General features: G+C 39.9%; 6 protein-coding genes across 6 annotated transcripts; 5 read left to right on the top strand and 1 right to left on the bottom strand.

Annotated features, from left to right (window-relative positions):
- Positions 1-4,609: 4,609 nt before the first annotated feature.
- On the bottom strand, positions 4,610-5,991 carry LOC135697269 (uncharacterized). The gene is made up of 5 exons (XM_065216892.1): positions 5,913-5,991; positions 5,504-5,609; positions 5,260-5,441; positions 5,033-5,205; positions 4,610-4,970 (listed from the first exon to the last, which is right to left on the bottom strand). Exons 1-5 carry the CDS (start codon positions 5,955-5,957, stop codon positions 4,826-4,828), a joined length of 651 nt encoding a protein of 216 aa, XP_065072964.1. The 5' UTR covers positions 5,958-5,991; the 3' UTR covers positions 4,610-4,825.
- A 6,048-nt stretch (positions 5,992-12,039) lies between these two features.
- On the top strand, positions 12,040-24,037 carry LOC135697495 (uncharacterized). Its single transcript, XM_065217247.1, has 5 exons — positions 12,040-12,512; positions 22,988-23,039; positions 23,112-23,561; positions 23,622-23,799; positions 23,862-24,037. Exons 3-5 carry the CDS (start codon positions 23,325-23,327, stop codon positions 23,996-23,998), a joined length of 552 nt encoding a protein of 183 aa, XP_065073319.1. The 5' UTR covers positions 12,040-12,512; positions 22,988-23,039; positions 23,112-23,324; the 3' UTR covers positions 23,999-24,037.
- Positions 24,038-24,171: 134 nt separating this feature from the next.
- Positions 24,172-24,901, top strand: LOC135697500 (uncharacterized). The gene is made up of 3 exons (XM_065217254.1): positions 24,172-24,416; positions 24,485-24,653; positions 24,717-24,901. Exons 1-3 carry the CDS (start codon positions 24,399-24,401, stop codon positions 24,884-24,886), a joined length of 357 nt encoding a protein of 118 aa, XP_065073326.1. The 5' UTR covers positions 24,172-24,398; the 3' UTR covers positions 24,887-24,901.
- A 17,068-nt stretch (positions 24,902-41,969) lies between these two features.
- On the top strand, positions 41,970-43,958 carry LOC135697268 (uncharacterized). Its single transcript, XM_065216891.1, has 5 exons — positions 41,970-42,229; positions 42,291-42,459; positions 42,880-43,329; positions 43,389-43,551; positions 43,619-43,958. Exons 2-3 carry the CDS (start codon positions 42,324-42,326, stop codon positions 43,056-43,058), a joined length of 315 nt encoding a protein of 104 aa, XP_065072963.1. The 5' UTR covers positions 41,970-42,229; positions 42,291-42,323; the 3' UTR covers positions 43,059-43,329; positions 43,389-43,551; positions 43,619-43,958.
- On the top strand, positions 43,473-56,165 carry LOC135697342 (uncharacterized). Its single transcript, XM_065216958.1, has 6 exons — positions 43,473-43,551; positions 43,619-43,793; positions 44,065-44,444; positions 44,518-45,172; positions 55,591-55,759; positions 55,828-56,165. Exons 1-4 carry the CDS (start codon positions 43,473-43,475, stop codon positions 44,634-44,636), a joined length of 753 nt encoding a protein of 250 aa, XP_065073030.1. The 3' UTR covers positions 44,637-45,172; positions 55,591-55,759; positions 55,828-56,165.
- A 104-nt stretch (positions 56,166-56,269) lies between these two features.
- Positions 56,270-57,930, top strand: LOC135697267 (uncharacterized). Its single transcript, XM_065216890.1, has 2 exons — positions 56,270-56,585; positions 56,664-57,930. Exons 1-2 carry the CDS (start codon positions 56,292-56,294, stop codon positions 57,003-57,005), a joined length of 636 nt encoding a protein of 211 aa, XP_065072962.1. The 5' UTR covers positions 56,270-56,291; the 3' UTR covers positions 57,006-57,930.
- Positions 57,931-58,620: the final 690 nt, after the last annotated feature.

Here is a 58,620-nt window from a genome sequence, read left to right as displayed (position 1 = left end):
TAAGTACCTGTAGCGATCGGACACGGAATAAAGAACGATTAGTTACGAAATACTTAAAATCTTTATTTTTACTTTCAATAGAAAAACAACCACGTTCGCGCGTTGATAGCTGCGTAGCAAAGATTGACAGCTTGAGTTCTTTTTCTTCGACGACGACCCGATGGAAGCCAGGCTGACCAGTGTTGCCGGGGGATGCCACAGGGCCCCTCCAGTTACACCAAAAATCTTACGCGATGTCCAGATTGTGTAACTTTCGTACGATGATCATCTTGAGGATATTTCTGCAAATCCGGATTACAAGTGAAAGCCGCTTTTATTCGGTCGACTGAAATGCGCTGCTGTTTTCCAGAAATAAGTACGTCGAAGAACTTATCATCTCGTCTTATTACCTTGAATGGACCTTCATAAGGATGCTGCAAGGCTGCAACGGTCGCTTCACAGAATCCACTCGTACAAATACATGTGTACATGTTTTCAAATTGGCGTTGACAAAAACTTGTCGTTCTCCATGACGTTTAGTATCGTGCGGTTTTATATTGTCGAACGTACGGTGAAGCATTTGGGCAAACTCCGATCGGTCGATATCTCCAGGTGCAGACTGAAAGAATTCACCAGGAATCCGTAAAGCCTGACCGTAAACCATATCCGCAACCGAGCACTGCAGGTCGTCCCTAAATGCCACCCTTAGTCCCAGAAGAATCATTGGAAGTTCGTCGTACCAATTCTTAGAGTTTACACACATTATCGATGCTTTCAATGTTCGGTGAAAACGTTCTACGATGCCGTTCGCTTGTGGGTGATAGGCATTCGTACGAATATGGTGAACACCTAACATTCGCGTTATCTCCCGAAAGAGATCGGACTCAAATTGCCGTCCCTGGTCGGTTGTCAGGTTTTCTGGGACTCCAAATCTTGCTATCCATGTTGAGTACAGTGCTTGAGCCACAGATGCTGCAGTCATATCGACAAGTGGAACCGCTTCGGGCCATCTGGTAAAACGGTCAATCATGGTCAAGCCTGGCTTCCATCGGGTCGTCGTCGAAGAAAAAGAACTCAAGCTGTCAATCTTTGCTACGCAGCCATCAACGCGCGAACGTGGTTGTTTTTCTATTGAAAGTAAAAATAAAGATTTTAAGTATTTCGTAACTAATCGTTCTTTATTCCGTGTCCGATCGCTACATTGGTGACCCGCGACGTCGCGAATCTAAAAGTTTCGGTCCGATTTCACGGTTATTCACCGATATTCGATCTCAAAGCCGAAACTAACCTCAAAATGCCGGACGATAACGGGAGCAACGCAGCAGCATCTGTCGCGGTAAAACTACCGGATTTTTGGAAAACTGATCCGGCTGTGTGGTTTGCGCAATCGGAAGCGCAATTCCACCTTGCGAAAATCGTCAATGATGAAACCAAGTTTAACCACATCGTGTCCAAAGTGGATCAATCGGTTATATGTCACATAGCCGATTTGGTAGCTGCTCCTCCAGCGGAAAATAAATACAAAACAGTGAAAGATCGCCTAATTGCTCGCTTCGCCCTGTCTGCTGAAAGCCGCTTCGAACAGCTGCTGGGGGCCCACGATCTTGGCGATATGCGCCCAACGCATCTGTTAGCAAAGATGAGAGAGTTGTCGACGGGTTTGGGCGTGGATAACAATCTGCTCAAAATGATTTTCATTCAACGCCTCCCGGCAAACATTCGACCAATTCTCACATGCCACGATGGTACCATCGAGAAGTTGGCTGAAATGGCAGACAAGATTACCGACGCCTCCAACGGTCAGTCCTCCGCAGTTGCCATGGTGCACAACGAACCAACGTACAGCAACAGTGGTGAAAGGAAGCTAGCAGAGCAGATAGAACTTCTCACAGCGGAAATCCGACGTCTGAAGGCTCCCAAACCTAAGAGGCCGTTCGTTTTCGCGAAACCGAAGTGGTTCTCGTTCGTCATCACGATCCGGACTGTGCTGGTACCATAGGAAATATGGAAACGATGCTCAGCGGTGCCGAGAACCGTGTTCATGGAGCTCAAAATACTAGCATCCTCCCCACCATCATCGGCGGTGGTGGCCGGAGTGTCGGAAAGTCGCCGAATGGTAATTTTTGACAGGACGAACAATACACGGTTTCTAATCGACACTGGATCGGACGTCACAATATTGCCTGCCTCCAGGAGAGATCGATTGAACGGTACCGTTATACAACAGCTCCACGCAGCCAACGGAAGTAGAATTCGGACATTTGGAACGAAATTTATTCCTGTTGACCTAGGATTGAGACGAAGATTCACCTGGAATTTCCTCGTTGCTGAAGTGACGATGCCAATAATCGGTGCTGATTTTTTGGCGCACTTCGGCATACTCGTCGATTTGAAAAACCAAAAACTGATAGATGGCCAGACAGGATTGAAGTCTTCTGGAGGTATGATGACTGCTGCTCTGCACAGTGTAACACTTGTTGGTGCCGATCATCCGTTCCACGATTTGTTTATGGAGTACCGGGAAATAACTCTGCCATCGACGCTTCGTTCTGTCACGCAGTGTGACGTAACCCATCACATAGTTACTCGTGGACCACCCGTGGCGTCTAAAGTTCGACGAATGCATCCGGACAAAGTTAAAGCTGCTAAGGAAGAGTTTCGCCTTATGTGTGACCTAGGAATATGCAGACCATCGAGTAGCAGTTGGGCAAGTCCTTTGCATTGTGTGCTGAAAAAGAACGGGAAATGGCGTTTCGTTGGTGACTACCGTCGCTTAAATCATATCACTACACCTGACCGTTATCCGGTACCGCACATCCACGATTTGCTGCATTCGCTTCATGGTAAGTCCGTTTTCACAACTCTTGATCTGGAGCGAGCGTATCATCAGGTTGCGGTGGAGGAAGCAGACATTCCCAAAACGGCGGTCATCACATCGTTTGGCTTGTTTGAGTTCACCCGCATACAATTTGGGTTATGTAACGCAAGTCAGACGTTCCAGCGCTACATGAACCGAATCTTTGGTGATCTTGATTTCGTTGTTGTCTTTATAGATGACATATGCATCGCTTCTGAATCCCTTGCTCAACACCAGGAGCATCTACGCATAGTGTTTGACCGCCTACGCCAGCACGGACTCGTTCTAAATTTGGGTAAGAGCGTGTTTGCCCAAAAGGAAGTGGAATTTTTAGGATACCTGATCAGCAGTGATGGAGTGCGGCCGCTCCCGTCACGCGTCCAAGCCATTATGGACTACGAGAAACCGACAACAGTCAAGGAACTCCGTCGCTTTCTGGCACTCGCCAACGGCTACAAACGCTTCGTTCGTCATGCATCCGACATCCAAGCTGAGTTGCAGAAGCTTATTCCCGGGAACAGGAAAAACGACATACGTAAACTACAGTGGACAGATGCAGCTTGATCAAGCTTCGAGCGTTGTAAAAAATCATTAGCGGAGACAGCACTGCTTCACTATCCTGACTCGTCGAAACCATTAGCTCTGATGATCAATGCCTCAAATATTGCTGCGGGGGCTGTCTTGCAGCAGCTAAATGGTCAGAATTGGGAACCACTCAGATTTTATTCCGAAAAAAATTTCGATGTCCCAAACGAAATACTCTACTTTTGGCCGTGAACTGACTGCGATGAAAATGTCTGTGAAATATTTTCGGCACTTCCTTGAAGGACGCAACTTCACGATCTTCACTGACCATCGCCCACTAACATACGCGCTAACAACCGATTCCAGCTCTCGGCTACCGCATGAAGAACGATACCTACGTTTCATCTCGGAATTTACTACGGATATACAACATGTCAGTGGAAGTGAAAATTACGTCGCCGATGCATTGTCTCGTGTGGAGAGTATACTAGCGCCTACTTCGGTGGACTATGAAGAAATCGGACGAAAGTAAGTTGATGCAATCCAAATCTACTTCGCTGAAATTTGAAGCAAAACGGATGAGTGGTTGTTCTCAACCGATCTACTGTGACGTCTCGACCGGAAAACCACGACCTTTCGTTCCAAGTACTCAACGGAGAACTATCATGGAATGCCTACACGGAATTTCTCACCCAGGAGCACTAGGCAGCAGGAAGTTAATCTCCGAGCGATTCGTTTGGCCAGCTATGAACCGTGAAATAAATGAGTTTGTCAAACACTGCGTCGACTGCCAACGGTCGAAGGTGCATCGACATACCGTCTCTCCGTTGGGAAAATTTGACCTACCGAAGGCTCGTTTCCAACACCTTCATATTGATCTGGTTGGTCCTTTGCCGCCGTCACAAGGATACCGCTACCTACTGACCAGTGTTGCCGGGCGATGCCACATACCCAGCATTGATGAAGCTGTTGAATACTTCTCTCAAGCTATCAACCACTTGAGCACGGATTATCCGCCATTGCAGGGTGGCTACCCAGCCGGAAAAACGGGAATTTAATTGCTAAATTTATTTATTTGCTCATGATTAGGAACTGTCTTGCCCCTTGATCTAGAATCTAGAATGAAAAGAACTATAATTACAAAAATGAAACCAGTTTTTGATTATGTTAATAATTTAAAGTAAATGTATTTTAATTTGTTACACAAATTTTAAATTTTAACTTTTATTAGTTTATGCAGCAGTTTTTAGAAAATATTACCAAACAAGTATTTGGCAGATGATTTTTCGAATTTATACTGTCGACGGTGTTCAGTATTTAATTCAGTTTTAATTTGTTTTTTTTTTCTTCAAAATTTGCTTGTTGAAAAGATAATAAATTATATCAAGTGGAAATTAATCCATCAAAATTTGGATTAGTAGTAGGTAATAGGTAATTGTAATAGCAGTCCAGCATGGGTAGCGCTTATTCCTCGTCAAATGGTGCGTCCATTGAAACTCTTGACTTCAAGATGTTGAACTCACCTGCCAAATGTCCAATCTCTTCATCTAGGCTCTTTGCCTCTTGCTTCAGTTTGTCATTTTCGATCCTCTTCTGAACGTTGACCTTTCTGAAAGATTCATGTCTTAGTTGAACAAAACTCTCCATGATTCAATGTTTCATATATAATACTTCATATATTCAATCATATCCGCCATTCTTCTGCGGTCTTCCGCTGCCCTTTGTTTGTCCTTCTCGATGGTACTGCGTACTCGCTTCAATTCTGTCGTAATTTGAAGATATTGCTGTCGCAATTCTGAAACACGACGACGTGCAGAGTTGACATCCTCCCACTTGGTGCTGACCTGGAAGAACACCCTGGAGTAATCTGTTCATTAAGAAAACCAGCATCACCTTACTGATTCATCGAACAACTGCCAAACCGATTCCGAGTACTCCGTCATTCTCGATTCTGCCAGCTCCACTTGTTGGCGAAGTTCTACTAGCTCTTGAGGAGCTTGGCTTACGGGTGTCGTAGCGCTTACTAAACCAGGGAAAAAAATTGCCCATTCCTGTTTATACTCAAGTTCTGCACATTGATCTGCAAGAAAGAAAAAAGAACATATTAACTTCCAGAACCATTGAAGCATTGCGCTGGCTCACCCTTGGACACAGATTCCACTTTAATATTGGCCGTGGCTTGAGCATTGGTTTTGATTTGCTCTATGCACGCTTGCGTGTCGATTTGAAGCTTGGCGATTTCGGCTTGCTGGTTGGAGAAATATTCGTTTTTATTAGGCTGTGAACCATTTGCCGAGTTAAATTTAACTCGTGGTTAAAAGTGACATTTCGAAAGTTATTTTCTATGTTCGAAAATCCCCGTGCTGTTGATCGATCGGTTTTCGAGCCACAGTTGTCAAAATTTAACTTCTTGTCTGTCAGAAGTAACCACGCTCGGATAGCAGGGTTAATCGATAACTTTCCATCTGTCAAATTTTAACCAAAAGTTAAAATAATCCACCAAATGGTTCAGAGCCTTAGAGAGAATAGAGTGGGTCATGATTAAACTTACCAGATCGGACAGGGAAGTGTTGTTGGTTTTCTCAAGATTGGCCATTTTTCAACTGATAAATACGCAGAGAAAGTTTTTTTTTATTTTAATAATATCCATGCACGGCGAATGAGAACAACCCAAATTTGAGTTTAGTTCACTCATATTCGCCAAAAAAGCAGGAACTCAGCCATGAGTAAAATTTGTCTCTCGGTTTCCTGTGGAAAACCTAAAAAATCAGCCGGAAAATGAGGAAATTGAAGAAAATTTTATTCAGCCTCGGAGTAGTACCAATAGACTGAGTGAATCCAATCTTTACTTTTCTCAAATTCGGGAATTTTTCCCTGGAAAATCCTGGGAAAACATGAGGTAAATTTACTCATCGCTGAGTTCCTGCACTTTTGGCGATTATGAGTGAACTAAACGCAAATTTGGGTCGTTCTCATTCGCCGTGCAGTTATCTACCCACGCTCGGCATTAGCGGCTTGCACGGTTTTTAAAATGCATCGTTTACTGTAATGTTTGACACTCGTATGTTGTTTCATTTTCCTCTGTTCCTTAGAACCGGAGAAAGAGGAGCACGCTAATTGATAATTACCCAAATTTGAGTAGCATCAAAGCAGATCGGTAAAAAGCGAAATTCGATTTTATCCTGGTGTAAAACCGACATGAAACTTAAACTTAACTCTTGATCGAGAATCCATAACGGCCGATTGAAATGTGCAGCGATCCCATCTGTCAAAACCATAGTAATAATTTGTCCAAAATAGATTGCACAGCAAAAAAAAAATGTAATATCGATCAACGTAATTCAAGCTGATGTATGAAATAATGATGTAATAGCAAAACGCAGATACAATATTACATCAATGGATGTAATTTTGTTCGCAAAATTTATGTACATTGTACAATGTGATATTACACAACCGATGGATTGACCTGGTTGCAGCAGTTTCGATGTAATATTCAACAACTTTTTTTGCTGTGTAGACACGAACCAACTCATAAATTTTGTACGCGTGTTCGTGGCTAGGATAAATATTTTCCGCAGATGTCTGTTTTGTGCTTTGATCAGAAATCCAAGTGCCCAGATTAAAAACGGTCACATTACCGGGGGTCCACAGTATCCAGCTTTCCATGCTCGGTAATGGCGGCCTGTTTGTATGAATAAATGCACCCTTCACTGTGCTTTTTGACACTATCTGGATGTTCGGGTTTTGACCCCTCCCTTTCCCTCTCCCAGCAACAGAAGAAAATGGAACAACATACGCCCTCCAGTTAGTGTCAAAAAGCACAGTGAAGGATACATTTATTCATACAAACAGGTCGCCATTACCGAGCATGGAAAGCTGGATAGGGTATAAGAGTTTATCTCGGGTTTTACTCACTTCAGTTAGTTTTAAGACAATTTTAGGATTTTTCAATTCAAACTGTGATCAAACTGTCATTGACCTGTGATTCATTTAACTTTAACTAGGATAGCTAGTGTTCGGAAAAAACTCAAAAACTCAAATCTCATGCATGAGTTTATGCGCCTACACAGCAAAAAAAGATGTTGAATATTACATCCAAACTGCTGCAACCAGGTCAATCCATTGGTTGTGTAATATCACATTGTACGATGTACATCGATTTTGCGAACAAAATTACATCAATTGATGTAATATTGTACCTGCTTTTTGCTATTACATAATTATTTCATACATCAGCTTGAATTACGTTGATCGATATTACATTTTTTTTTGCTGTGTATGAGTATTACCATAGAGGTAACTCTAAGACCACTGGGTCCCGAAGAAAATCATTATTATTTTTGGCTCACTTAGTACCAGAACAACGGTCCCAAGCAGTCCCAAGCTATTTCACTCACCCCTGCATGTTCTGCATGAATCCACACACCCCTGATGTTATCTGTCAAACTTTCATAGCGAATCAAAACAAACATAGTGTAGTAATAGAATTTCAACTAGAATAGGGTACGTTAATCGTTTGCTTGGGACCAATAGGCTACTAAAGTGGTGAGCCAATTTAAAATCGTTAGTTTCGTGTTGATTGTTGGTATTATTTTGCAAAATTCAACGTCGCAAAAATCACCGATGAGTTTTCAGGTTCAAAAATTCATTACTTTATATTTTGGCGTTATTCATTGCTATTACTATTGTTTGTGCATCAGGGGTTGGAAAACTAACACAACATGAATAGAAATGATATCAATTGACGTTTGAGTGGTTTTTATGAGTTTAAAGCTGGAATGATTTTTCGGCGTTGTGAGTGTGAGCGCGTGAATATGCATGAGAATCTCAAGCGTGAATTTTGTTTGCCGCATTCGCACGCGAGTTCATTCTCGCAGGGCGGCTCAATGAATGAGATTTGAGAATGATTTTCCGAACACTGAGCTAATAACAAATTTAAAAAATTCTTCCAAATCGTGGCTTGCTTCTGTCCTATTATTCTATCTGACGTTGTCAACTTGATGGACGTCACGACTCAAGTTAAGTTGCCGGCAATTTCTCCTGGACATTTCAGGCATAACATTTGATAACGGCACAAAAGCATTTGTAAACAAACTTTCTAAGGCCCTTTACACGCGAACTAAAGCACGCCCACGCAAACCAACAACATCATCGGATAGGGACAACTATCACCTTTCCGAAAGTGGTATTGGTTTGCGTGGGCCTACTTTTGTTCGCGTGTAAAGGGTCTTAGAAAGTTTGTTTACAAATGCTTTTGTGCCGTTATCAAATGTTATGCCTGATTTGTTTTGTAGCAGTTTCCCAATGGCGTTGTGCATTCCCCCAAATACCATTCACCTGAAAGACATTCGCCCCAATGTAAAAAAAACCACCGACAAGCCGACATGACACTTAATTCTGACTTATGCCCGAGCTTATGCCCGAGAATCGTAAACGACCGATTTAAATGTGCAGTGATCCGAACTGTCAAAACCATAGGATCTTTTGATCTAGATAAAAAATAATTTGTCCAGAATAAATCAGACACGAACCAATTCATAACTTTTGCATGCGGGTTCATGCATTCTATTCTAGTCAATATTCTAGTACTACACAATGTTTGTTCTCATTCGCCGTGTATGAAAGTTTGACAGATAAAATGAGTGGTTAGTGGATTTTCTTATGTTTCGAGGGGTGAATCGATTAGCTTGGGACCGAAGACAGTACCAGAGCTGAGCCAAAAAGTTGAGCACGTTTCTTCGGGACCTACTAGTCTTAAAGTGAGTGAAATAGCTTGGGACTGCTTGGGACCGTTGTTCTGGTACTGAGTGAGCCAAAAATAATAATGATTTTCTTCGGGACCCAGTGGTCTTATACCCCGTTCACATTACAGCGTATATCACGTGATATACGCTGCCTTGCAATGAGCACTGATACATCTAGTTTTCACTGGAAATCCTATGTATGAGTGCTCATTGCAAGACAGAGTATATCACGTGACAAGAAGACAAGAAGGTCCCTAAGAAACGTGCTCAACATTTTGCCTCAGCTCTGGTATCTTCGGTCCCAAGCTAATCGATGCACCCCTCGAAACATAGGAAAATCATACCATCGCCTGGAAATGCTTTCGACAACGTGGGTAGTGATAAACGTCGCTAGACATATTCCTCAGTCGCAGACAGTAAGTATATGAGAAAGTCAAACGCGCACTCTTTTGCCAGTGGATTTAAGGAAATAACTCAAGTCCCCTCATACATTAATGTATGAGCTAGGTGAAGAAGTGTGCGTTCGACTAGTACTGTTGCATTATTGTCCCTTCGCTAAATTTAAACTTCTATTCAATTTTCACACTTACGCTAGGGGGAGTAGGTTTCCTTACCGAAAAGATCAGGGGCAAAATCGACGAGGTTGTTGATGATCAGAACACATCAATTAGAAAAATCTGAAGCATGATTGAAAGTCAAATTTCATTAATTTATCAATAAATATCGGATACGTAACTTTGCTATTTTTCGCACAAAAAGGTACGAATTTTTCGATTGAAGTGGTTCCAATTGATCAATTCAAGAGCCACATGTGAAAAGGGCATATAAGCTTTTTGTAAACAAACCTTTGTAGGCCCTTTCCTCGCCAACCGAGGGTTGGCCACGCAAACCAACAACATCATCGGGAAAGGGAAAGTTTCCCCTACCCGGTGATGTTGATGGGTTGCGTTGGTGTCATATGGGTGATGAGAAAAGGGCATAAGAAGGTTTGTTTACAATATGCTTGTTTGCCCTTTTCACATGTTGTTCTTGAATTTATATGTTCAAGTTTTGAACCCACCACAGCATGCTTCTGTATATGAGCGATCAAATGTAAAATACTGTGGTAGCCACAACACAGTTCTGTCAAAACCTCAGCATTTTCATTGATCCATGGGCTAAATTATTCATTCCGGGAATATTATAGAATCGTTTTGATACTAATCTAAATTCCAGAACAACATCTGAAAAGGGCATACAAGTTTTTTGTAAACAAACCTTCTTATGCCCTTTTCTCGCCACCCATATGACTCCAACGCAAACCTTTAACATCACCGGTTAGGGGACACTTTCTCTTTCCCGATGATATTGCTGGTTTGCGGGGGCGACCCTCGGTTGGTGAGAAAAGGGCCTACAAAGGTTTGTTTACAAAAAGCTTGTATGCCCTTTTCACATGTTGTTCTGGAGTTATAATGTAAGAATTTTCGGGGAAACAATACATTCGGGGAATCGTTCCATTTAGGGAAAAATCTCTTTCGAGGAAATAGCTTTTGGGTAAAAGTCGTACAATCGCTTCTTTCTCCTCTAAATATTGCCGTTTCAACTGACAGCCGCAACATGCTGTTAAGCTCGCTGTTAAAGCCGTTCAAAGCTAATAATATGACGGCAAATGCAATCCCGCATAAGCGCGAACCATAAATTGACCTTACCTAAAATGGTTAAAATTGTTTATAATCCCTGCTAAACTTCAACTGAAATGGTTATGGAACTTTACATGAACGTTTAATGATAAAGTTTTAACCTTAAGTATTATAGTTTTTTGGAATGACCAATGGACCTTACAAATAATGGGTTGTTAAGAACCATTACCATTAAAAATTCTTGTTTTCTCCACACATTTTCGGAAAGAAAACTATACTAAAACCTTTAAACTTATGGTTTGAGAACATTAATGGTAATGGTAATGGTAACCAGTAAGGTCCATGAATGGTTTTGTAACATCGATCAACTTTATGTGGAATATATCGCGAATTGGTTGCCTGTAAATTACTGATTACCAATTCACGATATATTTCACGTAAAGTTGAGCGATAATACAAAACCATTAATGGACCTTACTGACTACCATAACCATTACCATTAATGTTCTCAAACCATAAGTAAAAACGTTCTAATATAGTTCTCTTTCCGAAAATGTATGGAGAAAACAAGAATTTGGAATGGTAATGGTTCTTAACAACCCATTATTTGTAAGGTCCGCTTCCAAAAAACCATAATACATAAGGTTAAAACTTTATCACACAAACGTTCATGTAAAGTTCCATAACCATTTCAGTTGAAGTTTAGCAGGGATTATAAACAATTTATAACCATTATCGGTAAGGTCATGTGATGGTTCGCGTTTATGCGGGATGTTTTCTCTGAATTGGCAACACATGCGAGAATACATGGCAGTTTTCCTCAGGCCAGTGACAAGGGATATACCAACATCAGCGTTTGACAGTAGGCAGCATGTCCCGGGCTCAAATCGTTTATTTTGCTGTGCTGGGCCCGCTGTCACGGTATAATATGTTGCCTACGCGTTTGCCACTGGGCTGGTTTTCCTAGAGTCTGGCATCATTGTTCCCAATTCACATCATTGCCAGTCATCATCACCATAGTGAGTATAACATGGTGATACAGCTTTATCACTATATGGGCGAGAAGATGGCGGGGTAAAAAAGTGCTATTTTAGAGCGAATTGTAAAAAAAATCAGTCTCTGTCCCATACAAAAATCCAACATGGCAGAATCATAAATTTGACACATTAGAACACCTATATGTAGTCATCATGATCATCACCATCATCATCATCGATAAAATCAATCTGAAGCGTTTGCGTTTGTTTGACGTTTGACTCGGTCGAAGCATCATCAGGATCGCGAAGATGTGAGCAAAAAGGAAAGGGAAAAATGGAATTCATCAAAAAATTTGCGAAACAAAAACAAACGCCATTACGCAGGGAAAATATAATCGCCGGAAAAATGTTGTTTTTGCGATAATTCATAGTGAAAAGTGCATTCATCTGGTGGTTCGAGTAGCGTTTTACGTGGGCAAGATGTTTCCCAATCGAATAGTGCAAGTTTTTGGGAGTTTTTGCTGTCTTGAAAATCATCCACGACGGGAAGTTCCCGAGAAGATAGTTCCTCCATCCGATGGGGATTACTGGGCGGAATAGGAGAGTGTGGTGTACGTCTAGTGGTGGTGGCGAAGTGCTGAGGTGTTGCTTGGTCAGGTTGCGCTCTATCTCCCAGTGATGAGCGAATTGAAAAAGTGCAGTGGGATGGGCAAATGTTCTGCATTATCGTGTGGATATGTAATTTGAGGATAAAGGATACCTCCGACAGAGGCTCATGGATTATAATCGTAGGCGACACTTTGTTCTGGTAAGTACAGCTACACTATCCGATGTTTCTATCTTTGGTTTGTATTTCGGTAATTCGCAGGTCGTTCAGTACCTAGCTGGAAGGTTTTTATTAGAAGGTTTATTGCAGAAATACTAGTTATTACACCAGAACTGCTCTTTGTAGACTATAATAGATTTCACTTCTACTGACGTTGAAAAACATGAATGGTACCTGCTACGCCAGATCCGTCCTCAGCTTCTTTTTAAAAATATATGGAATTCTAATGTATTTCTGCAGGCGTTCTTCATGTAATGCTCCATTTTCAGACAAGTTTACCCATAATATTGATTCAATATTCTGCTAAGCAAATTCTACACATTTCTAATGTAATATAAGGTTCTACTAATTCTTGCACGAATATTACAGAATCATCTGACATATTAAATTCTTCTAAAGCTCAATCAAAAGTTTGTTCAGTATGTAATAGTAATACAAAATTCCTCAAGTTTTCTTCAAAGGAGTTTACGAAGATTTTCTCAAAGGATTAATTCGGTGCGATTTATGTAGCTCTTCCAAAGTCAAAAATTCCTTTCAGTGTTTCGTGATGTACCTTAAAATTCCTATTAAATGCACTCCATCATAAATGATTCTCAAAATTGTGCTATTTCTCTGGAATCTAGTTCTAGCTTCATAAATTTCCACTGAAGTTGCTCATTTTCTTAAATAATTGAAACTTTTAATTAAGTTTCCTTCGAATTCTTATAAGAATTTTACTTAAATTTGTTCATCAAATTTCCTTTGAATATTTCAATAAGTTTAGCAGAAATTCTTCAAATAAATATGGGAGTCCAACTTCATATGGGAGTCCATTAGAAGATTCGATTTAATGCAAAATAACAGTAATGTGAACCCCCGATAATCTGAACGACCTTTCATTCATATTAACGAGATTAATTTTTAATTTGAACTTCTAGTAACCCTATGAGCATAAGAAAATCGTTTTTCTGGTGGCCTTATTTGCTGTTTTGTTTTGATTCTGCGTTACGTTTTACAATGTTCCATTTCGTTTTACTCCATTCCGTAAGCTAATTGATGTTTTGGGTTCAAATTAAAAAGTGTTCAGATCAAAAACGGTCGGATTATCGGGGGTAATAATAATAAACAATAGGTGAAAGTTGGGCAATTTGACCACCTTAAGAAAATCATCACTAATCATACAAAATTCAGTGGGAAATTCGAATGGTGTTTAACCATATAGATGGCTTCAAGCCCTATTTATATCATGAATACAAATTGAATATTAAAAGTAAACTTTTGAATCTTATGGTCGACGTTTTGTAACCGAAATTAAACCTTTGAGGTAAAATGAGCACCCTGTCGGGGTGGTATGAGCGACCTTGTAAGCAATGGGTAAGAATATTCTGCTCTCTTGTGGCTTTCTGAAAGGTCAACAATGAACAGTTTTAGCATAAAAAAATTAAAGAAACAATTATTTTCTGTAGAATATATTAAATTTTAGAAGTACTGCCTATTAAGGGCTATATTTTTTCAGTCTTGTGAATGACTGTTTTTTTTACCAAAAGCAGATACTTCAAAGCGTAATTTCATATGATACAGTCATATTTATGAAAGGAACAATGCAACAATGAAGAATTTAAGTTGAAATATCAGTGGTGCTCATATTGCCCCAAATGTACTTAAGTAATATTCTGTTAAGAAAATCTATAATGTTTATTAAAAACTAGAAAAACATCGTGTCATATAAGAGAACCAATGACCATTTATAAAGCTGCTGAAGGATTATCAACGGTAAGTTATAAGGAACTACTGATAGACGTTATTTTCTGATTCAGAAATCTTGTAGCAGCGTTGGCATTTTGAGCTAGTCTTACATTTTTCGAATATTTGCTCTAGAGAAAAGTATTTTGTTAGACTTAAATGAAATGGATAGTTGAAGTAGGCTTCAAGCATTAGGCCTGCAACCGATGTTTTGCAAAATATGTTCAATCAGTTGATTTTTAAGCGGATGGCCACATTGCCCCACTTCCCCTACTGTCTGCGGCTGTGAAATAGTTCTAGCGACGTTTCATCACTACCTATGCTACCTGGTGTGTTATAATACAATTCTTCTCTACCCTTACTTTTCTCTAAATAATAAATTATCACACTAAAGCTTCATGTTAGACAGCATTCCAACCAACTCTGAAAATCGTAAACTTCACGTATGAAGTAACCGTCAACAATGCTGATGATGGTACAGCACGCAACAGCCACCCTACTGCTTTCTCTCTGAGATGACTACGTAGGTCATGACGAGAGGAGCAACACAATAGTAAAGAGGAATAATTGCATTATAACACACCATCGACTGGAAATGCTTTCGGCAACGTGGGGCTTTGGGTAGTGATGGAACGTCGCTAGAACTATTCCACAGTCGCAGACAGTATATGAGATAGTAAATTTGAAGTTCAAGTCTCATCATGTATGAGTTAGGCCCTTCGCTCATTTTTAACTTCTATTCTATTTTCATACTGTCGTACTCTAGCGGAACTATCAACCTATCCTCGTCAGACCTTTCTCTAGCAAATAAATTATCACACTAAAGCGTCATGTTAGATAGCATTTCCAACCAACTCCGTAAATCGTAAACTTCACGAATGAAGTTTTTTTTTTTTTTCTTATTAAAGAGATTTTTAGCCATAGGCTAGTTCATCTCTTACACGAATGAAGTAACAAAAAAAAAACTTTGAATGTTCTTTCAGAAGCCAGTTCAAACATTCCTCGACAATGTTTTCCGAGTTCAAATTTTCGCCTTCGAAAACCGTAAAAAATAAAAACTAATTAAAATTGTAAAAACCGATATACCTATGTCGATTTTTTTAAACGAAAAAAAATCGATGAAGAGAATCGATCAAATCAGATAGGACCTTTTGAAATGTTTATTGAGAGTTGATAACAATCTGACAACGCTGAAGTCACAGAACTGAACACTCAGAACTTGGCGCATGTGTATCACATTTCAAGCTGAACATTACATTAGGTCCTAAGTAACATTGACAGATTCTCTTCGTCGACTTTCTCTTTATATTCCCACGGCCATGTAAATATATTCTCAGGTATTTTTGGCATACAGATTGATAATAGAAACTTTTATCTAGCATCTAATACGACAAACACAACGAGAAACAGTTATGTGCTCAAAATATTAATGAAAGAGAAGGTCGACGAAGAGAATCAATCATTGTTACTTAGGACCTAATGCAATGTTCAGCTTGATTTTCGTTTGTAGACTTTTCTTGCCAGGCAATTCCCGGAGGGAATGCTCGGGTTGGTTGGACCGTATGCGAACCCTTCAAATAGGACTACGCTGTGAAAGTAGTTTCCGGTGGAACATCTAGTGTCTCCGGGCAGTTGCGAAACCAGCTGAGTGATTCTGATTGTACACTGAACAAAAACATCCGCAATACTTCGACTGATTATTGTATTGCTCGAGTATTAACAATATGCTGTCGAATTTCGGATGATTTCCTTATGGTTGAATTCGTCATCAACTGACGATCATCCATATGACTGCCTCAAAATAAAGGGTGATAGTTATTTGAAAATTGACTGTAAAACATACAGGGCTCAGAGGACAACAATGTAAGGATAAGATGACTTGCTTTGGATTAGATTATTAATTAGATTGTTTACATTTCCATATTAAAAGCCATGAACAGCCTTTCATAATGGATACAAAAAATCCTTTGTGGTTGGTAGAGGAAACTTCCTCCACCACGAAATAGACAACTTTTATTTTTTACTTTAAATGATCTTTATTTCTGGTATTTGTGTGGTTTTACATGTATGAATTAACAAGTGACACAGATGCGTCTTTTCAACTTTAGTTCATTTGAACTTTTTAATGATGTACATGTACATATGAAATTAGTACACCGAAAAAATATTTCATGTAGTTTCCATTGGAAATTACATTTTCCCATTAACAAAACCAATGATATCTATCGGAATTTCTCATAATATTCATGTGATCACGTGAGTTATATATGATAAATCACTTAAATTTCATTTGACACATACGGTTCATGTGATTTTGTGGTGCAATTCCCAATTATGATATCACATGAAAGTTATGTGAAATTCTAATGAATATGAGAAAATTTTTCGTCGATTTTTGTTAAATTTTACTCAGTCCACAAGTAAACTACGTTTTCTAGAGCTTGAGTTATTTAAACTTAAATTTGAGTCGGCCTTATGTGCCATGTAGTGTGGAAATCCGTTAGTTACTTAGTACTGGTCCTTTTGCACGCCAGCAGCGGGGAAACGAGCACATCTTAGAGAGAGATTCAACTTTTCACCACCTAAATATGGAGAAATCGACAATGAAAAGAGCAATTTATAAGCTTATTAATACGATTCTAAACACTTCGTGCTCAAAAAGTGTTGTTGCTGAAACGATTCAGATAGGAAGGAATATCGATATAAAGATCATCGAGAAATGGAGAGTACAACGAAGCCAAGTACGATGAATTGGCGCTAAACACTAACATTGTTGTAACGATTTTACAAATACAGTTTTAAATAAGATATATCAAGCAACATATTCATTATATTTTGCAAAATAATTACACAGCTGGAGGAGAAAAACTTGGCTAAATATAACACAATTTGCTGATACCAACCTTTTTTGCCCTTCTCGTACATCAAACACGTCAATCGCCGATTGCTTGCGACTAAAAGCTCAATCTCGCAAACAAACTATACCAAATGATAGAGGAGTCATTCTCTTACCTGTTTGTGTTGTTAGTTTTAAAGATTGAGCTTTAATTCGCAAGAAATCGGTGATTGACGCGTTTGTTTACAAAAGCAATAACACCCTAACCTCGAAGTTCTCCGGAATTCCGTTTCAAGACCCGGAGAGACGAATGGCATATACCAATAGACTCATCTCAACGGGATTGGAAAATGTTTCTGTATGTGTGTATATATGTATATATGTATGTATGCATATATGTAAGTTTGTTTGAGTGTTACTCAATTTTCGCAGAGATGGCTGGACCAATTTGAGTGGAATGGGTTCCAGAAGATGTGTTTCAGATCCCCATAAATCGCTTTTGATTTTTTCCCCGTTCGGAATTATGGTTCCGAAGATATGAACAAAAATATGAATTCCAGATTCCACTGGGGAATTCGCAAAAGATTGATTTATCAAAAACTCATCATGCGACACCTCAAATCACATTAGAATTTTACTTTAAGATCAATGGTGGACATATTAAGACCCCATGATCACAATGGCCTCTTTCAGATGTACCGGGTACCTCCGGGAAGTGGATAGATTCTGACATTCGCCGAATTGCATCGTGCGATACTCAACATAATGATTAGTGCAAGTATTTATATTGCTTTTACTTAACTTATAGCTTACCTGATCCTATGAAAAAGTTCGTTATCGGGTTTCCTCTCGGGTTCCCTTTGATTTTTCTCGATTTTTTTCCACATTTTTACGACTCTTATTCAGGTACAAAACGGCGAAAATGGCTGCTTCGTTCAGCACTAAACTGCATCCGATTTATCCTTGCGATTTCAAACCAAAACATTCAAGATGCCAGAAATACCGGGTTGCCAGGATGCATATTTTACAAACAATCGTAGCTTGCTCTACGACTGGCACAATCGGCACACACTGACAAAAAAGATAACCCAGGACTGGTGTGGTCCAATTTGGCGTCAATGCACTACTCGAAAGACAAGGTACAGTCGAAGCTCTTTATAGCGACATCGCAGGGGACTGTCGTTACAGAGAACTGTCGTTATAAAAGATAGTCGTTATATGAAATTTCATTGTCGTCATAGAGAGAGAAACGTCACTCCAAGCTTAGCAATCAAAGTATATTTTTAGATGATTCCAATTTATTTTTAACAATACAATACAATCGTTTAAGATTATACCCAAACAAATTTCCGTTCATTCGTTTCCCTACACCGTTTGAAAAATTCATGTAAATTTCTGAGAGATATAGCGCACATAAAATTAACGCTATATTTGGCGTAAATTTAGACGATATTTCGTGTAATTTTGAGCGCAATAAGATTTAAATTAGAAATATTGTATGCAAGCTTGTAAACGATTTCGTTGTTTATGCCGACTGTTAAACGAAGGGAGATTTTACGCGATAGTTAAAATTCAGATCTTTTCTTTTCTGTGTAGAACCTGTTTTTTAATTCAAATTTTTTTTCCGAAACTGTCCTTTGGCAGATCTTCCGTAGTTAATAAACCAGCATATATTGTTTGGAAAGCATCTGACAGTTTATTCTTAGAAGGCGCACTTGTTAGTTTATTGTCAACAGTTTCATCAGTCGCTCAGTGCGGCACTTTGAATTCTTCGGAAGTTTTATTTTTAACACCATATTTGAATTTTTCGATTATGTCCAGTGTATTCTGTAATGTTAATGTTTTTCTAGTTTTTGAACTAATTTTTGACCGTGAACTAAAAGCGAAAGCAATGTATTTTTACTTGACACGAACTTTGATGCATCTGTTTATTAACAAAAACACGTAAGTTAAACACTACGCGAAAATCTCGTTCAGGTGGTCAAAATTCTGTTTAAATGTAGACAAATTTGGTAAATGTGTAATATCTATTGTTTACAGATGGGTTCCATACAGTAGGAATTTAAGTAGAATAAGCAATACCGATAGTTAAATTGATGAACATGAAAAAACCTATGACCAAAAAACATCTTTTATTAAACTTTCAAATTTAATATTGTCTACGGCTATAAAACCACTCTGAGATGCAAATAGTACCTTCATGATATTGAAGAATGTCGCAATAGAGAATGACAAATACGGGTAAAAAACAACGAAGGTGTGTCGTTATGGAGAAAGGTCGTTATAGTGAAATGTTGCAAGTATCTGCAAGGTAGCAAAAATCATACCAATCCGCAAACCTGGTAAGGATCCATCACTACCTTCCAGCTACAGACCAATCAGCCTCCTTTCAGCGCTGAGCAAATTGTTCGAGAAACTAATTCTCAATCGTTTACTCAAGTTTGTCGAGGAGAACAACATTCTCCTGCCTGAACAGTTTGGGTTTAGGAAGGGGCATTCCACAAATCACCAGCTAGTTCGGGTGATGAATAACATTCGAAGTAACAAAGCTGTATCCAAGTCCACAGCCATGACATTGTTAGACATTGAAAAATCGTTTGACAATGTCTGGCATGACGGACTTGTGTACAAGCTTTGTAACTTCAACTTTCCACCACATCTTGTAAAAATGACCCGAACTACCTCCAGCAAAGGTCGTTTGAGGTATCGTTGAATGGTTGCAATTCAAACACCTTTTCCATCCCAGCAGGTGTTCCGCAAGGAAGTCTGTTGGGCCCTTTGCTATACAGCATCTACACTTCCGACATTCCTCCCTTGGGCAACGGTGGCGTGTTTTTCCTGTTCGCAGATGATACCGCTATAATCGTCAAGGGAAGGAGGCCTCGTGAAATAACAAACAAACTTCAACGATGCCTTGACGCCTTTGCTGATTATGCCAACATGTGGAAAATCAAAATCAATGCCTCCAAAACCCAATCAATAATGTTCCTCCATCGACAATCTCCCAAACTAAAACCGGCTCCCTCTTGTACTGTAATAATGGATGGCACAAGGGTTGAGTGGTCCACCGAAGTAACATATCTTAGTATGTTCTTTGACGAGAAGCTACTTTTCCGCTCGCACATAGATAGGGCAGTAGTTAAGTGTTCCAATCTAGTTAGGTGCTTGTATCCGCTAATTTGCCGCAGATCTCGTCTCTCTAGGGTGAACAAACTGGCTGTCTACAAACAAATCATTGCGCCTGCGATCTTCTACGCAGCTCCGGTGTGGGAATCATGTGCACAAACTCACAGGAACAAAATACAGGTAGCGCAGAACAGGGTATTGAGGATGATCCTTGATCGTCCTTTCGATACCCGCATTTCCGACCTCCATCAAGAGGCTAACATTCCGAAAGTAGATTTTCATATTAACGAAACTAGGAACAAATTTGTGCAGAAATGCAATACATCAGAACATGCTTTGATAAGCAATTTGTATATAGTAGGTTAAGTGTATATAGTAGTTGTAGATTAGTTGTAGCTGTAAATAATAGTTTTAAGTAGTCTCCTTTTTCCAATTCAAAACAAATCAATCCCACCAAGGTGGTCATACTCTAACAGGCCTGATAGGACTAGGAACAGTAAATGATAATTAAAATTTCAAAATAACTAAAGTTGAAAAGACGCATCTGTGTCACTTGAAAATCCATACATGTAAACCAAACAAATACAAGAAATATAGATCATTCAAAGTAAAAAAAAAAAGATAAGTTCTAGTGGGAATGACACTGATGAAGGCTGCACATTGTAGTCGAAATACGTATTCCATGGATATCAAAATTAATTAAGTGGAATTAAATGGAAGATCACCTTTTTTGCTGTTTCATTTAACCGGTTGCAGCTATCATTCGAAAAGGCGATTTCAGTGTACAGTGTAGTGAAATCACAGACAAACAGACGTAACTCTTTGAAAAACTTGTTCTTGAAAACATAGTATCTCAAAACATATAACCTCAGTAACGACATCTCTCTGGCTTCTCACGGAAAACAAGCTTGCTCGCTAACTCGTAAACAATATTGCATAAAAGTTCTATAGAATATATAGAAACGTCAAAGTGATCCGATGCCAGCGCTACGGCGAGTAGTTCGCGGAACAACCGTTAAATGCATTAACGAAGATACACAATGAAGAGTTACGTCTGTTTGTCTGTGGTGAAACTGTTAGCTTACGATGCTGGCACCAAGCACTGGAATAACAATGGTTGTTCGTCGTCTCAAACGTCAGCTCGATCCGCATCAGAGCGAAAACCTGGCAGTGTTGCGAGATTTAATATAATAAGCTGTCATATCGCATAATATCAGTGTTATGTTTAAATTATGAAAGACGCAAAATTCAGCTCGGAAACAATTTTAGAAATAATTCCAATATAATTGAAAGAAGAGCTCCATGTGCATTTTTGTTTTAGTGAAAATTCGAGGAAAATACATAACAAATCGCTGTCAAACTCATTTTGGCAGATCTAATTTCATACATTTTTTTATGTTAGCCAGAGGAAAATAATAAACAACTTCACGCCGTGGTGCACCCGCTAGTGTGCGTGCGTTAAACGTCACTAATCTCTATGATGATTGGATGAGAATTGTAGGTCAAAGTAAAACAATGCGTAAACAAGAACAGAAAAGTAAGTAGATATACTCCTAAAGCATGGTGGAATGACGAGGTAGAGAGAGCGTGGAAGGATAAGATGTTAGGTTAGAAGGTTACATGGACAAAGTACTATAGAAAATGCTATAGAGCTAAAAAAATATTCGGCGATATTTACTCGACTAAAAAATGAAGGTGTTAAAAAACGAATAGAAGAGCTTGCGGAAACGGTTGATCCTCAAACAAGCTCGAAGGTACTCTGGCACAAAATAGCAAGGATATCTGGGGTGAAATCATGTTTTGAAGCAGCTGCTTTGGTAAAAAATCGATCATTCACAAGGCTGAAAAAAAAAATATATGTTTTGCTTTAAGAAGCATATTTTTCCTCGTATAAGCTCTTATTCAGCTTTCAATGTGTGTTGGGTAGTGAACTGTTTAGTTGGGAATGGCCTCCTTAGGCGAAAAAAAAACAAAGTTGGCCGGTAATGGCATTCACCGGGGGCACCGGAACATGTTCGAGAGGGCTAGTGTGACCGTGGACTGTCAATAAGGCCATTAACGGCCTAGTTTTGTAATATCATTAAGTTTGACATGTCGCATGACGAGTTGGTTCTTGTCTTGTCACTTCCCCCGGGACACCGGATTTTTTTTTCCGGGATGCCCTATGCGATCATGGTTCATCGGTATAGCTGTAAATGGCCCAAGTATATCTTTTGCGTGAGAAAATATTGTGTGTATAATTATTACAGAACAGTAAAGCCGAATCCCGACCCAGAGTGAGCTCAACGAAAACCGGAATAACTCCGGAACCATGTATTTATCCAATTTTTTTTTTCGACGGATTCAAATATTCAATTTGTTGTGCAGAAAAACATCGAGAAATCAAGTTTATAGAGCTAATTGACTTATGAAATCTATGCAAGTTTAGACGTTAGGCAGGCAAAGAGTTATTCTCACTATCGACTCGCCTCTCTCTGTTCTCTCGATAGTCCTAGTAAGCAAGCAGGTGGTTGGTTGATTGCGGCCAACAATTTTGACCATACTTTGATAAATTCCTATAAACAGGCAGTGGAATACTGCAGCTAGTGACAATTAGCTTTTATTCACGGGAAATCGGAGATTGAAGTCATTGTCTATCAAAGCAGTGGCGCCCGACTCTAAAATCAGTCCGGATGTGTCGATTTGTCTCAGTGTAGAATTATGACTTCATACTAAATTTTTAGTAGATACCAAACATTGAACTGAACTTTCTCTATCTACCATTTCTTCACAGGTTTCGCAACAAAGATGTGTTGATTCAGACGGTAGGCGTGCCTAGCAATGAGGTATACCTTCCTATGTGTTCGATCATCTTTTTACTCAACTATTCTATAAACTTTTTTTGTTTGTATTTCCAGAGCTTTCTCGTAGGATCTATGCTAGTTGAAATAAGAAGATATGCGAAAAAAATGTAAAATATTGTTTCAAATAAAAGTGCTAAATGCTCCAGTCTTTTGTTTGTTTTACCCAAACACAACTGCTTTGGTATTTTAACTGATCAAACTCTACCCGTCGTATTGGTATTGTTTCCAGGTGCCAACAAAACGGTCAAAGTTCGAAATCTGCACACGATGTTGGACCAACAGCAACCTGTCGTTCCGCCACTGGATCAATTGAGCAACTATGACATCTATTCACAGCTGCAGATGGTTGCCGATAGTTATACGAACTTTCCCGGACCATCACCGGCGGTACAGCTGGAGGACGGTCCGGCCGTTCTGGGCTTTACATTCCCGCTTGCCTTGGAGGACGACGTTGAACGGCTGGAGATAGCTGTCAAACAGAGCAGCTTAATTAGAGGACAATATGTAGGTTTGATTGGTGGTTTAATTCTAGTACTTCTTTTCTTACTAATCGTGGTTTTTAAGGTGCAACTTCTCAACATAACGAAACCCATCCAGATGACTATCGTCCAGTCGTTCAATAAATTCTTCTCCGACTATTCGATGACCAATTTCAGCTACTACGGTGTAGAACGAGCTGAATATCCTAAAACCCCTAAAAAGGGCATGAAGAAGTACGATATCTTCACGCTGTGTATGCTAGGTTGGTGGTACTCAGCTGACTTTAATCTGACTTTAAACCTTATCCGTTTGCGAATATTGCAGATGCGTGGCAGTCCCACGGTATTACCAGTATTATCCTCATGGAACAGTTGAAGAAAGCAATCTATCACATTAGTCGAAGGCGCTACACTCGCAACCAGGTGTTGAAAAAGAAGATGAAACTTATGCACCGGATTTGATCCGGTCTATTAACTAGTTATTTTTTTTTACAATAAAGCAGTATTTTTTTATAATTTGTCTTTGCTGTTCAATATGGTGGTGCTGATAAATTAGTTATTCAGAATGTCTAATGATGAGTAATTTGTACGATGTCTACTTACAGCGCGCTACAATTTGGCTGTTTCTCGCCTGAAGTCGCAACTATCGGCTCACAAGCGAAACACTGTCGGCAAACCGCTCACACCTGCCGACATACGGAGAGCGAAGTTCCTCCGGAACCAGTTGGCACTTCTGCATCGAAGCTATGGATCGCTGTCGAAAGAATCTCTCCCGAAACCCTTGCGTGTGCAGGGGTTCGAATTTCCTCTGGTCAACGAGGAGGACGTTGAGCTGCTGGAGACGGCGGTTAGAGAAAATAGGATGATTCGTGGGCAATTTGTACGTATATGTCTTATGATTAAAAATATAGTACTACATTGGATCCGTAATGCTTGGTTATCTTCCAGATCCGTTATCTAACAGCGAAGAAGTCACCGAAAATGGATCTGGTGGAGAGTTTTTGTGTGTTCTTTGCCGACACTGCCATGGTCAACTACAATTGGAACGGATTTTCGAACCACCGGTTTCCGAAGAAAGCTATGCGCAGCTACAGTATTTTCACCGAGTGTATGTTGGGTAACTTTCGAAACATCATTCCAACCTAGTAGGTACCAAGACTAATGAACGAATGATTTACAGAGGCTTGGTGCGACCAAGGCATAACTCCAGAAGTGCTGCAGGTTAAGCTGAAACGGACAGTGGAGAAAATCAACAACCGTCGAAATGTGCAGCTCTCAAAGCTGCGCCGTAAGACTAAGCTAACGTCCACCGCCGGATCGAACGAAATAGTGCTGCTATTGAAAAATTAATAAAATATTACCTGCATTCGGCGTACTTTTGTTAATCGACGTTGCGTGTTCTAGTACTACAGTGTTGTGCTCTGTTTGATAAAACTGACATTTGATTTTCCCTTCTCTTTCAAGTGTTAAATTATGTTCCCAAGGTCTCGATTCGGCAAGATTTACATCACAATCTGGTCACGTGTGTACCCGGTTTCCAATTCCCCATCCGGCGAGAGGACGATGTCGAAAGGCTAGAGTTTCTTGCGAAGAGCAATGCCATCGTTCGACATCAATATGTGAGCACTGCTGCGACCCCGAACGACGGTATGGGTAGTTGTGAATAATTTTATGAATCCTTCCAGATAGGCTACCTAGCAACTAAAAAGCCCCAAAGCGTGTCCATAGTGCAGTGTTTCCGGATGTTTTTCGCCGATGAAGCCATGCGGCGGTACAATTGGAACGGGTTGGATAGTCCTCGGTATCCGAAACGACCGATGAAAAACTATGATATTTTTACTACTTGTATGCTAGGTATGATGCCGGGCTGCGGTACTAGATTTTACTTTTGGAATGATAATAATTCTAAGTTTCTGTTACAGAGGCGTGGCATACGCATGGTGTCAATTGGGAGGAGCTCAAATCCATGCTGCGGAAGGCGATACACAAGATGAACAATCGGCGCTACTCGAACGAATGCCATCGGCGCAAAAAACTTGCTTGCACATCGATGTTTGATTTTGCTTGAAGTTTTGTTCATTTGAATAAATTTTTCTTGTCTCGAAAAAAAATCGGGCCTCATATATTCCGGATTTGAAAGCGAGTATGATGCATTGGTTCTAATCTCCTAAAAACATTTTTCGTTTCTTAGACCTATCGACTCAAGATACAGCGCGATCGTCGTCCTCTCCCGAGCATTTCTTTTCCGTTTCCTACAGCGTTGGATTCGACGAAGAGAGTAATCGTGCACTGGTCACCGATTTTACATTCCCCATCGACAATCCGGATACGCTGGAGGACCTGGAATATGCGGTGAACCATGATGTCAAGACCAGGCAGAAATATGTAAGACTTTAGCAATACAAACACGAATTTCTCAATGAAAAATCTAGTATGAACCCGTTTTTTTACAGATCAACTTCCTTCGACGGATCAAACCAAGCAGTAAGTCGTTGATGAAAAATGACATTTTCCGGCGCATTTGCACGGATTCGGCTATATTTTCGCACTTCTGTTTTACCACCGCAAAGATTGGTAGCAACGGAGTGCCGAGACGGGCGTTGAAGGACTTTTTGGTCTTTGGAAGTTGTATGCTTGGTAAGTACCAAACCCATCTTTTTCTTGTTGTTTATTGTAACCCTGTAACGTTACGCGTTTTGCGGGTTTTTCCGTTCCGGATGGCCAACCACAGGTCCAATCAGGTTTCTACGTGATGCATATGAAAGTAGATAGCGACACCTTTCGAATTGTGGCTGAATGATATCGATTGATCATTGCATTGTTGATAACCAGCCATGTCAACCATGAATCGACACGCAATTTGCAGCTTTGGTACTTTGAGAAAGTTTTGATGGCTTGGGATTATGTCAGTTAATGATGCAAACATCCAGGAACTTTCAAAACTTCGCGGAGAACGCAAGCACGCTCATCTAAACACAACCACAAGAGATCAAAAATCTCCATAAAGTCCTTTGGATATTGTTTTCAATGCTTTAGGCTAATCAAGTATTGTTCTGAAGCTCTTCAACTGTCCAACAATTCAAGTCACGTTTCTCAGATATTTTTTTTTAAGATATCAGATTTATCAGAAAATATTTCAATGAACTTCGGTAGATCTCCATGAAGTCCTTTAAATATTCTTTCAAGACTTCGGGTGTTCAAAGAGCTCAATAAAATCCTGTGGATAGTTTCTCAAGGCTTCAGTTTGATCATGTATTGTCCGGAAGATCTCCAACATTCCATCATTACAAATTATGTCTACCGGTTATTCTCTCAAGATATCAGGCTCATCATAAATCATTCCAAATTCTTCAGTTGATCAAAGTCCTTTGGTTACTTTTTGATTGTGGTTAACAACTTTTCAGACAGTATTAATTGTTTTTATGGAAAACTTAGAAGTTACTGAGATATTCTCTCAAGATAGCAATTTGATCAAAAATTATGTTAAAGACCCTCAGTTGACCAAATATATTCATAAAGTCCTTTTGCTATTTTCAAAGATCTCCAACTGTCCAACAATTCATATCATGTCTCCCGAATATTCTCTCATGATATCAGAGTAATCGGGAATTATTCCAAAGAATATCACTTGATTAAAGATCTTCATTAAGTTCTTTGGATATTATTACAAGACTTCAGGTTGATCAGGTATTATACTAAAGATCTCCAACTGTCCAAAAATTTAAACCAGCCTCCTGAATATTCTCTCCAGATATCAGCTTCATCAGAAATTATTCTCAAATCCTGCAGCTAATCAAAGATGTCCATTAAGACCTTTGGATAGTTTTGAACATGGACCCAAAGGTCAGGACCAATAGCGTGGAAGGAATTTATCGAAAAATCATGGTTCTCGGTAATAGAATGGAAGTGCACGCAGTAGTAGGTTTTTTAAATTTGTGGGTAGTTAAATTTTTGAGTGCATGGGGGTCGGTTGGTTTACCAACAATAGCTGACGTTTTGTTTTAACCTAACTTTTTTTCCTAACCTGAACTTCAGAGCTAGGATTAATGTCATTGTTGATGTTGATCAAAATGGAATCAGTTTTATCACTTAATTGTTGGGGGTCCAACTAGAAATCATGCAAGGCGGACCCATGTACGATCCTTGTGTAGCGAGGACCGAATGGACCAGATCCCGCCAGTCAGATGATTGTCCGCGGGAAGATTGTTCAAAGGAGGATTGTCCGCATGAGGATTGTTTGAAGGAGAATTGTCTGCTACCGACGAGTCAAGGAGTACGTGGAGGAAGAAGATTATCCGGAACTCTGAAGCTCTTTATATGTTCCAGAGGGAACGATACATTCGGATGCATCCTGTATCCCCATCAAATTTATCCATAAAATTCTGCTTATATATCCAGAACATCAGTCAGAACTTTTTTCCTCCAGACATCCTTATTCGATTTTTTGTCTATTTTTCAGTATATCCTGAATATCCCTGTTGATCCTTCTGTCTATTCCGAAAATTCTTTCAATTCCGCTCGCATGCCGTCACAGTGTTGCCATATCTTTTTTGAAGCAACATGCATAAGGATGAGTGTCGTTCCCCAACGTTTTCCTTGAACGTCATTGATTGTCTCTGAAGATCTTTCCTGGAACTATCTTCCTGCGGACAATCGTCCAGTGGACAATCTTCCTCTGATCAATCTTCCTGCGGGCAATTCCTCTTCCTCCAGATAATCTTCGTGCGGACAATTCTCTTTCGAGCAATCCTTCTGCGGACAACCCTCTTTCGAACAATCTTCCTGCGGACAATCGTCCTGTGGACAATCTTCTTCTGAACAATCTTCCTGCGGACAATCCTCCTTCGAACAATCCTCTTGCGGACAATCCTCCTCCAAACAATCTTCCTGTCGACAATCTTCCTGCGGACAATTCTCCTGCGGACAATTCTCCTGCGGACAATCCTTCTTCGAACAATCCTCTTTCGAACAATCCTCCCGCGGACAATCCTCTTCCTCCGGATAATCTTTCTCCTCGACTCGTCGGTTGCGGACAATATTCCTGCGGACAATCCTGCTGATAATCCTCCTTCGAACAATCCTCCTTCGAACAATCCTCCTTCGAACAATCTTCCTGCGGACAATTCTCCTTCGTACAATCTTCTCCCGAACAATCTTCTTGCGGACAATCCTCCTCCGAACAATCCTTCGAACAACCTTCTCCCGAGCAAACTTTCTGTGGACAATCCTCCTTTGAACAATCTTCCTGCGGGACAATCCTTATTCGAACAATCTTCCTGGGTACAATCGTTCTTCGAACAATCCTCCTGTGGACAATCCTCCTGGGGACAATCCAAATATATGATGTTCAGGGGCCCTGGAGCTAATGAACTATTAGATTAGATAATTAACTATTTTAACTAGTTCCGCTTTTTTTTTTGTTAGCATCCATGCCTCTCACGCCAAAGTCACGAGTTCAAATCTCAAAATGGCGAAACAAAAAGAAACGTGCTAAGGGATATGACACAACTCAATCTGACTGCCACGGCAGCGGGTACCGCGCTTTTGCTGGCAGTTGTGCTGTCTGTGTCACTTTTGACACCTGTTCTGGTACAAATTGCTGTCTTTTGCTCTAGTACCGGGTGCACCAGGTACACTAAAAAAAAAAGCTAGGTGAACCAAAAAAAAAAAATCGCGTGGGTCCATGGTTTTGAACACATCTGGTTGATCAGGTATTATTCTTCTCAAACTGTCCAATAATTCCAGTCACGTCTTTAAGATATTCTCGCAAGATAGCAAGTCGAACAAGAATTATTCCAAAGACCTTTAGATTATTAAAGGTTCAGAGAAGTTTATAGAACTTCAGGGAAACTATAAGTAGTGCTCTAAGAGAATCTTAAGATATTTCCGAGAGAGTTATTAAGGGGAGTTTCAAGGTCCAGATCCTCTTAAGGGAATTCTGAGAAGAATTCAGATGTTAAATCCAAGGAAATATTGGGCGAATACGTATCTTAATTTTAAATGGCATACAAAGAGATTTCCGTGGAAGGCTCCAAGAAAATAAAAACAATCTGAAGAGATTTTAAACGAATTCTCGCGAGTTAAATGTTGAATTTCTAATAAACAATTAAGTAAAGGGTGATACGGTCAAAATTTGGTCAAGGGAAAACGCGTGTAAATCGGTGAAATCGTTTATTTAAAAAATCAAATTAAATTTCTTTTTCAAGTTCAATTAGTATAAAATTCAGGAAAAATATTCAGTTAGGCTTCCGCTTTTCCAAATCCGAATTGCCGGGCCTTACGCTTGACCCCTGCCATCAAATTTTGTACAGCCACCTTGTCCACCTTCTTCGCCGCAGAAAGCCAGTTTGCCTTGAACTGCTGCTCGCCCTTAGCAGTTTTTTGGTCTTCTTTAGGTTCCGCTTGACAATTCTGGCGTGTTGGGAGGGTTCTTGTCCTTGGGAACCACCTGCACGTTGTTGGCGGCGTACCACTCCATGGCCTTTTTACCGTAATGGCAAGATGCCAAATCCGGCCAAAACAGTACGGAACAACCGTGTTTCTTCAGGAAAGGCTCTCTTTCACGTAAATTTCTTGGTTGACAGTCCCGGAAGCTATGAAAATGCTGCTTTTCAAGCCACAGGTACAGATGGCTTGCCAAACCAGATATTTCTTTGCGAACTTTGACAGTTTCATGTGCTTGAAAACATCTGCTACCTTTCCCCTTCCTATTGCCGTATAAAACTCCTGTCCCGGAAGCTGCTTGTAGTCGGCTTTGACGTAGGTTTCGTCGTCCATTACCACGCAGTCAAACTTCGTCAGCATCGTCGTGTACAGCCTCCGGGATCGCGCTTTGGCCGTCGTATTTTGTTTATCATCGCGATTTGGAGTCACTACCTTCTTGTAAGTCGATAGTCCGGCTCGTTTTTTGGCTCGATGCACGGTTGTAGACGATACACCCAGCTTATTTGCGGCATCTCGGAGAGAGAGGTTAGGGTTTCGCTTGAAACTACCGGCAACTCTCTTTGTCGTCTCAGCGGCTTCCGGTTTTCGATTTCCCCCCGATCCAGACTTCCTGGCTGTCGACAAACGTTCCCCAAACACTTTAATTACATTTGTAACGGTTGATTTGGCAACTTTTAGCGATTTTGCCAACTTTGCGTGCGAGTAGCTCGGATTTTCGCGATGCGCGAGCAAAATTTTGATACGCTGCTCTTCTTGCTTGGACGGCATTTTGACAACTGAAGAGTGAATTCCAAAATCAAAATAGGAGCAACATTCTACACACACACACCTTCAAAATGGGTGTTCAGGTTTTTTAAATGCAAAATTGAAAGAAATACGTCAAGTTGATATTGACCAAATTTTGACCGTATCACCCTTTAAATTCAGACATTGAAAAAAAAAATCAAGAACCTTAAGATTCTGAGACACATTTTAAGATTCATAACTGTTTAGAATTATGTAGGTAGAAATTTCAGTAAATTGCAACATTATATACTGAGTTGATGGATCGATAGGTGGTAGGGTCCAGGTGTGGGAGGGTCCCACCTCGTGTCCCAGTTTAAACAATTTTGCAGGAAACCAATCCTCAAATTTTAGGCTGTTCTTCAGACTCAACATCTAAGCAATCAGTATCGGCAACTGTTGATGATTGAAAAACAGGAATTAGCTCACAATGTTATCATATTTTTAATGCGATGTCATCCACTAGGAAGGGGAGGTACTGGACTACTGTTTGCCCCACCCTAATGTGCATGCGTGAAAAAACTAAACGTTAGCGAAAAAAATGCGATCCACAACATCAGAGATATCCAGCATTTTACGAGCGCTGATCCGGGCGCTGATGGCCGCCACAATCTAGCTGAGTTTCTGGTAGGGAACATTCGATTTGATGTTTGAGTTATGTCGTTTGACGTACAAACGATCAAATTTCACCGTTTACATATCAAACGGCACAAGCCAAACATCAAATCGAATGTTCCCTACCAGAAAGTCAACCAGACTGTGGCGGCCATGAGCGCTCGTGAAATGCTGGATATGGATAGCAAAAAAGATTTTTTTTTTAAATCCATTTATTTTTCGATGCTCAATTGCGTTAGCTTTGCGGAACCGTAATTCAATGTACATTAGCAAAATTTCTTATGATTAAAGCTAGTAGAGCAGCAAAGCGGATGTTTGGAATTGCATTGAGTTAAATAAGACCTGATGGAGTTCGGGCTTTTGGTCTAACAGTGTCTTAGGGTAAACGCACCATTAGTGGAGGTACGTTAGTGCAATGTGTTCCTATAGTGGATTATGGAGTCTCCACAAGCCACTAAAAGAACACGTTGCACTAAAATACCTCCACTATAGGTGCGTTTATCCTATATATTTTCATAAAAACTTCTTAAGACTATGAAGTACCATAGACTCAAATTTGTAAAGGTGTAATTTTTGATAAAATCATGGAAAAGAAGAAATGAAAAGAATCATACATAGGTTTTCGGAAGTTATTTCAGTAAAAATTCTATTGACTTATAATCAGGGTTGCTTCCACTCACTTGCCATAAAACAAATGTTTTCCGGAATTATGAAATCATTATATGTTGTAAGTTACAAGTACAACATATTATCACAAACGAAGTGACAGACGACTAACTGGCGAAGAAATCAATTAAAATAATGTGGTTCGCTGTAATAGAATTTTCTTAGAAGCTTGTGCCATCAGCCACCAGATGGGCTAGTATTTTTGTTTTGATTTGAACATAGTTGATTTTGTGTGCAATATGATCTTTCACAGTGTGCAAAGAGTGTATCATTTTGTCATTTTTTTTATGCATTTCAGTTTAGAGTAGAGTGAAGGAGATAGAACCAAAACATTCTAGTACATTTGGTGTTGCCAAGTGGTACAATCCAGTAGTAGTGGTGTTGCCATGTGGTACACTGAAGAATTGCAATAGCAGGCAGCGTTGCCAGACATACCGATTTACCGGTATTTATACCGATTTTCAAACTTGATACCGATATACAGATAAGGTTTCTCAGAATACCGATTTTTGAGCTACAATACCGATTTATACCGATTTTTTGATTAATAATCAAAATGATTACTGCCTGCCCGCACTGAATTTTCAGAGGAAACTATTGTGAGAGACTTTTATCTTTTTGAAAATTACAATTTTTGAGCCTGCTCTAAAAAAAAATCATCTTCAAAAATGTCTTATGCTTTATACTCTTTCGACTCATGCTTCCATTTCCTCGCCGTTTTTGGTAACCAAAGAGTCGAAAACAGCTGATGGCTCCATCCCAGTAATTTCTGGAAATCGAGAAATACTTTCATTCAGTGGAAAAATAGGTCCATAAAACGGTAATTTTTGAACTTCCTGAAATTTTACCGGCTGTTTCGAAAACTTAAAAAAAAAATAGCGGGTATTTCAGAGAACTTTAATGCTGATGTTCATTAATTTGAAAAATAAATAAAGGGGGCTTTCACTAAAGAAGATCCAGGGACTTTTACAGAAGATAAGAGATTTTCTAGTAGTTCCATAATAATCAAGGAAGTTACGAGTACTTCGAGGATGACCAGAGAACTTCAAAACAGCCCCATTAAATTTAGGAAAATTGTGAGAACTTTCAAGGAGTTCCTAGTATGAGTTATTCCGAAGTGCAAACATTCCTGAGTTCCGAAAACTTAAGGAACAATAGAGCATGTAAGAAACTTGTGCTAACATTCCCACAGAAATCTATTTCTTCCAGATATTTTCCCATCTTCCCCTTGAAGTAGTCGACTGTTCCGTAAGTCCTCTGGCGTCCGACTTTTTCCAGAATTTTCATCCAATCTACCTTAGGAAGATTTTCCCAGATTCCCCTGGAAGTTTCTTCCATCTGCTCCAAGAAGTTCAATGAAAGTTCTACCGGATGTAACTATCAAGTTCTCCTAGAAGTTTATTTCGTCTTCCTCTGGAAGTTTCTCCATAAGTCTCTCTCCGTAGGTTTTTTCTGCCTTATTGGAAGGTTTTTTCCGAGCTTCTCCTAACTTCACCTAGAAATGGCTCCTCCGGGATTGGCTTCCGATTTCCAAACTTTTCTAGCTTCTGGATATTTTTTTCCGCATGTTCCTAAAAAAAAATTACCAGAAGTTTCTCAATATTTCTCTTGGAAGATCCCCATTGGATGTGTGTTAGACATATTTTAGAACTTCCTTCAAACTTCCTCCACAAGATTTTCTTTATTCTCCCTTTGGAAGTTTTGTTGGTACCATTAAGAGACTAATTCAAATATTTCCCAGAAGTTTCTTCCGACTTACATAGAAATTAGGTATATCTTTCAATTTTAGTCAAAAAAAAAATAGTGAATACCGATAAATACCGGTTTTTTAATAATTTGATACCGATAATCATAAAAACAAACTGGCAACGCTGATTAGCAGGTGCGTCACCAAAGTTTTCGAGCCGCTCCGTCTGTCACTTCGCTTGTGATATTATTATAACATCTAAGGTCTGTATCCACAATAATCCGGACACATCAAAACTTAAGTAAAACTCAAATTTCGCATTATATTTCAATTGTAGTTGTTTATTTCAGATTCATGGGTTATGATTTAAAAATTCACGATGTAAAAACATAATTATTCGGTACTTGCATAAAATTTTCGAACTTTGCGCTTAACTCCATCCATTAGGGTTTGTTAAGACTCCTCAGGTCAGGTGGCCGTCTTTGTCCAAATTTGTTGGAAGTGTTTGATATCTTTGATTCCTTGTTTCTTTCCAAAAAACTTCCGCTTCATTAGAGCCCAATATCGCTCGATTGGACGTAACTCTGGACAATTTGGCGAATTTGCGGTTTTTAATACAATATTCACTTGATTTGCTTCGTACCACTCCATCGGCTTTAGCATAATGGCATTATGCAAAATCGGGTTTTCCTTGTAGCTTTTGATGAAGGGTAGCAATCGCTTCTGCAGGCACTCCCGTAAAAAAAGAACCATAGAGGCACAATGAAATGTATTGTAACCATACAATATAATTTATTGTATCTAAAATAAATCATATAGTCTACAACAATAAAATAACCATATCATGTATTATTTTCACAATAGAATCTATGGTAAATGGGGAATCTACAATAGAACAAGGGGGTTGTTATGTATCTTAACCATAAGAAAACTCACTTTTTCCCGAACAAAGATGAGCCATTTACCAGTAATTGTCTTGTTGTTTTATTGTTGAAAATTCTTAATAAATGGGATTTATTGTAAATCTATTGTAACAACAATATTTTAAGATATACAATATACAAGAACAATATACGTACAATAAGATCGATTGTTGGCAATAGATTTTGATGTAATTGTATTTTATTTTATAGTAATTGTATGGTTATTTTTTCCGGGTTTTTTCTGGTAAATCTCCTAGTTGATTATGCCTGTAGTTACGAAAGATTTGCTCTTTCGGCCACACGTGCAAATTGCTTGCCAAATGAGATATTTCTTTTTTCTAAATTTTGATGCCTTCTTCGTCCTGAAATACTCATCTGTAGCATTTTCGGCCATAGCAGAATAGAAAGCCAGCCCTGGAAGCTGCTTGAAATCCGCCAAGACATAAGCTTCATCGTCCATTGCAACGCATGAAAAATTCGTCAAATATTCGCAGTACTAACATAGAGGTAACTCTAAGACCAAAAGGTCCCGAAGAAACAAGTTCAACTTTTTGGCTCAGCTCTGGTACTATCATAGAGGTAACTCTAAGACTAGAAAGTCCCGAAATAACGTGCTCAAATTTTTGGCTCAGCTCTGGTACTCTCTTCGGTCCCAAGCTAATCGATTCACCCCTCGAAACATAGGAAAAACCAATAACCCCTAATTTTATCTGTCAAACTTTCATAGCAAATCAAAACAAACATTGCGTAGTACTAGAATTTCGACTAGAATGGGGTACGTTAATCGTTTGCTTGGGACCAATAGGCTAGTCAAGTAGTGAGCCAATTTTAAATCGTTAGTTTCGTATTGATTGGTACTAACGTTGAGCCCGTGACATTGCGATTTGAAACTGTTTTTACTTTATACGACTTCAGCCCCAAACACTGTTTTGATTTTTGAACAAAACCAGGTGACATTCCTATTTTACGAGCAACCGTTCGAACAGAGACATTCGGGTTTTCCTTCAATATCCTCTTCACCTTTCGGTCCATGACAAGATCAGCAAGTCCACTGTTTTTTATCACTTCTCGGTTTCCTTTTGACCGTCAAACGTTCCGAAAATGATTTGAGCACACCGTGAACAGTGTCCGCTCGCGCACGTGTTTTTCATTCGTTGCCATGGAATGTAAACACCAATCATAGTCTTTTTCATCAACGCCTCCCAGCTATAAGTCAGCGAAATTTTTCACTCCTACGTGCAATATTTCAAAAGTTACAGTGATTTGAAGCTTTCCGGATAAATGTGGATACTTACCTTAATTTTTTTTTTCCTTTGGTTTGTTTTTTTCCGTCGATCTTGCTTTCCGTGCTGAGCACCAATGCTACCGACGTGCCAGGAAGGCAGCTCCCACACCTGGACCCTACCTATCAACCCATCAACTCATGAACCGGGGACCAACGGCTTTACTTCCCATCCGAAGGAAGGCGTGATCAGAGATGTTATGCCTCAGAACATCCCGGCGGCGCCGACTGGGATTGAACCCAGGCCTGCTGGGGTGAGAGGTAATCACGCTTACCACTACATCACCGGCGCCGTTATACTTACCCTTAATGATTTCATATTTCTGGGGAAAAAACCAAGGGGGGGAGGTGGCTGTCAAATACGAACAATCGTCGCCTACCTCGCATAACTTGTTCCAAACGTAAACAAGCCATAAGAAACCTACAGCGTTTGTTTACGTTTGGAACCAGTTTCATACAAGATGATCAGTAGGCTGATTTGACAGCACGTCCCCCTCCAGGAAAAAACATGTTTTATAATAATTGAGTGGAAGCAACTCTGTTTATAATTGACGTTGAAGGCACCGCCGAAAAATCGTCTCTTCTAGCAAAGATTGACAGTTTCTTATGGAAATTTTCAGTGGAGTGAAAGGATAGTACGAACGTACAGTCTGACGTTTGCTTATGGATTTTACCATTGGAGTAAAGAGCTACAGAGTCGCCGTCAATGCCAATGGTCACAAAGGTCGTTCAAAGTCTGAAATGTTCTAAAATCATTATGCTTACCCTTTCATATTGTTCGACTAGATGATATAAGGGTCTCGAAGGTTTAGATTTGCGAATCAAACGATATTTTTCCCCGATCTGATTTCCTTTTTTGCATTCTAATCTCTTCCAGAGGCCTGGTCCGGTCACATCGACATCAACAAGCAAACACTGACGCCAACGATGAAGCGGTTGATCAAGCGAATCCACGTTCGAAACTATGTCCGCTTGGGGCGATCTCAAAGGCCAACATAATGTTATCTAGTAGAGTAGTGCTGTCTTCCATGAATGAAATGCTGTTTAAAAATCACCGTGCTTTTTTATTGCTTTGAGATGAAGAATGAGCGTAGAAAAATATGTGATCCCACTAATCGGTTGTAATTTTTTTTCGTATTTCAGGAAGCCTAAAACATCGCGTGGAACTGCTTCGAGCTGCCAAGGAAGCGCTAAAAGCTAAAAATCGCAACTCTGTCAAAGTGCACAGTCGAGGTAGCTCGAAACCAATGATTAACAAGACTCGCGCAAATGTCGAAGTAGGGCAATTCGTATTTCCTATCATGACGTCCGATGAGGTCAAACGATTGGAGGCTTCCGTGCGGCAGGACGTTGAGTTGTGGAATCAATACGTAAGTAACGAGTTCGGTTGATGCAGAGGTCCTCGAGTTTCGTATAACCTACCTGCTAATGCTACTTAGGTGAACTACTTGCGAGCAAGTATGGAAGCATACAAGGATCTAGCTGAGGTTCTGCGACGCACTTTCGGGGATGAAGTGTTCATCAGCTACAGCTACAATTCTCTGATAAAACATATCATCTTTAGTGATTGCATGTTAGGTAAATGGGAAATGGATTAGCAGTTCATGTTTGTTGTAATCATGTTTGGTTTCTTCCGCAGAAGCATGGCCAGAAATGACAGGTGCCTCTCTTAAAGATGCCATTTCTAAACTGATGGGTAGAGCTTATCTACGACAGATGCAAGCTCAGAAGAAACATAATTTGAGTTGAACAGTTTCTCTATTGTGTGTCAGCTGGCAGTTAGTTATAGGAAGCTTCAAGCAATTGCTCGTCTGGTTTGATGTGCTACAACATAGTAAAAGACTTATTATTCTTATCGATTTTCATTTTCATTTTTTTTTTTGATTGTGGCTGGAATAGATAAGCAAAAGAAAGAAAAGAAAAAGAACAATTAGTTGTAGATTCTTTCCAATGTTAATTATTGTTGTGATCGATAGCTTATTATGTCTCTGTCGTTGTTCTCATTTTTGTTTGTTTTGATGCCACTTTTCTCTGTATGGATTCCGCCTTTCTTCCTTTATTAAGGCACCTCCGCTAAGGCATGATGCAGTAGGACATTATGTGTAGATAAAGACAGATAAAGATAAATTTATATTATTCATAATTAGGTATTAATTGTTTAAGGTATTTCCTAAAACAGATCATACCGACACAAACGATCTGAAAACATCTTACTTGCTCAGCCTTCATCTCCTACATCATTAAATCGAACTCTATTTCTCTATTTTAGTAAAGCCGTTGGTCCCCGGTTCATGAGTTGATGGGTCGATAGGTAGGGTCCAGGTGTGGGAGGTGCCTTCCTGGCGTCGGTAGCATTGGTGCTCAGCACGGAAAACAAGATCGACGGAAAACATATCAAGGGAAAAAAACACATTAAATAGACAATGCGCCGCAAAGTGGATGGACCAATACCGAAAATCCCACGACCAAACCTCAAGAATATCGAAACCCAGAGCCCCCTCCGTGCCTGCCCCTCGGTGCACATTCAGTGAAGTTGGTTGATACAGTATACACAAATCAAATGCTCTAAATTGGCCACATGGGAATATTGAACACCATAAGGAAGCAGACAGCTATAAAGGACATTCCTACAATGCAAAATTACCACTACTAATCCATCTACTAATCATAGATGGTGACTTGGTAGGACATCTAAAGATCCTTAAGGATTTCAAGTTAAATTCAGCTGTAAGAACAATAGAAGATTGGATGGTAACAAAGACAAACTACGATGTTCCCTTCAAAGTGGTTAAACCAAGCCGCCATACATGGGAGTCTGGTGGGCCAAACATATGTCCAGGATCTATTGTATTTTACACGAACGGCTCGAAGATGGATGAAGATACTGGAGCTGGGGTCTTTGGCATTGGAATCAGTAAAATTATACCAATGGGACACACTCCCACAGTATTTCAAGCAATCATAGAATGTGCAAACATCTGTCTAACAAGAAAATGCAGGTTTGCCAAGATCTGTATATTCTCGGATAGCCAAGCTGCTCTTAATGCGCTTAAGGCGTTCACATGTCGATCGAAGTTATTATAGTCATATTATACTGGGTGCCCGGCCATTGTGGCATTGAAGGAAAAGACGAGCTTCTGCATCGAACTTCATCGGTCCGGAACCATTTTGTGGAGTCCCTGAGTGTACTATAAGGATGGAACTAAAAAGTTGGGAAACGTCCGTAGTAGAATCCAACTGGAACGCCACAGATGTATCCAGACAGGCGAAAAGATTTATAAGGCCAAGTGCAGCAAAAGCCCGGATGTTGCTTAATCTTAGTAAAAGAGATCTAGCACCAAAATAAAATGGGTCAGACAGCAATATTCCTGCACGCAGTTGTAAAAAGGCTCTACAGATAAGAAAAAAAATCCATCTGAACAGGATCACAATAAGAAACCACTAACCGTATTGTGCTTCCTCTAAGCGTATAACCAATCCCTAAACCTAAACCTGTTCTAATCCACCTGAAATGACAAACGAATGGAGGACTTTGACTACCCATCCATGCAATAGTCTCATTCCGTGCCTTATGGCAACTTGATGATTCTTTTGCGCTCATTTTCTGACACCACCCAAGGGAGACTTGGTCCTGTACCCAATGCTTAACTTATCTCCGTTCCATTCAGCTACTCGCAATTTCTTGTGATATAGTGGGCGGAATATTATTATATGAGACAATTCAATGCAGACGTCTTTCCAAATTTGGCAGATCGACAGGTAATCGGTGAGTTACCACGATAGTTGCTATTCAACAACTCGACAACGTCTCATCGTCAACGCCTGCTATGAGAATTTCCCATTGGAGACGCTAACGAAATAACGTCATCGAGCTATCGATCAACTACTCTGGTTACCTTTTCGTAGTGCGTTACTGGCATAAAGATCTACCACCGAAGCCTAGTCCGAATTATCTCAAACTAGGGGAACAGGATTGTTTTGTAATCAAAGAAACACATCTTAGTCCTGTTTACTTTTTATGTCTTGTTGATAGTGACAAAGTTTGGCTTTGTCCACCGAGGATGATCTTAAAACAAGGAACAAATGAGTTTTTCATCTACGTGATTTCTAATCCTGTATTCGCTGTACTCTAGTTTGAAGTGGTTACGACTAGGATTCTGACGCGTGATCATTATCGGTGTTATTGCTTGATTTTGTTGCGAAGAAATCAGTTTTTGACTGAAAAAGGGGCAAGAGTACTAGAGGAAGCACAGCTACGAATCAATGGCTCAATACTATAATATACAATACAATATAGTTGAAAGTGTCCCCCATTGGTGATCGGCGATCTAGATGGTGCCACACAAGGAAGAAGTGCTAGTTTGTTCACTAAAATGAACTATGACGAATGTTTATGGCTAGTTGTGCTATAATTCATCTTCCTCGTGTTTATTCGCAAAATTCACATGAAAAATTGATCACTTGCGTCGGAAATCAATTTGGCAAGGCATTTGTGACCAGCATACACCTTCCAGTCGTATGAAACTGTCCAAATCCGCCCGATTTTTTTCAAATATTTACATGGAAAATGCACTTCGTAACTTCAACTTCCATTTTCTCAATGCCTACTTTTTTCGTATGCGACTGATGTGGGATTATAGGTAGTATACATCCTTCCATCGTGGTCGGCGATCATGTGGCACAAAACCTACAAGACTTGCTAGCGTGATCTCACGTTCGCATCTTATTGCATGCACGCAGACGTACATTAAGTATCTGACACACTTACAAACCTGAGACCTACTACAAACGATAGGTTTTGGGATTTGCTTGAAGGTTGTCCCACGGCACATACACTACATCTACAATTTAATTTTTTGACGTAGGAATACGTCTGTGATTTCTATATGGGGGTACACAAAAATGGAACATGTAACAAAATTATGATAGATTTTGAACGTTAATAACTCAGCTGGACCCCTGGACCAATTTCAATAATTTTATCACCGATCGATCAGAATTATTTCTACGCTTCTGATAAATTTAAGACTTTATCATTTTTCAAAATATCACAATTGAAAATTGCACGAATGTGCAACTGTTGCTATGATAGTTAAACATATCACCGATTGCCTTGGAAAAGCGATTTCCCTAACACAGATTTCAAAGTTGAATTCCATCCGGTCTCACCAAACGGTGTTTATTCAATCACCGCGTGGTGAGTGGTGGTGTTCTCCAGTACACAACTGGAGCCCACATAAGCATCCATAGAAGGAGGAAGAAGCCGAGCCGCTATTGATCGGAATCAGTAGCTCTTCGTGAGTCGTTGTGGGCCATATGTGTCAAGCGCGTCATACTAAATAGTATAGACAGAGAGAACCCCGCTCCAATCCCTATTCCTACACAAAATACAAGCTCCTGCTGCAGTTAACAAATAAGATTTATTATATAAGACCACGTAGTCCTACGTTCACCCCATAGGGCTGTCCCTTGTAGTTTTTTCTTCTGTTGTTAACACCGGTCCAGGCTTTATTTCCTGTTGCCATTGGCCGATCAGCATATGTGAAACTTCGAATAATATGCCTTTCAAAAGGTGATGTCATTTCGACTAGTTTGCCCTGTTATAACTGATATAATTGAACATCAAAATGTCAAATTTTAAAATTGAAAACAATTAGATTGTCTGCAAAAACTAGTGTCGGGCAAGCGAATCCAGAATTATTTCCAAAAGCTGATATAAAGGGACAATTAAGGAAATTGTTTCATTATGTAAATTAGGCTGTCAATTACATGTAGACTTTGAAGCTGACAGATCATTACCGTACTACCTACAATATGTTTTCTTCTTTTTAGTTCTCTTTAGAAGCATGACCACACCGGCTAACTCACAACGAACTGCCCGTGCTGTTGAAAGTTGGAAACTGCTGCGGACGACTGATACTGTCTGATTTTTTATCACTAGCCCAATAAACATATTGTTGAAACCACAAAAACAATCGCAATTACTTTCGTTTTTAACTTAAAATGTCTGCTTCAATAATGACCAACAATTCTACACCCCCCACCCTCCCCTACCTGCAGGTTCCACCAGCGACCAGATCCTGTCGGCGGAGCTTCTACATCAGCACAACCTTCTTGTATCGGGCTCCGTTTCACAGCAGAAGACCCGCATCAAATCGTACACCCGCTTGAGTGCGCTGAGTTCGAGCCGCAGTACGGGCGTTGAGGGATTCACCTTCCCGCTGCAAACGGCCGAGGAAATCGAGCAGCTGGAAGCGGCGGTACGGGAAGAGCCGAGGATCTGGCATCAGTATGTAAGTTGGATCTAATCTAGTGCTAGAGCGACGTAGCCTCAAACTGTATCGACTTCCACAGGTTGACTTTCTGCGCGACAAGAAAACCGAAATCATGGACATTCCGAGTGTGCTGAAGCTACTCTTTTTGGACGAAGCGCTGGACGGGTACAACTTTAATGGCATCCAAGGGCGGAGGCTGCAGAAGCGCTCGTTGAAAATGTACGCCATTTTCGTCGACTGCATGTTGGGTAAGTATAACATGAGACTTTCAATCAACATAAATGAAATGCCAGAGGCTGTTAGAGCAAAGAGAGCAACCCGAAATTCATGTTTCTCCGCAGACGCTTGGCGCGAACAGATGATTGATCATCAGCAACTGCAGAAAGGCATAAGTGTCGCGATAATGGCGTCTAAGCGGCGCGAACGAGTTAAGCGATGCCGTGAGAATAAGCAGCACCGAGCCCGAATGATGGCTGAATCGGAAGCGAAAGTTGTCGTCGTCGTCGAGGCTGGTGAAGCGCATGATGAATAGCAGTATTAGACCAACCGAGCAATGGAAATCTCGTTCAATAAAACGCTTCAAACCGATAGCCTCTGTTATTTCGTTTTAGAATGGAAGTAGATGGTCGGTTATGACACCATGTGATTGAAGTTGTGTATCTTTTTAGATGCCTGGCCCGAGTACAGTGTGCAGATGCTTTGTAAGACAGTGGACGACGCCTTGCGGAAAACACGCCTCCGGCATGCTAAACGTGTATATCGAGCAAAAAAGGCTCTTGAAGAGGAGCAACAGATTTTCGAACCAAGGACAATCTACTTGGGACCTCCGCAGCCCAATGTTCAATAAAACAACGTTCAATAAAGTTTCTATATTTTTATAACAGAAAACTTGTTTCCTTTCGAGATATCGGAAACCTTCTTTGTAGTGAAGGTTATTGATCTATCGCTGCCAATGCCACTAACCGGTTGATTTCGTTTTAGTGCTCAAGCGAATCGAGCTGTTCAAACAGAGTGCACAGCATGGCGTGGACAATTTCATATTTCCCATCCCGGACAGTGATACCATCGAGCGGCTGGAAGCCGCAGTCCGCATGTTTCCAACCATCCGAAAACAATATGTAAGATTTCCTTAATGACCGTGAAGCGCAATATATAGTACAAGAATATTACCCGGCAGGTCGAGCACCTTCGTCGAGTGAAGGAGCAAACGAAGGACGTGGCGAAGGCATTTCCAGTTCTGTTTTCCGACGCAGCCCTCGAGATGTACAACTACAACGGCACTGGGCGTAAGGAGCGTCGACCTATGAAAGAGTATCACGTGTTCCATGATTGCATGCTAGGTTTATTCGAAAACTGGTTGTACGGGTTAAGAATGCTAAAGCTAACCATTGGACCATATTTCCACAGAGGCATGGACGCCGGACGGCGTGACCGAAGTGAATCTTCAGGAGAGCATCCACATTGTCATCAAGCGAGCCGATGGCCGGAAACGGGCGAAACTGTTCAACTTCCGGCGACGGATCTTCCAGAATGTTGGCACAATCTTCTCGGGGTATCCGGAGAACTTTCCCGATATACAGTCGTAAACGCAGGCCGCGAGCGACATGAAAAGACACGCACGCACGCACGCAATAGTGGCCGGTTGTAGTACTAGATCGCTGTGCTATAGTCGTACGAAGCAATATGCCTATATTTATTTTAATGTATTTTACCGTGATTCCAAGCTCGGCGCAATCAGTATATTTATTTATTCAAATTCAAAGCTAAATGAAGTGTTTTACTGTTGTGGTTGTGGGAGAAAGGGACACTGTTGAAATAAGTCAATAACCACGGCTACCTCCCTTTCCAGCCAGCATTCGGGTCGTCAGCGAAGAGAAGCTCCTTTCCAACCGTCAGGAGCAGCAAGAGGTTCCCCCAAGACCACCACAACAGCAGACCGGTTCGGTCAATATAGCCGGTTTCAGCTTCCCGATCGCGGATGAAGAAATCGTGGAGAAACTGGAGCAAACCGTCCGCAGTAACTGGCTGGTGCGGCAGGCCTACGTGAATCTGCTGCGCTCGCACATGCCTCGAAAGTCGGACGCCCATCGGATCTACGAAATCGTATCGAACAAAATCTTCACCCATCAGGCACTGCAGAACTACTATCTAACCGTGGACCGGCAACCGTACTTCAAACAGGCCACCCGGAAAGCGATGGTGAACTACGATATCTTCCAGGGGTGTATGCTAGGTGAGCGCCGTGCAAGGCAAATGAACTGACTGGATGTGCAGAAATGTAATGTGTTACTTTTTCGGTTTTTCAGAGGCCTGGTCGGACAGAGATGTGGACCATGCTACTTTGAACAATTCTTTGCGGGCGGTTGTGATGGTAATCAGTCGAAAACTGCGTAAACCAGTTGGTTCTGCCGGTAGGCGGAACTAGATTGCGTCGTTCAGATGGAACGTGACAAAAATCAATGGCTGTGCGCGAAATATTGTCCCATTATCAATTACGACTGTATCTCGATCCAAATATAATTTGAAAATGCTGAAAAATAAACAAAATGAAGCAAACGACTTTTCCATTCGATTCTAGCACTGCACAACAATGAGTACTAACATGTTTGTCTTGTTTCAGGTACGACTAGTCGCGAAATGGCAAAGTTAAAAAACGACCTGGAGCGCTCCACGGTCGAAAGCGGTTTACTCATCAGAAAACGTCAAATTCTGCAGGACAATATGCCCGAGCTGGTGGACAAGGATCAGGGCAGCCAATCGTCGTCAGGCTACAACTGTGGCAATTTGCACATTGAAATTCTTGACGAAGCCGATGTAACGGCACCTTGTTTCCAACGTGTGCAGCAGGACCTGAAGCACCAGCCGCTGGTGGCGGGATTCAACTTCCCTATCGCTGACGAAGATACGGTTGAACTGCTGGAGGCAACTGTAAACGTCAACGAACGAATCCGAGAAGAATATGTTAGTTGCGAATGATTTCTGGGTCTACCCCGTTTGGGATAACAGTCGTTTGGGCCTAATGATTGGAAAAAGGTATTTGAAGCTTCTAAGTGGTCAGTGGACTGTAACAAACCGCAATACATTCAATCAGGGTGTTTTGTTACTTCATACGTAGCAAGGCGGGAGTAAGCGTCATCCATTCTGATGATGGTACAGCACGCAACATCGCCCTACTGCTTCTCTCTGAGATGACTACGTTGGTCATGACGAGAGAAGCAAAACAATAGTTGGGTAAAGAAGAGTTGCACACCATCGCCTGGAAGTGCTTTCGGCAACGTGCACTCAAATAATTTATCACATATCTAATGGATGAAAACCATGTGAATTTCACATAACTTTCATGTGATCACATAGCTAAAAATCCCTCCACAAAATCACTTGAATATTATGAGGCCCATGAAATTCATATGAAAAATCATATAAAATTAACGTGATCGCATAAATGTTATGTGAAATTCAGATGAATTCCATTAATTTTGTTTATGGATGAAAATCATTTGCGTTTCCAATGGAAGCTACATGAAAACTATTTTCGGTGTGGGTCTTTAGGTACACTGCAATACAATTTCACGTAATATTTACCTGAAAAGGTACGTAGATATTTTCCATCGTCTTCCATGTGATTCATATAGAAATCAAGTGATTTTCACGTAAATTTTATCGGACGTTCCGATGATCTTCAAATAGATTTCTCTTAAAATTAAGTGAATTCTGTAGTAAGTGTCAATGGATTTTGTAGTAACGTTTAAGTGAATATCTGGTTCAAAATGCATTCTAGTTAATTTGTCTTTTGACAAAAGCAGACCCAAATAAAACAAGTAACTTATATGCAATTCTATTCGATCGATTACTTCATCCGCAAATTTAGTTTCAAGTTTTTTATTAGACTAAAATTTAATCTATAGTCGAGGGGGGCGACTCTATCTACGATGCAGAAAAGATTGTTTTTTGCTGTGGCTAGCTGCGCGCACGCTGAGTTGATAGAATGAAGATTGATGACGATTCTGAAGATTTCCAGCAAAAAGATGATGCTCGATGCAAGTAGATGCGACAAATGAAAGAAGATTTTTCGAAGATTGATTCGCTAGTGTGATATTTGTTGAGCATCTTAACTTGAGATTTAGATGTGTCGCCCCCCTCGTCTATAGTAGATTTTCAATTCCTTGATATTCAATGCGTTTATGATCAATGTTTGCTGTATGAAATAATGGATAAATGAAATTAACTATTAGTTTATTGACATCATCAAATATCGATACATACATTTATTTTTCAAAACTTCAGATGACTTTGTTGTGTCGAAAGAAATTTTGAAGCAAGTCGATTAAGATTGTGAGGAGCTCAATTAATCGGACCCCTCACTCTGGAATTTAATGTTTGATTTAATTAATAAGGATGAGGCGAACCAGCCTCAGGCTGAAAGCCTCCCAAATAAAGATAAATCATTCAATCAAATTAATAAGGATTAAATTATTAATATCAACCTTACGTTTAACATCAAGTAGACTATCAGACCTGCTATCAGGAGGTCTCAAATCGTCCACATAACTTTTACCAACATGATGCAAGAACTTGACCAGTCAATCTAAAGGAATTCATTACAATACCATTGAATTTTATGTGCAGCATGTAATTATTGCTGTATTACTATTCTTGAGAAGTTACCTGAATTTTCATGTGAAATTTACGTTTCTCGTTCGTTCAGTGTAGTGATAAACGTCGCTAGAACAACCGCACACAGTATATGAGCAAGTCAAACGCGCACTCTTTTGCCTGTGGATTTGAGGACACACCTCAAATCCCCTCATCCATCTCATTATCTCTCTTCGCTCAATTTCAACTTCTGTTCAATTTTCACACTGCCGTACTCTAGCGGATCTATCAATAAATCTTCGTCAGAACTTTCTCTAGCTAATACATTACCGCACTAAAAGCTTCATGTTGATAGTTGAAGATATTTATCCGTTGAATAACAGACTTAAAGTGGTAATTGTATACGATAGATGGAGGAGATGAAAGTATAGAGTTGATAGTTCCGTTAGAGTACGGCAGTGGGGAAATTGTATATAGAGAGTAGAAAGCGAGCAAAGCCAACTTTGAAGAAGGTACGAATCGGGTTGATCAACTCTCTTTACCAAAGATGATCAACCCGATTCATACCTTCCTCAAAGTTGTCCTTTCTCGCTTTCTACTCTCTATATACAATTTTCACACTGCCGTACTCTAATGGAACTATCAACTCTATACTTCCTTCTCCTCATTTAACGTATAAAATTACCACTTTAAGTCTGTTATTTGACGCTTAGCATCCTCAACTATGTAAATCGTTAACTTCACGCAGAAATAATACAAACAAAATAGTTAAAGTTCATGTTGATATTAGTATAGCATTTCCTTCCAACTCTGACCTCTTAATTATTTTGGAAATCCGTAACTTTACGACATTTAAATATATAGGGGAAATGACGGCTTCGGCATGACAGACTATTTTCGGCAACCTAAATAGAAATCATCATCACTTTAACTATTTTGTTTGTATTACTTCTTACGAAAACACTTCGCTGAATGCACTCAAAAGATTCTTTAGGCTTTCAGCTTCAATTTGATTATATTTTTACCACTGAGAAAAAGCAATGCGAAAAAAGGAGGGTTTTCTTGAAATGAAACACACGCACTACAAAATGCTGCTGATTTCGAGTTGCCGATGAAAGCACAGCTGTTTAACATGTAGCTCAAATAGAAAGGTTGCCGAATAAAAAGATGTTGCCCACAATAGTCGCTCTCACTAGAGAAATTGGAGCGTTGTAAAAGTGTTTCAAAACAGTTTTTAACAATTCTTTCGACAGAAATTGTTAGAGCAGCTGGCAGCAAAAGATTGTTAATAAACCAGTAATGCATATGCGTGCGTTCCTTAGATAAAAAGGCTATAGAAAGATGGTTGCTGCTTAGGTTACCGAGAATACGTAAATTCCCCTAATGCGTGACATTTTGGATTGATTCTATTATATTAATAAAGTGATTTCCCAACATGATCCATTTCCTTGGAATTCAATTTCTCTGAAAATTATCGTTTTTATCCGAGGGGGACGACTCTATCTACGATGCGGAAACGATTTTGTTTTAGTGTGGTTAGCTGCGCGCACGCTGAGTAGATAGAAAGAAGATTTATGACAATTCTGAAGATTTCCTGCAAAAAGATGATGCGCGATGCAAGTAGATGCGAGAAGTGAAAGAAGATTTTTAGTAGATTGGTTTGCTAGTGTGAGATTTTTCGAGCATCTATAATTGAGGTTTAGATGTGACGCCCCCCTCGTTTTTATCTTGGTTTTTATTAGCGTAATTGTTTGTTATGGGCAATGATTCACAGTTTTCAGGGGGAACGACACTCATTCAGATGCATTCTATTTTATCATACTTGCCTGTAAAATAATGTAATTGAAGAGAGTTTTTTGAATTTGTCGTCTTGACGAAAATTGAGTAAGGATAAAAAATATATATGGGATTCCTAATGGGATTGCATTGGATGCGAGGGTGCTTCAAATTGTCATGGGGATGCGTGCAACTGAAATGAAACAGTACGAAAGTAAAACATCGAAGTAGCCATTTTAGTCAATGCTCAGTGAAAAATAATGTTTGGATGGTGACAGCTGGACTACAAAAGCCCTCTACTAATAGAATGTATCGATTCCTCGACGAAACTGCAAAAACCTTTAATTCTAAACACGCAAACGAAATTTTTGAAAGCCGGCAGAAGCGGCAGCAGCCAGTGATGCAAAATATCATGACACTCACGTGACACTCGTCTTCGCATCAACCGACTATCGCTGACAGATCGTTTTGTCACGTAGTGAGAGTTAGAGCCATGGCAAACAACAATCACCAGTAATAGTCGCTGCTCACAAGCAAAACGTTACACTCGCTGCTGATGATGAAAAGCACAACGAAAACAGTGAAGACTTCTGCAGTACGATCATGAGAAAAAGCGAAACGACAGAAGAAATGAAAACAATGCCTACGCATTCCAAGTTCATCTCGGCAGGCGCGACTGTGTGAGTTACAAACAAAGCAGGCAACATGAAACGGAAGCTGTTGGGCTCCACTCACCAACACACTCACATAAGCAAGCAAAGCAGCAACTGCTTAAAAACGAGCACAGATGAGTGTCGTGATTGTCGGGAATGACCAGATCGGTGATGAATCACAACAGAAGGCGACATTCATCAGTAGTTTTCTACTTATTTCGTCAACTTGACGAAGCACATTGATAGGAATGTACAAAGTGTTACTACCATCAGCTGTTTGGCGATCGTGATTGTGATAGGTTGCAACTCTGGCAGCAGCTGCAGGAATAGCAGCATCGCGGATTCGTGTAGCCGTTACTGAGGCTGGAAACCTCGGTCCGGTCACGATACTGTGATCTACACAACCGATTTGCAATTCTCGACAAATTAACTTAAAAATTCTACCCTGAATTTGAACTCACAAAAGTGACTTGGAGTCAAAGTCTAAAATCTCTTAGAGCGCTTTCTAAAACTACCTTTAATATCATCTGAAATGACTTGTTATCCCTGACATTCATTCTAAAATCTACTCAAAATTCCAAAAAAGTTTAGTCTGGTCCAATAATCTTAAAACTTTTCAAAGCCCCATTTTTTTTTCTGAAAAATAGATTAAGTAATTTTTTCCCCGATTTGTCATTGAAATTCCCGGCTTTTTCCCAATTTCCCGGTTCACTGGTCATCCTGCTCATCCCACACCTGTCCTATAATATTCGATCGACTCTCCACAAATGAGAGAGCGAGATGTATCGTCGGATTCGTGCAATATTGGCACCACTCAAAATCTATGAATTTTCACATTCAACGTTTGAAAATTTGGGGTTCAGTTTCAATTTTTGATTCTTTTGATTTCCATTGGGCTGAATCGAGTGTGTTTCATTAATTCTTTCAAATTCAGATTAAAAAATAAACAGTTTAACGATTTTCACTGCTTCTTATTTCAATGTTCTCATTTGTCAATCGAGAAATCACTTCATCCTTGGCCTTCAGCATAGATATACGTGGTGGTTACCTTCGTACTATTCATTCCCTAATTCATTTCCACCAGCTTCGCCAGGACAATCGCCTCCTTGAACGACTCAACGCATATCAAAATTTTTTTTAACACCATGTTTATTATGGAGATCGTTGAAAACTGACAGTGCTTCGCGATCGACCTGAAAACTGCACGGCTTGCTTGATGATTTGTGTGCATGCAGAAGGGATAAGTTGGGAAAAGAAATAATAGATAGGATGGATTGAAATTTTGTGCACGTTGAAAATTTTAGGAGTGATTTGGGTAAAAATTGGATAATCCTGAAGTGTCGTCCCCCTTGACAATTTTGCTAAATTTCGGCCATTTTGGGTGTTGTAGAATTTTCAAAATAGCGACCTTAAAAATTTTCAAAAAAATGTAGCACGGAAACGGCATTTCTTGTCGAAATTACATTTGAGATAAAGTTTTAGAGAAAAATAATTCCTTTCTGTTAAAAATAAACAGAGCATTTATTTCTCGATTTATTTGAAGTAAAATAAAAAAAATAAAACCTTACAATGTCCTTGTCCGATTTTTGATTTTTTGACGTAGACTAGGTCTTAACGGGGGTAAATCGAAAATATAAAATTGCGACCGTCACAAAAAGCTGTTAGGTTTTGAACGCTTAAAACTTTGTCATTTATAGATGAAATTAAAATCCAAATACACTAATCGATAGGAAATAGCTCTACGAATCTGCTAAAATAAATACTTTTCAAATTTTCCATAATTTTTTTTGAAAAATGTTCGAATAAAAAGTGATAATTATATCACTGTATTCAGGAAAAAAACGTTTTCCCTAATCCAGTCGTCATAATCAAGCAGAAAAACTTCCTCGCAGCCGGACAACCTTGACAACTAGCGGTGGAGTGGAAGGAGACTCACCTCTTCAACTAGTGTGTTTGCATTAAGCGCAATCCACACCTACCCGATATCGTCTGGCGATTTTTTTGTATATCATCGGTTTCATCCAATACTGTCAAAAGTGTTGAAATTTTTCAATTTTGAGATTTTGGTGGCAAATGATGGCAAGTAGTGTGAAGTGTAATCCCACAAAAACCCATTTTGAAATTCGGGAAAAAATCAAAAGTTATAGGTAGATATGTCTTGGCTACTTTTTCATAAAAAGTCAATAAAGTAGCATCAAAGGCTCATTTTGAGCTCTGCCTATGTTGCCCCTATACAAATGGAATTTAATTGTCCCTTTAGCATGTTGTTTTTTTCATTCAATATGGTCACAACTCAAAAAAGTAAACCCAGTTTTGCATGGCAAATGGGCACACTTCAAGTAAAAATCGTTGGATTGTTTATTTTTTGATCTGATATTTGATAGAATTAATGAAACACACTCGATTCAGTCCAATGGAAATTAAAAGATTTTTAAAATTGAAACAACAGCGGTGCCGGTGGTGTAGTGGTAAGGGTGATTGCCTCTCACCCCAAAAGGGGGTTGGGTTTAATCCCAGTCGGCGCCGCTGGGATTTTCTGAGGCATATTATCTCGCTCTCTGATTTATGCAGAGTCGATCGGATTACAGGTATATCAACCGGTGGAAACTAACGATTTAGGCTGTGAACCATTTGCCGAGTTAAATTTAACTCGTGGTTAAAAGTGACATTTCGAAAGTTTTTCTCTATGTTCGAAAATCTCTGTGCTGTCGATCAACTGGTTTTTGAGAAGAACTCAGCCACGGTTATCAAAATTTAACTTCTTGTCTGCCAGAAATAACCACACTCGGATAGCAGGGTTAATCAATAACTTGCCATCTGTCATATTTTAACCAAAAGTTAAAAAAAAATCCACCAAATGGTTCAGAGCCTTAACATTGGCTCACTACTTGACTAGCCTATTGGTCCCAATCATTTGATTCGCTATGAAAGTTTGACAGATAAAATGAGGGTTTCGTGGATTTTCCTATGTTTCGAGGGGTGTATCGATTAGCTTGGGACCGAAGGGAGTTAAGTTGAGCACGTTTCTTCGTCACCTTCTAGTCTTAAAGTTACCTCTTTGGGTATATCTCGATATAACGTAACTGTCACTTTTGACTTCCATCGCCGATTTATCGCAAACGATCATTCAAACAAGCTTAGTAATAACATAGAGGTAACTCTAAGACCACTGGGTCCCGAAGAAAATCATTATTATTTTTGGCTCACTCAGTACCAGAACAACGGTCCCAAGCAGTCCCAAGCTATTTCACTCACCCCTGCATGTTCTGCATGAATCCACACACCCCTGATGTTATCTGTCAAACTTTCATAGCGAATCAAAACAAACCTAGTGTAGTAATAGAATTTCAACTAGAATAGGGTACGTTAATCGTTTGCTTGGGACCAATAGGCTACTAAAGTGGTGAGCCAATTTAAAATCGTTAGTTTCGTATTGATTGTTGGTAATAACATAGAGGTAACTCTAAGACTAGAAGGTCCCGAAATAACGTGCTCAACTTTTTGGCTCAGCTCTGGTACCATAGAGGTAACTCTAAGACTAGTAGCAACAATCAATACGAAACTAACGATTTTAAATTGGCTCACCACTTTAGTAGCCTATTGGTCCCAAGCAAACGATTAACGTACCCTATTCTAGTTGAAATTCTATTACTACACTATGTTTGTTTTGATTCGCTATGAAAGTTTGACAGATAACATCAGGGTTGTGTGGATTCATGCAGAACATGCAGGGGTGAGTAAAATAGCTTGGGACCGTTGTTCTGGTACTGAGTGAGCCAAAAATAATAATGATTTTCTTCGGGACCCAGTGGTCTTAGAGTTACCTCTATGGTTGTACTTCTTTAAGCTAGTACCTCAAATTCTACCTTTCACCAAAACGGCTGGTTTGCATTAGAGAGGGTCTAGTATAAGAGAGGAGCGGACTGGTTGGTATTGAGCCAAACGAACTGTCAAAGCCAGAGCCAATCGAGCAGCGCCTATCTTGATTACATTGGCAGTGTTGCTCGAGGTGTTGCTAGACCCCACCCAGGCATAAGTTGCCAAGGCAGTTTGCTTTGAATCCGCTCTTCTCTTATACTAGATCCTCTCTAGTTTGCATGACTGTGATCGACCATCACAAACTTTTTCATCTCCTTTCTATCAGCCGCTCACTTCCTTGATGATAAGATTCTTCCTGCTTCTATTCAAGTCACCCTTCAACTTGGCAACGACCACATTTCCTTTTCTAGCAATCTTTCATAGTTATATTGGTAGCGGTTCGCCACCCGGCAGACGGTCCTTTTCCCAAATCAATATAACACCAATTACGATATTTTCTTAATTAAATAACACGCGCATAAAACTCACTACAATACCAATCAATCGTCCAAATACTTATCACACATTTTGAAAAAAAAAAACTTATTAGAACTTTAAAAAAAACTCCGCGGAAAAACAGATAAACTCATGACAGCTCATGAAAACTCAACCGTCCGTGGGCTGAGCCTACTGCGATCTACTCGCAAAAATACTTTGGATGCCGGTGTACTTTTGAAAACATTAAGAGCTTCTATTTACCGAGGGGTTCATAAATTTGACCTTTGCCGATCGATGTTTCTAGTTTCATTAGGGGCTGTTCATAAACTACGTAAACCGATTTTTAGACAAACCCCTCCCCCGCGTACACAATCGTCCATACATTTTGTAGTGACAATTTTTTTTTTGGAAATTTGTATGGACCGTAGACATTTTGTCAACCCCACCCCCTTAACTAGAACTTCTGAATGAGTATATAAAAATGGAGAACCTCATGCAAAAAGTGGACTGATTTCAGTGAGAATTACTCATTTTGCACAAAACGACGAGAGCTTTTTCCAATCTGCTCGAATGTTTCAGAGAAAACCATGTTGGAATTTGTTTTATTCACTCACTTTCACTTTAAAAGAGTTAAATGTTACTCATAGAATGTGTTGGGTAATACCATAGAGGTAACTCTAAGACCACTGGGTCCCGAAGAAAATCATTATTATTTTTGGCTCACTCAGTACCAGAACAACGGTCCCAAGCAGTCCCAAGCTATTTCACTCACCCCTGCATGTTCTGCATGAATCCACACACCCCTGATGTTATCTGTCAAACTTTCATAGCGAATCAAAACAAACATAGTGTAGTAATAGAATTTCAACTAGAATAGGGTTCGTTAATCGTTTGCTTAAGACCAATAGGCTACTAAAGTGGTGAGCCAATTTAAAATCGTTAGTTTCGTATTGATTGTAATTGGTAATACTAAAAAACACTTTTTCACGGCATTAGAGGAAAGTGGGGCAGTTTGGCCAACTTAAGAAAATCATCACTAATCATACAAACTTCAGTGGGAATTTGAATAATGTTTAACCAAATGAATAGTTTCAAGCCGTTTTGAATCTTAATTTAAAAAATGTTCGTTTTGTAACCGAAATTAAACCGTTGGGCTAAAATGTACCACCCCGACAGGGTGCTTGCGACCTTGTAAACATCGGGTAAGAATATTCTGCTCTCTTGAGGCTTTATGAAGGGTCAACAATGAACAGTTTTAGCACCGACGAACCGACATGCCACTGGAGCATTTCGTTTGTCCGCAATTCGATTTGTTAAATGAGCGATTTGATCTGTCCAACAGGCGATCAGATCTGTCAAATTAAGAGATGAACTAGCCTATGGCTAAAAGACCCTCTATAATAAAGGAAAAAAAAAAAAAAAAAGATCTGTCAAACGAGGCGAGACGTAAACCAAGTCAATATAAATGTTACGTGTGTACGTGTCCTTGCTCATGATATGTCGCTATCGGATGAGTAGGTGGCGTCTAGGGCAAGAATTTGAAAGTAGCTTCTATGAGACGTCACGTCGGTTCGTCGGTGGTTTTAGCATAAAAAGATTTATTAAATTTAAGAAGTACTGCCTATTTAGGGCTATATTTATGAAAGGAATAATGCAAAATTGAAGAATTTAAGTTGAAATTTAAATGGTGCTTATATTGCCCTGAATGGACTTAAGTAATATTTTGTTACGAAAATCTTTAAGTTATAAAAAAAAACTACTCATAGACCTTATTTGCTGATTCAGGAATCTTATAACAGTTTTGACATTTTGAGCTAGTCTAACATTTTTCGAATATTTGCTCTAGAGAAAAGTATGCTGTTAGACTTAAATGAAATGGATAGTTGAAGTAGGCTTCAATAAGTTGATTTTTAAGCGGGTGGCCACTTTGCCCCTTTGGCCATATTGCCCCACTATACCAAACGACTGTTATGTCAAACGACCATTATGCCAAATGACTGCTATGCCAAACGCGGTAGACCCTTTATTTCTTATGTCTAATGCTCTATTTTTTCCTCGCAGATCAACTACCTAAGGGTAAAGAAGCCCAAGCCGGTTGGAATTGTGAACGTATTTCACACGTTGTTTTCGGACGAATCAATGTACAGCTACAATTACTCTGGTATTTGCAACCATGGGTCAGGGCGGAAGGCCATGCAAAACTACACCATCTTTGTAGACTGCATGTTGGGTTAGTTGGTGGCGATTGGTGCGGTACTAGATTGGTCCTAATGCCTGTGTTGTTAATTTCATCTACAGAAGCCTGGAAGCACCACGGAATTGACAAAGCACACCTCAAGCAAAATCTCAACCAGGTGATCAAGAATATTAACGGCCGCAAGAGGAATCGCAAGTATTTCGCCAAGCGGAGGGTGAGGAATAGAATGCACAAGCTGGAATCGGCAAAGGAGTAACATTATTGAGTCACGTGTTGAGGTAGTAGATTCCGGCTTTCATTCATCTCAGTGATCAATTTCGCTACAATAATCTGGTACATTTTTGTAACTTCTAGAAATAAGCGGCCCCGTTTTGCAATTAACTGGAGGATTGTTGGTTGAGTTGAGTAAAATAATGAACTAATAATAAAGTTTGCGAAAAAACAACCACGTGTTTCATTGATTAGTCTCATTGCAAAAAGACACCTTTTACTATAGATTGCATTATTTCTCACACTAACGGTTTGTACGCATTTTGCAGCGACAGCCTCAACCGTTTCAAATCTGATGGAACCTACCATCAAAATCGAGGAAGACAGCGTGGAGTTCGATGAGTATGCTTTCTACTCGGCGCACAACGTCAAGACCGATGACAGCAGCAACGATAACAAAGCTGCACTCCTCACTAGCAACTGCAAACGGTCGGCTACGAGGATGCAGATCGAGGAGCTTTTCCAAATTTCCAGCGTATGCAACCAGAGCCGAAACCTGTTGAAGCAGCCCTTTCCCATCCAGACTGTGAACGAACTAAACGAGCTTGACACCTTATTGTTAGGGAATCCAACTTTCATGGAAAAATGCGTGAGCTTACACTTTCCCCTCCCTTTGCATCGTAGTAGTAGAATGGAACAACCTTAGCTAATGTTTGCCATTTTTCAGGCACAAATGCTGCACAACGCCGTTCGAAACGAAACGCTGGAGAACGTGACCGGGCACATGCGGCTCCTGCTGGAGTTTGCCGTCGATTACTCGGTATTACTGAAATACAGCTGGTTTGGATTTCTTCCGAGATCGCCGATCGCACGGGGCATGGGCGAACAGCAGCCGTTCCGGAATCTCATCGGTGTAATTCACCTGTTGCATCGGGCTAGGCGGTTGCGTTTCGGCAAGTGCAGCCTGGAGGAAATTCACGAGGGCATCGAAAAGTTCCTCAAACGGAAATTGCGCTGCCATGCGCTGTTTGTCAAGAAACAAAACTACGTCATTCAGGGGTCGGTGTAGACTGTAGACCAAAAAAACAACGGATGCCAAACATAATAAGAAATTGATTACTAGTCCTTTTATAGAAAGATAATTTATTGTAGCGCATATACTAACCGAAGACGGACAAAACACGCAGAATTTACCTTCCTAGTTTATACGACAGTATTATACTCCTCTAGAATTTAACGAAACTTGATGCCATGTACTCTACAAGGAGGAATCGGGTGCTTCAAAAGCACTCGGACTAGTCAGCTTATAACCAAATTTGTGGAGGAGAATCGACGTTGAGAAGCCAACTAACTAGGTTTAAGTTTTATCGTTTTTAAATTATTACAGATCTAGCAATTCCAAAGTATTTATATAGTACTGCTTACATGTTTGTACAAGCGTACTATAATGCCGTTATACGCTAGAAGATTGAGCAATTGTGCCAATGGCAGTATAATACTAATAGGCATTGCATTTGTTTATTTTTTTTGTCCTAACGTCAACAGACTCCCAGTGATCCCAGAGCAACATACCAAGTAAAGTCAACTGTTGCCGAAGGAACATGTGGCGTAACTCTCCGTGCAAATTAAATTGAGAGTCACGATACACGACTTGGCTTTTTTCACCTCACAAGTGACAGAGAGTCGCACGACTCGCAGAGTAGGGGGATTTGTGTCGCAATGCATATTTACCGTCAAGCAAGGTGTCTTTGTTAGAATAACCAGGGTGGCCAGTTAACCGGGAAAAAGCCGAAAAGCTTCCGGGATTTTCGATGACAAATCAGGGAAAAACAAACTTCGTCCTCTCTATGATAAAAATAAGATTTTGGACCTTGAAAAAATGTCAAGACCTTTGGACTGGAGTAGATTTTCAGCATACAGTCACTAATTGAATTATAATTAGATTTTTAGAAAAACAATTTTCCAATGATTCTTTGGAGATTTTAAAATATATTCCTGGGTTAACACCAGGTCAGAGAGAATTTCAAAGGGAGTTTAGCGATGAATTCCAAGAAAGTTTTGACAAGATGTCCAAGTTCAAGTGAATTTTTAAGTAACTGTGTGGAAAACTCCATGAAGATTGTGAAGAGGATTCCAGGATCGTTGAAAAATACCAAAAGAATGAAATTTTGAGGGTACACTTCTAAAGGAACTCTGAGAAAAGTTTTGAGCGAATTCGGAAGATAATTCTAAGAGATTTTGAGAAGAATTTAGAAGAGAATCCCAAGATAAGCTTGAGCAACGTTTAAAAAAAGCTGAGGTGAATTGCATGGGAATTCTAAAGAGAATTCAAGCGAATCTTAAATAGAATTATGGATGGAAGCTTCAGTGACTTCTTAAGCTGGGTTTATACAGGGCAAGTCAATTGATCAAGTCAGTTGAATTCAACTGACTAGAACGCGAATTGGACGTGTAAACCATGCCATTCAACTGACTTGATCAACTCACTTGAATTGAACAAAGTTGAACCAGGCTCAACTTTTCAAGCCAATTGAATTCAACTGAGTTGATCATTTGACTTGCCTAGTCTAAATCCAGCTTTAGAAAAAAAAACATTAAAATTCGAAGTGAATATAAGGATGATTATTTTTTTAGATTGTTCTGCAGACATTCATGGCAAATCTACATTCATTTGCCTCTTACTT

Source organism: Ochlerotatus camptorhynchus, unplaced genomic scaffold (genome assembly GCF_037179485.1).
Source record: "Ochlerotatus camptorhynchus isolate MF236.1 unplaced genomic scaffold, CSIRO-AGI_Acam_v1.1 ptg000070l, whole genome shotgun sequence".
Lineage (NCBI taxonomy): Eukaryota > Metazoa > Arthropoda > Insecta > Diptera > Culicidae > Ochlerotatus > Ochlerotatus camptorhynchus.
This window is presented reverse-complemented; position numbering and strand designations above follow the sequence as displayed.

Excerpts from the sequence above, each read along its gene's own strand:
- LOC135697500 (XM_065217254.1), top strand. Across the intron at positions 24,654-24,716 it reads TTTCACCGAGTGTATGTTGG|AGGCTTGGTGCGACCAAGGC; the intron begins GTAACTTTCGAA and ends AATGATTTACAG.
- LOC135697495 (XM_065217247.1), top strand. The coding sequence starts at position 23,325 with ATGTTGGACCAACAGCAACCTGTCGTTCCGCCACTGGATCAATTGAGC. Across the intron at positions 23,562-23,621 it reads GCTTAATTAGAGGACAATAT|GTGCAACTTCTCAACATAAC; the intron begins GTAGGTTTGATT and ends GTGGTTTTTAAG. Across the intron at positions 23,800-23,861 it reads CTTCACGCTGTGTATGCTAG|ATGCGTGGCAGTCCCACGGT; the intron begins GTTGGTGGTACT and ends CGAATATTGCAG.
- LOC135697267 (XM_065216890.1), top strand. The coding sequence starts at position 56,292 with ATGGAACCTACCATCAAAATCGAGGAAGACAGCGTGGAGTTCGATGAG. Across the intron at positions 56,586-56,663 it reads CAACTTTCATGGAAAAATGC|GCACAAATGCTGCACAACGC; the intron begins GTGAGCTTACAC and ends GCCATTTTTCAG.
- LOC135697268 (XM_065216891.1), top strand. The coding sequence starts at position 42,324 with ATGGACATTCCGAGTGTGCTGAAGCTACTCTTTTTGGACGAAGCGCTG. Across the intron at positions 42,460-42,879 it reads TTTCGTCGACTGCATGTTGG|ATGCCTGGCCCGAGTACAGT; the intron begins GTAAGTATAACA and ends GTATCTTTTTAG.
- LOC135697342 (XM_065216958.1), top strand. The coding sequence starts at position 43,473 with ATGTACAACTACAACGGCACTGGGCGTAAGGAGCGTCGACCTATGAAA. Across the intron at positions 43,794-44,064 it reads AACTTTCCCGATATACAGTC|CATTCGGGTCGTCAGCGAAG; the intron begins GTAAACGCAGGC and ends CTTTCCAGCCAG. Across the intron at positions 44,445-44,517 it reads CTTCCAGGGGTGTATGCTAG|AGGCCTGGTCGGACAGAGAT; the intron begins GTGAGCGCCGTG and ends TCGGTTTTTCAG.
- LOC135697269 (XM_065216892.1), bottom strand. The coding sequence starts at position 5,957 with ATGGCCAATCTTGAGAAAACCAACAACACTTCCCTGTCCGATCTG. Across the intron at positions 5,610-5,912 it reads ACACTTCCCTGTCCGATCTG|CAAGCCGAAATCGCCAAGCT; the intron begins GTAAGTTTAATC and ends TTCTCCAACCAG. Across the intron at positions 4,971-5,032 it reads GATATGATTGAATATATGAA|AAAGGTCAACGTTCAGAAGA; the intron begins GTATTATATATG and ends TGAATCTTTCAG.